At 41.9% G+C, this 72,089-nt stretch overlaps 1 protein-coding gene across 1 annotated transcript; it reads left to right on the forward strand.

Annotated features, from left to right (window-relative positions):
* Positions 1-24,137: 24,137 nt before the first annotated feature.
* On the forward strand, positions 24,138-30,068 carry LOC147444339 (linoleate 9S-lipoxygenase 6-like). Its single transcript, XM_086526985.1, has 9 exons — positions 24,138-24,789; positions 25,157-25,443; positions 25,610-25,865; positions 26,363-26,714; positions 26,822-26,915; positions 26,997-27,104; positions 27,197-27,492; positions 27,684-27,947; positions 28,027-30,068. The coding sequence occupies exons 1-9, from the start codon at positions 24,306-24,308 to the stop codon at positions 28,781-28,783; spliced, it is 2,898 nt and encodes a 965-aa protein (XP_086383111.1). The 5' UTR covers positions 24,138-24,305; the 3' UTR covers positions 28,784-30,068.
* The last annotated feature ends 42,021 nt before the right edge of the window (positions 30,069-72,089 follow it).

Here is a 72,089-nt window from a genome sequence, read left to right on the forward strand (position 1 = left end):
GTAGGTGTGCCTCTTTCTTATCATCGGATGTTACATGCGCTACACCTGACATGTTTACTGGTGCAATGTGTGGTATCTCTTCCCCATCTGGTGTTACCCTGGTTGTTCCTCTAGCTCCCCATGTATCTATAGTTGCTGCTAGGTGTACCCAATCGACATTGTCTGACTCAGCCATTCCGGGTAGGATATCCATATAAGGAGAGTTATCCCCAATATCGTGTCTTCGTTACACGTGTAACAATATTGTAATGGAGCTGAGTGAATTGTTGTGTCTGATCGATTATCAATGATGAATTTATTTCCTAGAGGATGCGTTCGACCACTTAAAAGATCAACTCGAATGACAGAGTCTTGGAACTGTAAGTAGACGTGGTTTTTGGACCAGTCATGCACCATTTTTGCTTCCCTCATGAATGGACGCCCTAAGATCATCTCAAATGACATAGGATGCTTGGAAAAATCCATAACAATGAAAGTCTGCCTTACCTTGTGTCCCAAGACCTTGATCCTGAGATCCTTAAGCATTCCAATAGGCGTAACAATAGATCCATTAGCCATTTTTACCACTACGCTTGTGGCTTCAAGGTGAGGTCGCCCCATAGACTCCCAACAACTCTTTGTCACCATGCTGACTCCCGCACCACTGTCAAGGACTCCCTTTACAGTTAATCCTTTAGTAGTGATTGGCAGAGTAGCATTAGATTCATCACCTTCAAAGTATTGCCCCAACTTGTTAACGGGTACTTCAATTACAGACTCATGTCCCGCTAGGTCAGATGGTGGTGCTAAATGTTCCTCATCATTCATTACCGAGTGAGGTTTGTTCATATGTGCAAACTGTGGTAATCCGGCCTGTAATTCTCCATTGAGGAAGGCTCGAAGAGCTGAGACTAGCTCGGGGTCTTTATATAGTTTGGACATGATGGTGGTTCTAACTTCTGAAGATATGAAATCCATCAATTTGGCAACATTTAATGGCATCTTGTGGGACGTAGGACCCTGACAAGAGAATGGTGAAGATGGAATCTCCACTTCCTCAAGGGGGTCGGGCATTCCCTCACCAAACATTCTCTCTAGTAGGAAAGGTGTGTGTCCACTTTCAGATGTCCTACCCTCACTCTCTTCCCGAATGATACTGGGTATAGCTAACGGCCTGTAGTTCTTGTGAGGTTGAACTTGTGTGGGAAACACTGTGTCCAACATCTGGATATGTTTGGGTTCAGGTTCTAATGTTCGTTGAGTTTCTTCCACCAAACCCCTCAGTTGTTGGACTCGTTCAATTTCCACTGTTGGGTTTGGATAGGTTCCAATCTTTCTCTTGCAATCCTCATTTTTCGTCTCTCGTGTCTTATCTTGGGGGTTCGCAACTGGGTGGTTTAACTTTGAATACTCTTTTGGTGCTCGTCGTAATTCCCTCTCGTGATCCTCCTCACTGGCTTTTTCCTTTGTAGTAATAGTTTTGGTCTCCGTGGTCTCTATCGAATCTGAGTCATCCTTAGGGTCATTCATATACACGGGATCCTCTCCTGTCCCTATGTTAGTCTTTGAACTAGGTTTTGAGCTAGAAGCATTAAGGGATTTCTTTCTTCGTGTTTTCTTCTTTCTCGCTCGGCCGATGGATGCAGCATCTCTCTCTTCGAGGATGTAAGTTTGCTTTTGGAGCATCGACCGTGTGAGTGCATTCACTGGTGCTATGTTTATAGTTGGTGGTGTCCCATCAACAATCTCTATTATGTTCAATGGTGTGATTTTCGGTGCGTTTGGATTGTTAGGACACTGTGCGATCAAATGATCTATGCCACAACGATTACAAGTGAGTATTGGCATTGCCAATGCACTCCCTTGACTTGTTTGCATTAGTGTGGCATTATTTTGCATTCTAATGGGGCACTCAGCTACTCGATGTGGTCCACCACATTCATAGCACTGAAGAGGTGGTCTCTTGGTAAAACTATTAATGTTTTGGCCTCTTGCTGCTAGCGCAGTAGCTTGATATACCGGTTTGATTTGTCCCCAATGGTCTTCCATATAGTACATGGGACACTTCTCAAGCATGTCGACTCCATAGGTGATACTAGAGTCTATGTCCTCTTCGCAATCTACATAAGTATTAGATGACTCGCAACCTATTTGGTTCATAGGTGTAACTCTTGGATGAAGGGGTTGTGGTCCTAGCACTGGAGGTGGCAACGGTGTGGTTTGGACCACATTTTGGGTTCTAGGGACCATGTGTTGTAATGGCAATTGTTGCTCCATGGGTGGGGTAGGCATCAATGCAGGAACTCGAGGTGAGTCTGCCCAAGCTATAGGCGGTCTATTTTCCATGATGCGTTTAAGTATTAGGCAATCCTTCGCTTGATGGCCATACCTACCACACGTGTTACAAGTCCCGTTAAACTTTACTCTGAAAGTAGGGCATTCACTCGTAGTATGTGGGCCCAAGCAAATTGAGCACCATTGTTGCTCCCTTCTTGGATACATATGAGTGTTTTGTGGAGCACGATTACCCCTAAGGCTTTCTTGGATGGCCTTTGTGAGATCTGCCAAAGTCATCTCAGATATCGTTTGCTCTTTCACGATTGGCTTTATCTTCATTGGCTCATGCCCTGATGCTTGCGAGCTACTAGACTTCGGCTCGGCAGACACTCTTTCTCCTGCAATCATTAAATTATCCTCCAATTGGATTGCATTCATGGTGACTGCTTCCCAAGTAGTGATACCTCTAATGACTAGGCCATTATAGATACTTTCATGTCGTAGTCCCCTAATGAATCTATCGAGCAATTGGTTGTTGTTGAATTGCTCGTTTGGATTGCATCGAGAATTCAAATTCTTTAGGCGACTAATGAAGTCTCTCACGGATTCACCTTCTTCTCGTTGGGCTTTCTGGAGCTGAGAGGCTACATCCCAAAGTACTCCCTCTCGTATGTATTCTTTTAAGAACAGTCTCCTAAGAGTAGAGTAGATCATTTTTTCTTCTACTCTTAAGGTTCTATACCAATCTCCAGCCTTTCCGCTTAGGGTCAAACTCAAAGCCTTACACTTATGTAGCTCATTGTGCTCTTCCAAGGAATCGCACACACGTTCAAAGACTTCCATATGCTTTCTAGCATCTCCGTCTCCATTGAATTTCTGTGTGAGCTTAGCTACTTGAACTGCCTTGCTCCTATGCTCTCTATCAGGTGCACTTCGCATGTTTTCCGTAATAGAGCGACCGATAGTTTGAGCAAATGCTGCCAAATCTCCTATTTGAGCAGGTATAATGGGTGTATGTGCTCCTGGAACCACATGTGAGATGGGAGTTGGCCTTGGCCTTGGCATACGCGCGGCTCTTGGGTCCCAAATTTCGTATGGTGGTGTACTAGACAGTGGTCCAAAGTTTACAGGCGTGGCCCTAGGCATAGGGGGTGCCTGATATGGCATGTTATTATTAAATGGCATGGCTCCACTTGTATAAGAGCTTGGATAATTCCATTGTGGATTGTAAGATCTTGGAATAATCGGAGGTGTAGGAGCTACATGAGGCTGAGGTACGACAGGTGCACATGATTGATACATACATGTAGGTATAGTTGGGGGCACTGTGCTACTAGGCATCGATGCAGTATTAACAAATGAACTCCATGGTGTACTTCTTGTCATGCTCACCACTGGGATATGCATGGTAGCCGTAGTGTCATTAAGAGAAAGATGAGCTAGATCTGGCAAGGTAAAGCTGCCACTTGTGGGCTCAGATTGTACTGAGGCTCCTGGCAAAACAACATATGGAGGATCAATGGGGCTCACTGAGGGAGTCTCCATTTGTGATAGGGTTGGTTGGTTCGCCTTTCCCGTATCCAAGAATCTCATTAGGCCTGTTGAAGGCATGTTGATCCTTGTGTTCTGTCTTTCTAACTCGACAATCCTATGGAGGACATCACAGACTTTCTGTTGTTGCTCATCTATGCTAGTAGCACTCGATGTGGATTGTAGAACACCTAACCAACCCACATGATAGGTGTGTCCTGTGTACCGATCAGTTAAAGCTTCTGCTTGTAGGTCATACTCCCAATTTTTGTTTAGGAATATCCCATCTAGGCCCGGCGTGCTGGAGGTTTCCCTTGAAGTGGAAGCATTATTGCTCCCCATAGCTTGCCCCTCCGTGACTGCTACCTTGGGAGCACTCGGTTGCTCAGCTGGCATGATTGTTGTCATAGGAGCCTTTGCTTTGAGGGCTCGACTTTGTTCTAGCCTTCGTAGGGTCTCAATTTCCCTCTCCCTTGTTGCTTGCATATAGCATTCGATCTCTTGTACTTCGGCAAGACTCCTACCATCGGGTAGTAAAACCTCAGAGGGAGATAGTCCTAAAGGATCAGGAGATGCAGTGGATGGAACATTCACATGCACACTCTCAAGAAGCATAGGGTCCATTTTAGGCATGAATGACGAATTTACTTCCCCACTCCCTTCATTTATTTCATTAACCGCATGTTCGGAGCGAGTAGCTCTACTAAGGGTCTCTTTTAAGCGGCTAAACACGCTGGACCCGGGCCGTGGGCCCATGGCATGCATGTCTTGACTTGAATTATCAGGGTTTGGTGTAGGATACCCCTCCATGACTTCGTAGTCAGAGGAAGAATCACTAGACGCGATATGAGGATCTTGGGTCGCGCTACCTTGAGTCTCGGCCGAAGGTCCAGAACCTAGGGTGGAGGAATAATGGGTGCCCGCGTAAATGGAGGCACTACCAATATGCTCGTGCTCTAACACTCGTCCAGAGCGTAGGTTCATATGAAATGGATCCCCTAGAAGTGTCAGTGAGGGCCCGTGAAGGCTGCTCACCTAGTAATTTTGGGTGTTTTGCAACCCAAGTCTTTTCTTATTTTTTGATTTTTTGGTCCTTTTTTTTTGACCCAGCTATAGAATAGAACGTATGATAGCTCAAAACGAGCGTCTCAGTGAGAGGGACGTGCCGTGCTTTACAGCCCTCCGTTTGGTCACTTTATGCCCTCGGAATCCCTAAAACCGTCAATTTCTAGTAGGGAACTAGGCCCGAATTAGAAAGTCTAAGGGTGCAAGTGGGAAGAGAAGGGAGGAGAGTGGAGGACTTGCCCCACATGCTCTCATTCCCTCTTGAGGGGGTAGGGTATATATATAAGAGTGAGTCTAGTATATATCATAAGACTGAGGCCTGAGGCCTGGGCCTGGGCTTGGGCAAATGATCCCGATCCCGATCAAAGTTTTAGTGTAGCCCCTCAGTCACTCACGCTTAAATATTTTCGGTTTTTCTTGCTCCATCTCCATCTCCATCTTCTTCTTCTTCACCTCCTTGTGTGTGTGTATGTGTGTGTGTGTGTATGTGTGTGTGTGTGAGAGAGAGAGAGAGAGAGAGTGCGATCGAGCATTGCGGCGGCACGACGGCGGTGAAGCGGTTAAGCGCGACGTAGCGGCGTCTCCTTCTTCTTCGCGGCGAGGAATCCTCCACGGCAGGAGCATAGAGCGGTGAGTGACACGCCAATGCCCTCTTTTGAGCTTACTAATTAATCTAGTTGTGTGCTTGGAGCCGTCTATGGCTCGCACACGGTGTAACGGCAAGTCCCTTGCTTCGACAGTGCGGCAAGTAGCGCACATATGCTCAGGATGAAGAGAGTTGAGTTCAACTCCCTATTGACCAGCCACACTGCTCTGAAGGCCACATTAATAGAAAGGTATATCTATAATAATCTGGCCGAGATCTTGAATCCAAAAGGGAATGTTGTTTTCGACATGGATAACTTGAGGGTTCTTATGGAGACAATGCAGAGTGATTTGCAAGATAAAATTTCTGAATATAATAGTGCTCTAGCAAATCAAGCTATCCTTGATTATATTGAACACCAGAAGGATGATGATAAGGAGGAAGAAGAAGCAGAGAAGCAGGATGAACCAGAAGAAGAGCATAATGATGATTATGATGACTCTCCTCCATCTCCACCTTCAGAACCTGATACTGGTGGTGCAAGGACAACAGAAGGAAATGATCAGTCTCAGGCAGACCAACCAGACCAGCCTGAAGGGCAACAAACCAGACCAGCCTGAAGGGCAGCAGTCGAGAGATCAACGGCTAGGAAAGCAACAACCCAGCAACACTGGAAAATCAACGGCACACCAGTCGCCAAAAGGAGACAAACAGCCAGTGCGCAAGGGATTCCAGTAGCAGGTCTGGATGTTCTTGCTGCTTACCGATTTGTGGTTTAAGCTGTGAGCCTAAAAAATAATCCGACATATGTGTCAGAGAAATTCTTTGATATGCTTTTAGCAAAGAGATTGGATTCTAAAGTCGACATCAACCTCTGTGAGATATTTTTGAATAATGTACTTCAGCAAACTGCAAAGTTGAAGTCTCAAAGTGTATTCAAGGCTTGGTATGTTTGGCAGTTTCTATATTGGGCGACTGCTGCAGACGCCCATGATCAGGTAAGAATGGCTTGGATCTAGAAGCCATTCTCAGTATCCTAGAATGTGAAATTATCATCTGATGAAGAAGACCCAGAAAGCCAGTCAGTTCCCACTAGACAAAAGAGAAAGGCTATACAAGAGGAAGCTGGAAGTTCAAAGAGGCCAAGGACGACACTGACCAAAAGCACGGCTCTCTTGAAGTAGCTAGAAAGTCAAATCAAAATAGTGTCTCCTGAAAAGACTTCAGCTAGCCAGACTGAACAGCATACTGTCCAAACCACTGGTGGAGTTAACCAGCCAGCAGGCCAGATTTCGACAACCACCAGTATTGGACAAGACCAATCAAAAAGGGCCAGCCCTGATCAGCCAGCAGACCATACTGATAAGGGCAAAGAACCAGCATCTCCAAGTCCACTTGGCAAAGTTTCTGTCCCATACAGTGAAGCAGCCCTGCTGTTGACAAAGAAAGATAGGTTACAGCAGATGCAGACTCATCCTCTCAAGGGACGCCTAGTTTTGTAAAAATCTTATTATTCTACATTACCCTACCTGGCTCTTGTCACGGTCTATGAGCCAACTGACTCTAATCCAGCAACAGTTAAGGATGGTTGTTATGTGCTTATCCAATCATCATAAAACACTATTGTCAATTGCATGGGACAAATGCTGGATACTGCACGGTCAAAAGATGAACTAACTAAGGTAAAGACTGAACTAAGGGAGGCTAAGGAGGAGATTGAAAAGCTGGAGCAAAGAAGAGCAGCCCAGAACCTGTGCCACAGTATCCTTGAAGCTCAATCAGCTAGGACTATTCAACAGTTACAAAGTAAGCTTGACAAGGTGGAGTCTTAGATACGGACCATACGGGAAGAAAAGGCAGAAGCTGAAAGAGATGCGGATAGGTTTGAAACTGTGCTCAAAATGAAGAGAGTTGAGTTCAACTCCCTATTGACCAGCCACACTGCTCTGAAGGCCACATTAATAGAAAGGTATATCTATAATAATCTGGCCGAGATCTTGAATCCAAAAGGGAATGCTGTTTTCGACATGGATAACTTGAGGGTTCTTATGGAGACAATGCAGAGTGATCTGCAAGATAAAATTTCTGAATATAATAGTGCTCTGGCAAATCAAGCTATCCTTGATTATATTGAACACCAGAAAGATGATGATAAGGAGGAAGAAGAAGCAGAGAAGGAGGATGAACCAGAAGAAGAGCATAATGATGATTATGATGACTCTCCTCCATCTCCACGTTCAGAACTTGATACTGGTGGTGCAGGGACAACAAGAGGAAATGATCAGTCTCAGGCAGACCAACCAGACCAGCCTAAAGGACAATAGTCGAGCGATCAACAGCTGGGAAAGCAACAACCCAGCAACACTGGAAAATCAACGGCACACCAGTCGCAACACAGTCGGGATGTTAAAGGGAAAGGCAAAGCTGTGACTGAGGGACCAGCAGGTGATGAGCAACATTCATTATAGCTCATCATGCTAAACAAGAGATTAAGACATTAGCAGGCTCCTATAACTAGGCGGTATCTGGAGGATGATGATTTTATCTCTGATCTGGAGCACTTTCAATGACTGTATGTCGGCGCCAGGGAAATGGTTGAGCATTGGAGATCAACTGCTTTCCATGATCAAGAGGCCTGCCAATTGCCTGTGCATCCCAGTATAAAACAGCTGTTAGAAAGGGTGTCTGAATGGATACTAACTGCTAAAGAGAGAATAACCAATCCACATTGGCAACGGCGGTCTACTGCAGATTGTCGCTCTTTGGCCATGGAATTAGAGCTTTTGCTGGGGAACAAGCTGACATATAAATGTATGAAGGATGTCAGGAATCAATTGAAAGAGGTCTTAGTGCAAATGTAGATTGCTAGGGGAGTTCTGGATCAAAGGGTGCGAACTATTCTTGAAGACCGGACTGCCACCAGCAAGGGACCTCAAACTTGAATGTCAGTGGGAGAACAGGAAACTACTCTCCAACAACTGTTTCAGTTGGTTAAAGTAACCAAAAAGATGATGCAGCAAGAGAACTAGATTGTCCTTCACTTCTTGGAATTTGTGCATGATTCCCCAGTTCTCTTGTATGCTTTACCAGCAAGAGAGGCAGAGTTGCCAAGATTTTTTCCAGCACTCTATCCTCAACATCTAGAACCAGTCGATCGGCTCACATATTTCAAGATTACCAATGATCTTCAAGATTGGTATGAGCGATCGACTGTGGAATGGAAAACCTGGCAAACACTGTTCAACAACGCTCTCCAACTGAATGATCTCTAGGAGCTGAGAGATGAGGTGTAGAGGATCAAACTCTGTATGAGCCAATGGAAAATTCAGCTCATTGGCCTGAACTCGGCTCACCAAAGGCAGACGCACACTCTATGATCCCGACACCAAAACTTATCATCCTCTCATGCATTATGAAATCGAGATGTCCACAGAAAGGTGGGATTAGCTTGAGCAGGAGGCCATTTATAGGCTCATTCAGAAGGAGAATGCTGGCACTGGGACTTCTCAGGCACCATCCAAGCCGAAGGGTAAACGAAAGTGGGTTCAGTGGAAGGATACTAGGTAGTTCCATCTCAGAATTCGGTCAAGAATTTTTCCACCGATCTTCGAATCAGACGGTGGATTTTTCCAGCAGTTTTCGCAGCAGACGCTAGATTTTTCCACTCAGGGTTTGGTGTCACTTGGCTGGACGACCCTTGGAATTACAATTACAAGGGTGTCAAGCACTCAACAACCCAGCACTAGAAGAATCATACGGTGGATTTTTCCAGTCCGACTTGGTGTCTCTTGGCTGGATGCCCCTGGAATTACAAATATAGGGATGTCAAGCACTCAACGAGCAAAATTCCAGAAGAGTCAGACGGTGGAAATTATTATTATTTTTTTCTCATAAATTTTGGAATCTTGCCAAAATTCAAGAGAGGAGGGAAGGATGTAGATGGCGGAGACAATCTCACTGGGTGGGAACCGGCTCCTGTGAGACGAACAGCGGATCAGTCAGTAATTACCACGGCAGTTACCACAGTAACTCCCGAGGCATATAAATAGGACCCATTACATTGTAATCGGGGGGGGGGGGATTGTTGGTTGTACTTTTGGTTTGTTTTATCCTTTAACTTCCTACTCTTAGTGTGTAATTGTAGTCTTGAAGCTGTTCCTAGGCTACATTATTCCACTTGTATTCTTACTCTATAATTTCCAATACAGTAGTCAAGTACACTTCAGCCAGATATGCTTTGTATCCATTTTCTCTGAATCTGAATCTGAATCTGAATCTGAATCCAGTCATTCAGCTTGTCTAATTCTCAGTAGATGTATTCCAATCCATATAACTGTTCATCTCAGTTTCTATTTTTCCTCCATTTCTACTAATTGAACTAATGAATCACCAGTAGCTGTAAACTCAAACACTAGAATCAGCTAGCTAAAGAGATCAGCTCCAATTCCACACTCCACTACTCTCTATAATTAACCAATTTGAGCCATGGGTGTAGATACTTAAATGCCTATTTTCAAAGGCTAAAGGAGTAGCAACTAAGGTTATTTGAATTGCCAAAGCATACACTAAGTAAACACATAAGTTTAATTAACATGGCTGACAATAACCAAGAGAGTAGAATGAACATTGATAACTTTGATTTTGCACATGAAGGTGCTAATGATGATGCCCCCCAGTTTGTTAATTATCTTGTCACTAGGTTGCAACAAGCTAAGGGCAGCCCCGCTTTGCAAGCCAAAGTTACTCAACAACTTCGTGCTTATGGGATTTCCTCTCCCCTGCAAGAGGAGAGAGAGCTTAGGAGGCCTCTTGATGAGACCCCCAAAAGAAGACTCTCTCCCATACGAGAGGAGGAATACAAAGATCAAGAAAGTAATGAATCCCTAAATTCCTCCGAAGACGTGGCTCCACGAAGAAGGCGGGCTAAACGATTGCCAACTCCTTGCAACAGGAAACGGTTAACCCATAGTCCTTCTTCTCGTCACTCCAAAAGGGAAGAGAGGAAACCAAGGAAGAAAAGGGAAAGAAAGAGTTCACCCTCTTCTCCTTCTTCTTCACCTTCCTTCTCTAATGATGAAAGCTATGGCTTTTCTCCTAGAGAATACAAGAGGGGAGGACATCGCAAATCTTACCCTGCATGGCGAAGGTCACAAAAGCTAAAGAAGTTCAAAGAGGAAGGAAAAAGTATCTCTTTTCTCACCTATGATGGCACCTTTGGTGCTACCGACAAAGTATTGGCCTTCATCAAACAATTTGATGCGACCTTTGGAGATGAAGGCTTCATGGATCGATTCCTCCAAGCTACGCCATGTAGCTATGCGCTTCCAAAAATTGGCTCGTCAATGGTAGGCTAGTCGTCGTGGCAACGGCGAAGCCCCAAAGACATGGAAAACTCTACGAGTTTCCATCATGAAGCAATTCCTTTCAAGTGATGCAAAGGACAAAGTGCTTACCAAATGGTGAAGTTTAAAGCTTCTCTCACATGAGTCTATCCACAAATATGTGGATAAGTTTTGGGATTTATATCTCAAGGCTATTGTTTTTCAAAAGATAGACTTTGCCAAGCAAAAGCAACAATTCTGTGCGGGATTACCCAAAGAGATGGCCAAGTATGTCAACTCTCAATGGTTTGGTTATATCACTAAAGTAATCCACCACACCATGGTTGCTTCGCGCATCAATTTCCAACAAGGGGCTAGATAGAATGTCGAGCCCATGGAAAATAAAGACAAAAGTGATGCCAAGAGGAAAACCAATGCCCAAAATTCTTACCAAGGCCAACAACAACAACAATCGATCCAAGGAGAAGGGAGTTCAAAAAGGTAAATATAAACTCTCTCCTAAAGATCTAGAAGCTTTTAGTAAGGACCACATATGTTTTAAGTGTGGGGAGCAAGACCACGGTTATCGTCGTTTCCCCAAGAGAATTGCCCGTAATGAGACTCCTAGAGTCTCTATGTTTGAAGCTCCAAAAGAGGATGCTCATTGCCAAGGATTTCTCCTTTCCTATGCTTGGGGAAAGATGCAATAGCGTGATGACTTTATTTTTTTTTACCCTAGTTCAACTCACAAATTCATATCCACGGAGTTGACCACTAAGCTAGGCATACAAGCCCACAAGATAGGAGATGCATTGAAAGCCAATGGAGATATCAAGGGACAAGATGTCTCATTACTTCTTTCATTGGAAAATTAAGGCTTCATGTCCAAAGCTATGTGGACAAAAAGGATTTATTCATCTTCCCCTCAAACATGAGAATGTTATCGTTGGGGCACCATGGTTTAACCTCATGGCTTCCAACATGAAGTTCCCTGAAAGGAGAATCTACTTCACCTACAGGGAAGAGAGCATGTACATAGATGCTAATGAGTCAGGAAACACCATATCCTTGCAATGAAGGGAATCAAGAGGAATTAGAGTTGTCTAATTTCCTAAATGGATCCCAAGTTGTTTTCATTGATGACATCCCTAGTAAGCTACCTCTAAAATGAGGGATGATGACCATGCAATTGAGCTCCTACCAGGAAGCTCACTGCCTAACAAGCCTCCTTATCAAGTTTCACAAGCTCAACAAGAGGAGATCATGAGGCAAGTGCATGAATTGGTGGAAAAAGGGATGGTGAGGTCTAGCTCCTCTCCATTTTGTTCACCATTGCTTTTAGCGCAAAAGAAAGATGACACATATCCTATGTGTGTTGATTAGAGTGTACTAAATAAGATTACTATCAAAAATAGATTTCCCTGCCACGAGTAGAAGATCTATTTGGCCTGATAAATTCTTCAGACGCATTCAAACTCATGAGGGAAAAAAATCTTCAGGCCATTCAAATTCTCTTGAGGAGTACAAACGACACCTCCAAGTAATCTTTCAAGTTGTGAGAGAGAATAAGCTTTTCAATGATCAAAAGAAAAGTGAATTTTTTGTACAAGAGATTCAATATTTAGGGCGCATTATCTCTAAAGATGTCACCCGTATGGATCCAACAAAGTTAGAGATAATAAAAGGATGGACTAATCCAAGGAATCTACAGGAGGTACGAAGCTTCATAGATATGTGTGCATACTATAGATGCTTTATTAAAAAATTCTCGCTAATATCAAGCCCATTACATCTTAACAAAAAAGAATGTTAAGTATTCATGGACTGCAAAAGTGCAAGAAGCTTTTGAAGAAGCTTAAGGAGAATCTTATCTCTCAATGTGTGCTCACACTACTAGACCTCTCAAAGCCATTTGAGGTCCAATGTGATGCTTGTGGTAATTTCTTGGAGCTATTTTGCTTCAAGAAGGGCATGCCATCGCATATGAGAATCAAAGACTCAACTTTGATAAGTGTATATTGGGCAAATATGAAAAAGAGCTACTAGCTATTCTATATGCCCTAAACACGTGGAAACATTATCTCTTGGGGACTCCATTTATCCTACGAATGGATCATAAAGCCTCAAGAACTTCATGATGCAAACCAAGCTCTCCGACAAACAAACGAGGTGGGAAAAATTTCTTTCACAATTTAAATGTCATATTGCTCACATTGTTGGCAAGCACAATCAAGTGGTCAATGCACTTTCACAACGACCAAGGATAAATGTGGTGTCTATAGCAACTCACAATGATCTATCTTTTATAGATAAGTATGCTCTAATTGAGACTTTAAGTATGTAATTAGAGCCTTTGCATTATGGAAGAAAAAAAAGAACCATTCACCTTGAAGGATGGTTATCTTCCAAACAAAAATAGGCTATGTGTTACTCACCCATACAATAAGAAAGTCATGCATGAATCCCATACTTCTCCTTTTGTGGGGCAAAGAGGGAATCCATAATCTACTCTTCAAGGAGTAGAGATGTATTTTTGTTGGTCTACCATGAAAAGTAAACATACAAGAGTATGTTCCAAAATGAGTGGTATACCAAAAGTTGAAATTTGATCGAGGGAAGCAGCTTGGATTGTTTCAGTTGACAGGCTTAACAAGAAAACACACTCTATGCCTGTCAAAAAGACTATTAAGGCACATCAAATGGAAACCCTCTTCATATCTCAAATTTTCAATCATCACGGATTTCCAACACCCATAGTGTCGGACAAAGATCCTAGAATGACTAGTAATTTCTAGAAGGGTCTCTTTGAGAATCTGGGAAGTAGATTAAATTTCTCTTTTGGCCTATCCTCCACAAACGGATGACCAAAGTGAAATAGCTAATCTAACGATTCTTGATATACTAAAAGCCTATGTCATGGAAGTAGATCAATGTTCTCAACGATAGAAGTACCAACCTCTTATAGAGTATGCGTACAATGATATTGTACATACTTCTATCAAGAAAGTACCTGTTGAGATTAAAGAAGGAAGATCCAAAAGTCCCTTACTACTTGAAGTACATGGGAAGATCTTCGCTGCTGATGAATATAGCTGAGACCTACAAGAATTGTTTCCAAAGATTAAAGGGTTTATATCCATCTCAAAGGAAAGGAAAAAAGGGTTGCTGCTAATAAGCACAGAAGAGCCTTAGCCTTTAAGGAAAATGATTGGGTCTTGCTAAAGTTTCTCAAGGCAAGAGTCCTATGGACCACCAAGAATATGATGTTAAACTAGCAAAAAGATATTATGGTCCTTTTAATTCTTAAGCCAAACAATGAAATGGCTTATTAATTAAAGTTTCCCAACCATTGGCTCATGCACCATGTTTTCCATGAGAGCCTACGTAAGCCTTACAAAGGAGCGACATCAAAAGAAGCAATAGTTGTTGCAGACCCTCCAAAAATCGAAGATCAAGAAGAAGTACTTCAACCTGAGTCCATCCTATGACATGAAGACAAGGTATTAAGAAATGGTAAGATTATCTGACGATATCTTATTAAGTTTAAAAATTATTCTTTTAAAGATGCTAGATGGATGCAAAGAACGTAGCTTAAGGATAATATGAACCTTGTCAATGCTTACAATATTGCACTAGAGTAAGCATATGAAAATGCATTTTAAATGGAAAATGTTTTTGTCTTATAATACTAGTTCTCTTTTTATTGTGCACAAATTTAAGAAGTATGCATGCTTAAAATCATGTTTGTGGTGACGACGTATCCCAAACACCAAGTAGAACTTGTCACTCTACTTTGGAAGTATGCTATGGACTAAAGAGCAGACGTGCTTGCGGAAGCTCGTCTCCCAAGCACCAAATCGATTAGTCAGCCATCTTGGAATGATATCGAAGGGTAAAAAGGGATCCTCTACCTACTAAGTAACATGGACTAATGACTAGACTTATATTCTCTACCTCATAGTCGAGGACAACTATGATTTCAAGAGAGAGGTAATGTCATGAAATATAATATTTAACTTTACCAAATGATTTTCTCTTATTAAACTGATCATTTAATGTGGGAGAATAAACGGGAACAAGAGTTAGAATAGAGACATGTGCTTCTAGACCTATCTCAACACGGCACCAAAAGGAGAGATGGTTGCATCTCAATAGGGGTCCAAAAGCAGATGGTCTATCGAAGAGCAATGTGCAATAAGTGCTTATAGAATTACCTCAGTAGGGGACCAAGAGGAGACATGGTTAGATCTCAATAAGGGTCCAAAAGGAGGTAATCTATCAAAGATCAATGTCCATCTAATGAAGCTTAAAAGGCCTTAGGTTTAGCTTCATTAAAGACCTCCCGGTTAGTGTTAAAAGTCCTTTGACCTTAGGCAAGCTAGGGCTAAGCTTGAGGTGGGAAACTGACCTAAGCTTGAGGTGCTTGTCGTGCTTGATGACTAAGGTACTTGAGGTGCTTTTCATACTTGATGACTAAGTTACTTGAGGTGCTTGTCATACTTAATGGGGGGTAAGGTGCTTGAGTCAAAAAGAGACCCTACAAACTTAATGAGAAAGGTGCTTCAGAAGCTTCTCATACATGGGGGGTAAGGTGCTTGAGTCAAAAAGAGACCCTAAAAACTTAATGAGGAAGGTGCTTGAGAAGCTTCCTATGCATGAAAGTCCCAAAGTTAGGAGAATCTTTGACTTAACTTTCCACTCACCCAAAGGGCACCCCTTTTTCAAAGGACGCATGGGACACATGTCACACTCTCCCTATGCTTAACCACATGGTGTGCTTGAATGCTATTGGTTGGGCTAAAGAGGGGTGCAATGAGCTTCTACCTCCATCCAAAAAATACCTATATATTTTCAAGCTCTCTCTCTCTAAGGGGTAAGGAGGACACTTGTCTAAAGACTACCCATGTACTTGAATGCATGCTGCAGGTGATTGGCTAGGGAGGAGAGGGGTCCAATGAGCTTGAAACATGTGTAAAAGCTACAACTTGCCCCAAGCAAGCAAGGGGGGTGCTGGGGGGATATACACCACACACACACACACACACTCATTTTGTGGATTCATTCTCACTTGGTGAAAGTTGAGGAACTCCACCTCCTTCTCCAAGCCTGTGAGAAGTGAGAGCCTACACCAACACTCTTGGCTATGGAATGCAAATCCAACCAAGAGCCATGCTTCAATGCTTAAGCTTACCATCTTCTCCATCTTCATTACTATGCTATTATGTATGCTAGCAAGAAGAGTGATGATAAGTGAGGAACTATTTCTTTCTCCTATGGAATGTTTCTTCTTCCTCTTCCCTACCCTCATTCCCCGCTAGCTCTCTCCACCTTTGAAGGTGTTTGAGGCCTTGGGACTGAGGCTTGGGATAGTTAATTCTTTCTACAAAGTTTATGGTATGTTTGTGATGCATGAAGCTTTCCATCTTCATTGCATCACCTAGGTCACAAGGAACACAAAGATTGTATTGTACCAAGTCTCTCTTGATGGGAGAAAATATAATATAAATGCATATTGGAGGGGGGACCAGCTCCGTATGAATCCGGTCCTCAACTATTGTCATGTTCTCTAAACTCTCTCTCTTGCAAAAGTATTGTTCATGCCAAGTTAACTAAGTACCATAGTTATGTTTCTACCATCAATTAAGTTCACCCGCTACGCTCACAAAGTAATCTCACAAAAGTGCTTCACCTAGTTTCCTAATTCCGCTACTCTCAAAGTTCATAAGTCATTTCCATTACACCGCTTGTTCACACTTGATGATGCCTACAACTTGAAGCTCCCATTACTTGCACAAGCAAGTAGCCTTAAAGCTTACTATTATCCTCTCTTTTTTCCCCCAAAAGTACTCACAATGGTGAGTGAGTTATTTTGACAACCACAAAAATTTACATTTGTGTCATGCTCATGCCAAGACATGACAACTCTTAGATGTCATTGCTACATCGGCTAATAGGGGAGCCACCCCATGGACAACGCCGGGTTCTTATCTATGAGAGTCAATTAAAGTGGTGTCAATTAAATTGTTCCATTCACTAGAGTTCTTGTGTTTTCCAAAGTCCAGGATCGCCCCCCTGCTTTCTTGATTATCTCTATGAACCTAGTTGTTTCCATTGTTCTGTCAAATAAGTACCCGTTCCCTTATTGATTTCTTCCATTTCATTTCTTCAACATCATATCATCTAAAACTTAGTTAAAAGTTCCTATGATACCCTCATTTTCTTGGTTTCATTTTTTTATGGGTGGGGAAGCATAATTCTTTTGTATGGATTAAAAAATAACCCACAAACATATTTCTAAAACTTACTTAAAAGTTCCTATGATAACCTCATTTTCTTGGTTTTTTTTCTATGGATGGGTGACGCATAATTTTTTTGGATGGGCGTTGGCTCTCTCTCTCTTTTTGGCCTATATTGCATAGAGAGAACTAGTGCCCATGTCCCTTCTATTTCCCTACACCCAACCATGCATGTACCTCCCTCACTAACTCTCTCTCTCTCTCTCTCTCTCTCTCTCTCTCTCTCTCTCTCTCTCTCTCTCTCTCTCTCTCTCTCTCTCTGTGTGTGTGTGTGTGTGTGTGTGTGTGTGTGTGTGTGTGTGTGTGTGTGTGTGTGTGTGTGTGTGTGTGTGTGTGTGTGTGTGTGTGTGTGTGTGTGTGTGTTTCTCTCTCTACCACACACAACCGAGCCCACACTGCAGATACTTTTTCCCATTTGGTCCTTCTCATGGACTTGTGATAACTTGGTGTGCAAGATCAAGGATTTAATAATAGGGGTGGGTCATGGGCTTAAGTTGTTGGGGAGACTGGTCAGGGTGCTAGGAGTAGTTGTGAGGAAAAAAATTGAACCCTCAAAGAGGATGCCTTCTGGATGCCTTTGTTTGAATCAACACCCTTGGTGCCAATGTGTCAACCACCAAGTATTATGCATATTGAATTTGTGCCAAAACAAATGGGTTTTGGGCAAGTCATGGTAGTATTTTGGGTGTAATTGTCAAATGTGTGGGTTACTTTGTTTTAGCTCATGATTAAATTTATGTGTAGAAATTGAGGCCTTGGACCTTGGGCTCCAATCGGGCCATGTTTCCTCCAATTCTAGTACCCAGTGGAGAAGTTGTGTGTGTTTGTGTAAGATAATTAGAGAAAAGTGGGAAAGGCTTGAAGAGCTTGCATTTGATAAGGGGGAAAATCCCATATGGGAAGGAGCAAGAGGGAAAGCTCAGGGTATATATAGTAAAGAGGGTGCACTATTCTCACAACTCAAAAGAGAAGGCTTTCTCTTGTGTGGTGTCTGAAGGGAGGGGAGGATTCTCTCTTGTTGGTGAGCTTGTGGATTGACTCCTTGGGCTTTGGGTGCCTTGTTTAGACCCTGTTCCCACATGTAAGGGGGGCATTGGTGCCTCCTTGGAGGGTGTTCTCAAACCGCTTATGCCGAGTATTAGGAACAATGATGTGATTGTTGAATTGTTTGGGATGTGTTCACGCATGATCAAGCCCTCAATGGCTTAGGATACAACCAATTTTTTTATATTTCTAGGGATTGGTTGGCAAATATAGAACTTGGCATGAAGAAATGAAAAGGAAGGAAGAAAGAGATAACTTTTTTTGTGGAATTAAGTGGACATGGAAACCTTCGTTAACATACCAGCTTCTTGGGTGGAATACAAGAGGAAAAAACATCTGCATCTCCATCATTTCTTCATGTTGGACATAATAAAATTTTCTACATTGGCTTGAGCATCATGTTCTTCTTCTACTTGTGCATCACCATCAAGAAGAAAAAACTATATGGCTTAGAGTTGGCGATTGCTCTTATTTGTGTGCAAATCAAGGATAGACTATTTGGCTTACAAGGAGGCATTGACTTCTTCACATCACAAGTTTTGGTGCTCAGGAGATTTTTGGTTTTGGATTATGATGTTTTAGCTACAACCATATGAACATTATAGTAAGGGTGATACAAAGAGGGAAATATCAGCTACCTATCTATAACTTAACATATTGATTTGGATTCTTCTCAAGGTATATTCCATCAAGCTGCTTTACAACATGGTTGAGGAAACTTAGTAGGGATTTGGGCTTTTGTTTGTAGTTTTTTGTAGTTGAGACGTCTTTTCTTGTACATAATCTAATTCAACCAATCAAAACAACTTGGGATCTCTATTTGTCAGTCCTCTTGTATTGGATTCAAGTTGTCTATCTCACAACTCTCATAAACAAAGTCTCAGTGCCTTCTAGGGCCCCTCTCATGCAAAGATTTTACCAACATTGGTTTGGTAAACTCGATGCAAAATTGAGTGAGGTGACAATGTGCAGATGGACAGAAAAAGGGTTGATGCGACTTATGCAAGGATTTATAAGAATAACCATGACTTGCACAAAACAAGGGGTTCTAGTGATGCCAAATTTTCAAAGAGGGCTCAATTGATTTAAAGTATTTTCTTGAAGAAGAAGAATAGGTAGGAAATCAAAAGCAAATGTATAAAACAATGGATGCAACATTAGATGTGGTATATGATGAGTGGAATTTCTTCCAAGGATATGATCATGAACAATAACTTTCTTGTTTTGAATCAGAGATGAAGTCTAAAGGGGTATGCTATTGGATGATTGTAGCCTTTGAGCAACTAGTGTATACAAAATTCCTTGAGCTAGTCTAGGAGCTTGCAAGGGACATGATGCTAGTTGGGAGGGATTTTCTAAAGCTATTATAGAAAGCATTTTAGCCTACAAGGACTTGGAAATGGAGAAAATTGCCTCCAAAGAACTAGATGATCTTTAAGATAAAGAATACCAACTATCAAAGAAAATACCAAGTTATGCAAGTGCTCAATAACATATATAAGCAAATTTAGAAGCTATCATAGATGCATGTCTTTGCAAGATGCAATCCATTGCATGCTAATGATGAGGACATATCCAAAGCTATGTATGCAAAATTAGACTTATCAAACCTTTTTCAAGAGGTAAGTACTTCTAGAGAATCTATATAGGCAGAAGTTGTATCAGATGCAAAACTCCACGCTAATGAAGCTTATCCATGAATAGTTTGTGAATAGATGGTACTTCTAGTCCATGTGATGCTACACATGGGAATGCTTGCCATAATTTGACTTCTATGTAGGATACCATTGATATGTCACATGATACATATAAGTAAATGTGCATGCTCATTGCTATTATGAAAGGGATGAATCCATATGATGATGTCTTAAAATATGATGGATGCTATTATTGATGCTTTCTATGTGGGGTATATGCATATGAGTCAACTAGTGAGGATACCACTACCGATGGGAATGCCTATTTAAAGGGGGTGTAGGACAACCTTGGAATGTGAGGAGGATTCTACAAATGACATAGGAATTTGTGAAAATGCCAACACATATTACTATGCATAGATAATTGCATCTACTTATGTTGTAGGGGAAGCAAATATTTGTTAGTCTTCTTGGAGGAGGGTGTGCAAGTTATGGTAGGCTTTTGGTGCTTTCTTTATTAAAAGTCGTGTTAGATATATTATGGTTGCCAGCTAAATGGAATACTATAAGCAAATATTTTCGAGTCTTCTTGGAGGTATGCAATGCTAGACATGTGTCCTACTTTTCTTGAGAGAGAAGGGTTTTCTAAGCATTATGTCTTTTTCACCATGCATGGCCTCTAGCTCTCTATGTCACTTCTCAAACTCTATATCACTATTTCTCTGCTCATACCACATACATCCTTGAGGCCCTCCCTATTTTTGCACATGGAATTTTGAAACAATTTTTATTCAGACAATGTGGAGTGGGTTGGCTTTCAATAAAGGTCCTATTACCTACGAGTGTAGGTCACAACCTGCAATAGTGCCACCCTTGTATCAGCCAAGGAAATGATGACTTGGATCCCTATTGACATTGTTGAGCACGCCCCCAAGTCTCTTCTACGATTACATTTGGTGAAGCTAGTTGGCTGTCCGTAGTATTCTTCTTTGGGTTCTGGTTTATTGATCTATGTAAACTCAACAACAAGAGTGAGATGGACCCTCATATACCTTGCTCCGCATTGGCTAATCCAAACTTCACGGGTTATTAGACCCTTTTGTACACTCTGTGTTGTCTGACAATATGTGCCAAAACAATCCTACTGAGTAGACTAAATGACCGTCTTAAGAGAGGTGACCACGAAAAGAGGTAGATAATACCCAAAGTGGACCCTCAATTCCATCATAAGTAAAATTAACAATCATAGGAAAAAGTATCAGAGGAGGTACCCAGTACACTAACCTCTAACCCTTCCCATAACTGCTACCATGTAGTTATGCATGACCATGTCACTTGCATCAAAACAAGTTGTTCAATGTTGTTGTGCAGCTTGAAATAACCCTTGGTTTTATTGTGTCCAAGAACCCTTGCCCTTGAAACTGTTGTTCAAATCCCAAAAGTATATACTACTGAAACCACTAGGTAGATGGGTACCATCAAAGGCAACTTGGCTACCAATAGTGATTGTAAGCAGTTTGGCTTAGTGAACTTATCTACTACCCCTGGGTAGTTGAGAACCTCTTTCTTTGAAAGCACAACTAGGAAGAGTTCAAGAAGTTCCCATTACCTTTTATGGAGGGATCTCTCATTCACAAGTTGGGTCGTACCCAAAAAAATTGGGCTCCTATATATACACAATCGGTTCTATAGAATAAGCAAAAGATTGTCTCAACTTGGAATCTTATTTCCAATTTGATCATTAAAACCATCATATCCCCATTGAAAGAAGAGAAAGATGCTCAAAACCTCAAAGAAAGGATTTATACTGGGTATTCTTTCATCTTTTTCTTTTTTCCATACTCGGGGGTGCACTATGTAATCATGTTAATGTATAGCGTGAGTTCGAAAGGAGGGATTTTAAAATGCAAACATTTTAGGCAATTTAACTGAGATACATTAAAATAGGGATTTTAATATTCGATTTTGGAAAAAATCCTAAAATAAGGGGTCATTTTTTTCACTCATACATGTTAAAAGAAGGGTTTTTTAAATACCCGACGAAAGCACACTATATAGGAGTGTACTGAACGATGAACCCCCCGAGTTTCCATAAAAGGCGATAGGAGGATTGTATTACAAAAGAAACAACATTACAAGTATCTAGGGAGATGGGGACAGGCTAAACCTGTTTTTCTATCGGAGATTACAACGGCCAATAGATACACAAAAAACATTACAACAGTCTTCCATTATCATTTTGCAGTCACACTCGGCTACTTTCCAACAAAGAACCCAGGACATCCTGGAGGTGCGTAATTAGACAAAGGCCGTTGAAGTGCTGCCTTGAGTTTTTCCTCTTCAAACCTACAGTCGTCAATCATGTGTTGGATGTGAATGTACTTGGTATTCTTTGGTTTTGGTTTATGATATGCCTTGCATCTATTTAAGACAGATATTTGACTAGCACACCAACAAGAAATTCCCTATGGTGAGGCTTTTGTAGAAGATTCACATGAACTAGTCTCTTGATAGCGAAGTCATACTTGTATGCTATGGAAGAAAATCATCATCTATATTGCATGCACCTTGTGCATAGAACCAATGATATATAGTATTTGCAAATGTAGTTATATGCAACAAGGAAAAGAAAATTTACCAACCTCAATTGCTATTGAGTAGAAGGTTAAAGCTATAGATAGCTCTTGCAATATCTTCTTCAGTAGAACAATCATCAATACAAAACATTGGAAGTAAAGAAGATCTTACCTACACTAAAGTAATCTAGTGCAAGTAGACCAGGTAATTTGAAAAACCACCTTGACAATTATTGACCATTAGGTGGAAACCATATCCTTGACAGAGTATCTGACATCATAGCAGAAGCATAAAAATTGTTTGTGAATTAAGTCCATTGGATAGGCATGCCTTGCATGCTACTCAAAATAAATTGAGAAGCCCTTTGCCACAATGAAGTATCTTTCTCTATGTGTTAAGCTGATACACTTCATGTTAGAGTTTTGGCATCTAAAGTGAACTACCCAATTTTGCCCCATTATTTATTTTAGTTTTTAGGTATTTATTTATTTTACTTATTTGTCAAAGTCAAGGTATTGAGGTTTCTATATATGCAGCACCTTTCCTCCATTGTATTACACATTTAGTTATTCATTCCCAATGTTGATTGGTTCAGGAGACTCTCTCTCTCTCTCTCTCTCTCTCTCTCTCTCTCTCTCTCTCTCTCTCTCTCTCTCTCTCTCTCTCTCTCTCTCTCTCTCTCTCTCTCTCTCTCTCTCTCTCTCTCTCTCTCTCTCTCTCTCTCTGCTACCGCATCGCTAACTCTGACATGGTATCAGAGCCCTTGGTGGAGATTTTTGCTTGAAGAACCTTGGTGGAGAAGGGCAGTTAGAGAAGAAGAAGAGATTTTATCGCTGGCGTCCTACTTACCACACCTCTGCTGATAGCGTTTCAAAATTCTCAGCCTAACGTCTTTCTCGGCACCACTGTTCACATTGGCACTTGTTGCCCACGAGCACTTCTCAAAACACTACCCCTTGTTGTCACCGATCTCCCCTCGCTGCTCTTGCAAGCATTGTGAAATGCCGACAATGACGGCCTTGGAGTGGTGCCTTGGCAGCACCGTTAGCACATGACATAGCGTCTAGCGTTTGAAACACTAGTAGTCCGCAGCCTTCTTTGGAGATGACAACCGACTCAAAGCATTTTGAAACATTGTCTTCTAAAGTCCCCCACCCCCTGCCCCCCCTCGCTTGCCTTGGCCACTGCCAATGTTTTGAAATGTTGTGGTTAGCTTGCCTTGGTGACCCAGTGCTTGAGAGAAGGTTATCATCAGGAGGTTGTTCTTGATTGGCTTGGGCACGTGAAAACAAAGGCTAGTGTCACACGAGGCCTATTTGCCATAACAAAGCTTGCGATTTTCTGACAACGTGTAGCTTTTAACTGGCGTAGTTTTCAAACTATCCCTAAAAAGGTAGTTCTCATGTTGTGTCAGTTACGTGCTGGTTAGCACTCTCTCTCTCTCTCTCTCTCTCTCTCTCTCTCTCTCTCTCTCTCTCTCTCTCTCTCTCTCTCTCCCTCCCCCCTCCTTGTTGCTCCTCATCGCGCTTTGCATGTTGTATCTGCCTTCGTCACGTGTGTCGAGGCTTATAGATAACTAAGCCTCGTGTGACCATAGGTTCAAAAGGTACCTAACCAATGAAAGATCGCTACTTGTTTCTAGGTGATCGTGCATGCTAACCCTGTTCACACGCATTCAACCCTTCCGTCCACAATTTACGTGAGAACACTTCTTAAAATTTAATACCACTAAAACTTCAAGCAATAAGGGGCATTTTAGAACGGTCAGTCGAAGTCGGAGTGGGTCTTTTCTCACACACGCACACTCAGAGACCCGACTCAGTACCTCAAAGCTCAATCCAACTGATCGTTGAGACGACGAGAGAGAGAGAGAGAGAGAGAGGCGCGCTCAGGCGCGTGTGCGTTTCCATCATCTTGCAGAAGGGGCATCGCATTTACTGATTTTGTAATTAGTCTGGCAATGGCCTGCAGCGCTCATCATAATTAAAAAAATATGAACCCACTCTGTCAGTTTAATGTAGGCCCAGCTGTATCTAAGACCCTCCTAACCATCAATGCCAATTCTGCCATGATTACGGCCAAATACCCCTCAACTCCCCGTTCTCAAACGTCAGCAGCAGATTGTCGGCCTCAAGCTGCAGCTGACACTCTGCTACCTTCACCTCATTCTAGCTTAATGCGATCGTCGGTAGACATCGTCCAGGGGCCTCACTCCAAGCGTGCCTCTGTTGTTTGCAATAGCAGCTTGCTAGACACCATGGGACAAAGCTTGACCTCCTTTGTTGACACTGTTTTCAATGGCAGCACCAGCAGCAAAAGTAAGCAATCGGTAGAGCTCAAGGCTACCATGGTCTTGCGACGGAAGAACCTGTTCGATCTCGATCTCAATGACCAGCTGGCCGGCGTGGCCGATAACATTGCGGATTTGTTCGGACAAGATGTGGAGTTCCGGCTTGTTAGTGTGGATGTTGATGAAGGTGCTGACCGACCTTTGAATTGGTGACGAATAGAAGAACTGATCTGAGGAAGCTCCAAGCATGCTCTATATTCCTGCATGTATATTTGATTTCACATGCAAACTGCTAGATGCCCCATGATAGATATATTAGCTTATATCAAGCTCTAGGAAGTAGATGGAGAGAACAAGGAAGTGTGAAAGTAAATTATCAACAAAATTGGTGTGTGTGTGTGTGTGTGTGTGTGTGTGTGTGTGTGAGAGAGAGAGAGAGAGAGAGAGAGAGAGAGAGAGAGAGAGAGAGTTGTGTGCGTACTATTATATGTGAGATTATTGATGAATCATTATAATTGAGCCATGCTGACCCTCTCTTTTGCCTGCAAATATAGAGACTGGTGTGGGGAAGAAGAGTAGTGTGGCTACACTGGAGGGATGGTTGCTCAAGCAACCCCACTTGACAGCTGATGACCTGGGAGAGACATACTCGGTCACGTTTATGGTGGACAAGGATTTCGGAGAACCCAGTGCCATTCTCGTGGAGAACCAGCATCCCAACTGGTTCTTTCTCAAGCACATCACCCTGCACCTGCCCTCTGGAGATAAAGAGTTCCCTTGCAACTCTTGGGTCTACAATCACGACAATTACGGCGCACCAAGAGTCTTCTTTTCCAACAAGGTGAATTTGTGTGGAAGTGGGCATATGTGAAGTGCAGAGAAAAGAAAAGATATGAATTACACCCATAGAACCAGGCTTCCATGGGACTTTTTGAGCATATAAGTGCAAGGACGGGATTCTGAGGGAAGCACTAAAGTGGTCTTTTGTACTAATTACTGTGACACAGGTATACCTTCCTGACCAAACCCCCAAGGGTCTGGTCGACTTGAGGGATTCCGACATGAAGCAGCTACGCGGCACTGGCAAGGGAGAGCGCAAGCAGCCAGATCGCATTTATGATTATGATGTGTACAATGACCTGGGCAACTCCGATGACAATGAAGATCTCGCTCGCCCAGTTCTCGGGGGCTCCCAGGACTTTCCCTATCCTGGGGGGCCGAGACATGACAAAAGCAGGCAAGCATTCTTAGTAACATCTGTTGGTATGATGTTCATACACACACATGCACGCAAGGCTCAAGCACACTTGCAGGCACAAGTGTGCTTGCCCCACACACACATGCACACACACCATGAAAGTCTTTGTTGCTGCGTTGTTGTAAGTACTGATTCGCATCGTAGGGATGTACTGAATGTTATATGGATCAATATGTACCTACGGATGCAACCTTGGACATTGCTAAAGCTACTTTGTGACAATAAAGACTCCCAGTCCTTGCTATATAATTCCTTGGACCAGGACTGGCTATATAAATTATAGCTTGCTATATAATTCCTTGGACCAGGACTGGCTATATAAATTATAGCAAGGACTGGCTAAAGCCTTGCTGCCAGTCCTTGCTATATAAATTATAATATAGCAAGAACTGGGAGTCTTTATTGTCACAAAGTAGCTTTAGGCATTCATTGCCTTTACACAAATATAATGGTAGACAACAATGACATTTATTTATTGGGCGGGCATTGTGGCATTGTGCAGATCCAAAGTCAGAGGAGCCAACAGGGTTAATAGAGCTTGTGTATGTGCCAAGGGATGAGAGATTTGAGCACAAGAAGAAGGCAGATTTCTTGGGTTCTTCCATAAAATCCTTCGTACATAATGTCTTGCCTACAATCGAGCGGCTTCTCCAAGGAAATGACGATTTCGACAATCTTCATGACATCAAGAAATTGTATGAGGATGGGTTTAGCATTCCTAAGGACGATTTGAAGTCTTCCCTCAGCGTCAAAGAGAGAGAGAATCAATTCAAGGATCCCTTTGAGATTATCCGAGAGCTCACAGATGACGATTCAGGCGATCCTAGCGTCATTAAATTCCCCAAGCCACAAGTAGTTCTCTCTCTCTCTCTCTCTCTCTCTCTCTCTCTCTCTCTCTCCCCCCTGCACTCCTTGCACATATTGTATATTCTTTTCTTTCACTCTTAACCAAAAAAAAAAAAATCCCAGACAATGAGACAGCATGGAATCAAGATGATGAATTTGCTCGGCAAATGCTCGCTGGTTTGAATCCCGTAGTCATCGAGAGATTGCAGGTACTTTGTTGTTTGCATTTATAGTCAAATATTTGAGGAAACTATAACAGTGCACAAACATTTGTACTTGTTCATTTGCAGGGGTTTCCTCCATTGAGTAAGCTCGACCCTAATAAATATGGACCGCAAAAATCGGCAATTACGACAGCCCACATTAAAAAAAACATGGAGGGCCTCACAATAGATGAGGTAAAGATACAATGGAATACATTTTCAATCGGTTCACAGTAGATTTGTGTAATAAATCCTAAATTGACACGGACTATAATTCCAATGTACAGGCGCTAAAGCAAAACAGGCTTTATGTGCTAGATTATCACGATGTATATCTTCCTTCCTTAGAGAAAATCAATGCATTGGAGGGGAAGGCTTATGCGACTCGAACAATCCTTTTCCTGTCAAAGCAAGGCGCCTTGAAGCCACTTGCCATTGAGCTAAGCCTGCCCCCAAGTGCCGATGGGAAAACTGCAAAAAGAAATAGAGTTTATACTCCAAAGGGGAACTCGCAGTATTGGGAGCTTGCAAAGACACATGTGAACATTAATGATGCTGGGTTTCATCAGTTAGTCAGTCACTGGTAATCACTTTTACCTTCATTAAGTAGATCCAAAGGTCGATGTTCACCGGGTATATACATACATATACGCATGCATATATATGTATATGTGTATGTACATACATGTATTAATGTGCACACATACTACTAAGGTATTTTGAAAAACACTAGGGCATTCCTGCAACATCTTAACCTCTTCTCCATTTGGACAGGCTTCGCACCCACGCAGCAATCGAGCCTTTCATCATTGCCACACACAGACAGTTGAGTGTCATGCATCCCCTCCATGTCCTGTTGGTGCCACACTTCAGGAACACAATGACCATCAATGCCCTTGCGAGGAAGGCACTTGTACAAGCAGATGGGATTATTGAGAAGAACTTTTCCCCTGGTCGATATTCGATGGAGTTGAGCTCCCTCGCATACAAAAGTTGGCGATTCGACGAACAAAGTCTGCCAGTTGATCTGATTAAGAGGTATGTCATGCCTTGTATTTACCCAATGCCTTGAAGATCTTGCACAATAGAATACCCAATTTGCTTGAATTGTGTGCAGGGGAGTGGCAGTTAAGGACTTGACTGCAAAGCATGGGGTAAAGCTACTTATAGAGGACTACCCGTTTGCCGTGGATGCTCTTGATATCTGGTTTTGCATTAAAGAATGGGTGCAAGACTATGTAAAGCATTTCTACAAGGATGGGGCAGCAATCAAGGGAGATGTGGAGCTCCAGGGCTGGTGGAAGGAGATAGTGGAAGTAGGGCATAGAGACACGAAAGAAGGGTGGTTATCAATGACAAGTGTGGAAGAGCTCGTAGAGGCTATAACCACAATCATATGGATCGCGTCGGCACATCATGCTGCAGTGAATTTTGGGCAATATAAGTATGCTGGTTACATGCCAAACAAGCCCACAATGGGTAGAAAACTCATACCGGAAGAGGGAGAGAACAGCGAGGATGCAAACTTGTTGAGCTCAAACCCAATTCAATACTTCATGCGTGCAGTTTCAAGGCAGTCTCAAGCAATTCAAGTGATGGCTGTGCTCGAGGTATTGTCGACACACGCATCAGATGAAGAATACTTGGGACAGCGCACGGAGACACCTTTCTGGAGCTCAGACAAGGAAATGCTGAGTGCTTTCGAACGGTTTGGGAAGAGGTTGAAGAATGTGGAGGCGGATATTCTGAAGAGGAACCAAGACTCTACTCTCGTCAATAGAAGAGGGGCTACAAACGTACCTTACACTCTTCTCATTCCGTCATCTTCTGAGGGCCTTACGGGGCGCGGAATTCCCAATAGCACATCTATTTGAGCCCCATCTTCACACTAGATGTGTTCAGAAACTGAGCTTGCATTGTACATAAGTAAACATAAAACTGCATTATGTACTTCTGCATCCCACTACTTGCCCTGGCCAAGATTGAAAACCTTGGACTTCACTGTTTCGCAATAACAGATCATGAGATGAAATGCAACAGAAATAAGCAGATAAATAAAATACTTATCCTTTATTACATATAAACCCTGAAATATGATTTACCTTAAGTATGTTGCCTCACACAAAACACATGCCCAATGATGCGCGCATGTCGCTCTGAATGAAAGGATTGTTAGTCCACCATTACTAAGGCTGAATGACCAATGCAGCTAAGAACAGCCGTGCCGGATGAACAGATATGAACTTTCCTGTGTAACAGGGTCTCCATCACCTTATAATCGTCTCTTCTCAGCGATATAGTTTTTTCCAAATCGGTGCAGGGAACATCTACTCTACATCAACTATTGTCCCACCTTGCCTGTCCTTAGCTCTACATAAACCAATGTCCTACTAACGATACACTGCACACAAAATATGTACCTCCCCTTGCATTTAACCACACAAGTTGGGAATTTCAACGTCTTCTTCGGTGCGTAGCCAAGCTTTTGAGAAGTAAAACAGATTTAGCTGACATTTATCAAGGACATCTATTTCCATGACTCTAATTCTAACACTTAGTTAAAAATAATAATTACAAAGAGAAATCCCCATGGAAAAATTAAGGAAGATCGTGAGAACAGATAGCACCCAAATTAACAGAAATTGTAAATCCCCGTAGCTTACAGTACAATATTGCTGATCACATTGCCTCAAGATGGGTAGAATTAAGCCGATGGTTTCCTTCTTTAGCTGACAGATAAAGGAATCAATGTTTTGTGATGTCTTGTGTAAAAATCAGTTTTCCGGAGTATACAATGGAGGAAGGCCTCTGAGAGGTTGATAGCTGATGGTGGGTTTGCCGGTAGAATAGCTGGAAACATGCTCTAGAAATAAGCCAGAAAAATAGTTGACTTTCTTGCAATTTAGGCCAGCGACTAGTGTAACCAAAGCACTCGGTTTAGCTTCCCCATGGCCAATCTAAAATCTTGGAAGGATGGTTTAAGTGTCGCAAAGAACCAAGCAGATACATTCTAGGACCTTCAAATGGCCTGTTGTTGCACATGATATTGACAACATCACAATCACAATATATATAAGCGGGGGAATTAAGAGCTCATATCCCTGCCATCGGAAGCATTGCCTCTCTCTCTCTCTCTCTCTCAAAAGATGACGAGATGAATACCTTCCAGTACCTACTAGCATTCACATAAGGGTGGAGGAAAAAGCTTGTGTGGAGCATGGGGCAGAGATGATGAAGGAATTTGATTGGGTACTTTTCGGTGGAAGAAGAATTGGGCGAGGGAGAAGGAGGAGAAGAAGCTCGGTGGATCACGCTGGAGTGAGATGGAATCGACTCTGAGCTACGTACCAAGCTCAGGTCCCTAGACATGCACCATCATTTCATCCCCCTTCTGCTCCTCGTGCCAACCGCTTTCTCTCTTTTGCTAGGCCCTGAGGTTCCCCCCCCCCCCCGCCCCCCCCCCCCCTCCCTCTTGCGCTTCCCCCTTGGGGGAGGTGTAATGGCCCTGCAAGATGCGCTGCGCAACGGGCTCAGTAGAGGAGGAGTGCAAAATGTAGCAGGAGGCTTCCTTCCTCTGCAACAACACAGTTCACCTTCGACCTTCGCCCACCAGTTTGCAGCTCAACAATCTTCCCTGCCTTGGCAAGGCATGGTCGGCCACAGGCAGATTTCCCCCAACCCGCTCTCCTCTACAGTCAAGGCCGACCCTGGCCCCCCCTTGGGACTAAGGCCTCTGTCAGACACAGGCGCCGGACAGGGCCCAAAAATCCCTGCTTGGGCGCTCTGGCTGTCACACACAGCGGAGGCTCTCTCCTTTCGAACGTCTACAGCTTCTCCAGGCACGCGCAAGAATTTGTCGCCTATCTTCACAGGTCACACCCTTTTTGCTCTTCATGTCCGCCACTGGGCGAACCTTAGGACTAAGTGGCACGGGCACCTCAGGGTGGGATCAAGGGCGATGCTTGATTGGGGGTGGGATGGAAGGCGGATAGCTGTTGATTTCTCCGGACGCCATAAAAGTAAACTAGGGAACGAAAGTAAACTAGGGAACCTTGGTTTACTTTTTGGCAAAAAGTACATGCCCAAAGATTTTCGATTAAGCATTAAATATGGGGGCTTTTGGGACCCATAAAGTATTCAGTGGAGCATATTACTGACAGATTTTTATGCTCTTATTAAAAGCCTATGGACGAATGTCATTAAGCATGGCGGCTACCCAATTGTAAACTAGGGAACCCTAGTTTACTTTACACAAAAGTAAACTAGGGTTTCCTAGTTTACAGTTGTGTAAAAGGGAGCTAGTGGGGTTTTCACCGGTTTGCTCATTTCTCTGATTAATGTCTCCACAAATTGGAGCTATGAATTATCTTTGCTCCATTCCTTGAGGATCATTGATTAGTCTACAATGGATTGCTGCTCCTCTTTCTCGACTAAAAAACCCGCCTCATCGAGCTTTACTTGCTCGGCGGCCTTAGCCAGCTCTACTTGCTCAACATCCTCAGGATGCTCCAGAACCTCCCTATCCCCACTCACATGGGAATCCCCCTTTCAATGGCCTTTGAGGCCCTTCGCAGCGCTCGCGGAAATCCCTGCTGCGCGCAAAAACCAGTGCCTGCGGGGACCAACAGAAAGCGACAGGCTCGTTTACAGAGACCCGATTTTCGAGTTTTTAAGCCTTTGAATTTACTCAAACGCCCAGTAAACTAGGGTTCCCTAGTTTACCTTTTAGCGCCAGCGAAATCGACGGCCCTGCGCCCTCCATGCCACCCCCAATAAACACCGCCCTCGATCCCACCCTGAGGCGCCCGTGCCACTTAGTCCTGAGGCTGGGCGAAGATGACCGAGGGGTATTTGTTGCAGCAAACGCACTTTTTGCCATGTCAATTGCACACACGTCCGGGCGGAAGAGTCACCCGGCCTAGACTGAGATCACTCGAGCACCCTTAGATAGGCAGTTAGGATGTATTGACTGTGAGTTAGACAGTTGGGATTGCATCTTTGCTTTACTGCCGTTGAGGCATTGTCACAGTCTATGCTTACAGGACAGTGACAGGACAATGAGAGACAGTACAGGTGCAGGACAGGTTTACCCGCAGCTTAGAGTGTCAGAGAGACAGTGTTTTTTGAGCTGTTTTTTAGTACACCAGAGCCATTTTACAAAGGAGACTCTGCCGAAATTTCTGCAGAATTTGAAGCTTTCTTGGTTCATTTGACAAGTTGATATTGGTTCAGAGGTCAGTTTATAGGGGAAACTCTGCCGAATTTTTCCCAGGAAAGTAAACTACTGTGAACCGTAGCTATGGCTGGATCACAGGACACTGCTCTTTACAATATCAAGAAGCTGGATGGAACTAATTTCCCATTGTGGAAGAAGCAGATTTGGCACGTGTTGGTACAAAAGAAGCAGATAAAACCTATAAAGCTCAAGGGGATAAAACCAGAAGATATGGACGAAGATGAATGGAGGGAAATGGATGAATTGGAACTTTCTACCATTATGCTGACTTTGGCAGAAAGCGTTTACTTCAATGTAGCAGACGAGATGTCGGCTTATCAAGCATGGTTAAAGCTGAGTGATCTTTATGAGAAGCAGAGTGCAGCTTCACAGGAATACTGGCTTAAGAAGCTTGTTGACTTGATGATGAAAGAAGGAACACCTATGTCCAATCATCTGAATGAATTCAATCATCTGTTATCTCAAACAGAGTATATTGACAAGGTTTTGCAACGTTTCAATATGGAGAAGGGAAAGGCATTGAGTGTTCCATTGCCACCATATGTGAAACTTAGCAAACAAGATTGTCCTGTGTCTGAGGAAGAACAAGCTGAAATGGATAAGATTCCATATGCGTCTGCAGTGGGTAGTTTGATGTATGCAATGATTGCTACTCGCCCAAACATTGCATTTGCAGTGGGAGTAGTAAGTCGATGCATGTCAAACCCAGGCAAGAAACATTGGGAGGCAGTGAAAGGAATATTGAGATACCTGAAAGCTACAAAGAGTATGCGCATATGCTATGGGATTCAGGAGCTAAATGTAAAGGGTTTTACAGACTCAGATTATGCAGGTGACTTAGACAACTGAAGGTCTACGTCAGGGTATGTCTTTACGTTGGCTGGTGGAGCAGTATCATGGCGTTCTAGATTACAAGATTGTGTTACTCAGTCTACTACAGAGGCTGAATATGTTGCAGCATCAGAGGCATGCAAAGAATCAATTTGGCTTAATCGACTAGTAACAGATTTGGGAATCAAAGAAGAGATTCCTGTGTTATATTGTGATAGTCAAAGTGCTATACAATTGGCTCGCTGTAACATTTAATGGCCTAATAACTTATGTGTAGCGGAAATTAGCATGAACATAATGGGCATATCATTAGAGTAGATTCCTAATGAGAATTACAAGAGTGCTTGGGTGGAGAGAGCAACAAAAAGCATAACACCTAGTTAGATAGCATCGACAATACTTTCAAAAGAGAGAGAAATTAAGCTATTGACAACAGTTGAGGACCGGATTTTCATGGAGCTGGTCCCCCCTCCAAAAGGCTTTGTATTATGGTTTCTCCCATCAAGAGAGACATTGTACAATACAATTCTTTGTGTTCCTTCAAGACTAGCTAGTGCAATGAAGATGGAAACTTCATGCACTAAGCAAAACACTTAATAAACACAACTTTAATTATCCTCGTTCTCAGACCCAAGACCTCACACACCTTCGAAGATGGTGAGAGCTAGCAGGGTATGAGAGTAGATTGAGAGGAAGAAGGAGTATCTTACGAGAAAGATGTACATCTCCTCACATAATCACTCATATGTAGCATAGCTTAGCTTAGTAATTAGCTTGGTAGAGGAGATGAGCATGCTTTGAAGCTTGGCTCTTGGTTGGATTTGTATCCACATGCCAAGAGAGTGTTGATGTAGGCTTCTATCTCACAAGCTTGGAGTAGGTGATGAGTTCTCCATCAAAGCTTGGGAAGAGATAGTCTTCTCTTTCTTCACACATGAGCTTGTGTGAGTGTGTGTGTGATAATGCCTTGCAAAAATCAGCCCCCTCTCTCTCTTGGGCGAGCCCTCTTGCTAAATGCTCTTCCTGAAGCCTCATTGGCCCTCCCCAAGTCAAACCAATTACAATTAAGCAGCATAAGTGATAGCTTTCTGACATGTGTCCCCCTTTCCCCTTTTGTGAGAGCTTTAGGTAATTAAATAATTAAACTAAACTCTCATTGGACCCCTTTGCCTCCTGGCCAATAGGAATCAGGCAAGCCATGGGGCTCCTGAATGCTCATTGGACCCCTTGGGAGACTGCCCAATAGTCTTCTAGGAGACTTAATTCTCATTGGTTTCTTTTATTAAATGTTTTTAAATTAATTAAACTAGATTTACTCTAGCTTAGTTTTCATTGGTCCACTTCAAGGGTCATCCAATAGAAATTGGGCACACCTTGTGGGCATCTGGCCTAGGGAGGTGACATGTGTCCCTCATTCCCTTTGTGTAAAGGGAGCCTGTGTGTGTGTGTGTGGCTTTCTCTCTCATCCCCTACCTTTAGGGCTCGCCCCCTCCCATGTAGGGATGTGCAAAGACTTTTAGGGCACACACAAAGCATCCAATTTTCCCTAGGGTTGACCTTTGGACACAACCTTTGAATTTTGGAACCTTAGCATTTTGGAAGTCTTAATGGGCTGAACCTTAGGGTCTTTTTAGCCCATTGTTGCACATGGCTCTTTTGCAGATGGCCCCCCCTTTGGATCCCTATTTTCCCTCCTTTGGATCCCTATTTTCCCTCCTTTGGATCCCTACTGTGGCCGGTCTGCTAGCTTAACCAATATTCTAGCTTTTTCTCCCCTGGCCTTCCCCACATTAAATGATCAGTTTAATATGAGAAAATCATTTAGGAGAATTAGATATTGATTATTATGACACTCGCAATCCAGTTTATCACTCAAAGACAAAGCATGTGGATGTGAAGTATCATTTCATCAAGGAAATGCTCGAGGATAAGCAACTTCAGCTTGTCAAAGTTCACACCACAGAAAATCCTACTGATCTACTTACAAAAGGACTTTCCTCAGAGAGCTTTGCGCATTTTCGCAAGCAGTTAGGTGTAGGGTAGTACATCACTTCTCTACATCTCTTGTATATTAGCTTGTATAGTAGCTTCTCTCACACTTAAAGTACCACATTGGACTTTAAGTGGGAGGTTGTTGGGGTATAAAGCCCAATGTGGTCGCCCAGGTAAGTGGGCGGGCCGCTAGGTATGTACACATATTCTTTTGTAAAAACCTAATAAGAACTCACTATGCTCTACACATTACAGTAGAGCGAGTTCACCATATCGTCGTGCTCTTCTTCTCGCACTCTCTCTCATGTCGCACTTCCGCTCGTACTCCTTCAGCGGGGGGGGATAATAAGATTACACTTGGTTACAGCTAAAATAATCACTGTCACTTGATTAACATAATTGAGCATGTTCACGAAATTAGAGAGAGGAAGAGAGGGGAGAGAGAGATGAATGGATTACACGACCAAAAATCTTCATAACTTATAAGTATGCAAAATGTTTATGAATCATCTTCCAAAAGATCCCTACATGAAGCGTCATCCAATTCTAAACCCATGGCTCCTAAATCAATAAAGAGAGAAACGGAATTTTCGTTTGTGGATGCGTTGGCTTCATCATCTTCGAATTCATCATCCTCCATCTCGTCATCTTCATCATCATAACAATCATCCTCGCTAAGACTTGCGGCCGCCGGATTTGATTCATTGACCTCCCTCTCCTCTGTCTCCACCTCATCCAAAGTTGGAGGTGGAAGAGGGTCGAAGATGGTCTCCACTTCATTAGTGGAAAAAATGGTTCTCCCCCGAGGTGTTACACGAATTACGAACCAAAGTTTTGGTTGGTGGATTGTTGGGATATAGATGACCTATAAAAGAGAAGCTCAAAGTGAGTAACATTGGTGTAATTAATGCTACAAGTAAATAAGAATGTAAAAGGTAGTTGTCACTTACCTGCTCACAATTGTGCGGTAAAACTAAATTGTCATACCTCCCTGTGTGATGCACACTAGAGTCCACCATGTAGAGGCCATTCTCATGTCGTCTGTTAGACACATTTGCAAACCACTTGCACTCGAAGATGAAGGTATGAAAGGTTCTAAAATTAATCTTTAGTATCCTTTCAATAGTTCCACAATACCTGACTTCATCACCGTCTATGTCAAAGTTGCCCATGATGGCACAATCCATGGTGGTTCTATGATCGTCAATGTGGTGCGTAGAAAGTGACAACCCTTTGACCACATAGAGTTAAAGGAAAGGCACTACAAGATAGGAAAATATATTTTATCAAATACAAAGATAAAATCAAGAAAAAATTTGACAATATGGTTTAGGTATATGAGTACTCTACGTTTGGTACGCAGCCTCGTGCATACTCTCATTCTTTGTTGGTGATGTCTTCTCCGCACACTTTTGCTGCGGTCATGGCTTCATCACCGTCTGTGTCAAAGTTGCCCATGATGGCACAATCCATGGTGGTTCTACGCTCGTCAATGTGGCACGTAGAAAGTGACAACCCTTTGACCACATAGAGTTAAAGGAAAGGCACTACAAAATAGGAAAATATCTTTTATCAAATACAAAGATAAAATCAAGAAAAAAATTTACAATATGGTTTAGGTATATGAGTACTCTACCTTTGGTACGCAGCCTCATGCATACTCTCATTCTTTATTGGTGATGTCTTCTCCACACGCTTTTGCTTCGGTCATTCTCTCATGAATCCACTCCGCACTAATGAGATTTATATGGGAAACATGCAAGGTGTCTAGGCACTGGGGGTGCCCTCCTTTCTCCATGTGCTTGTTTTCATGCTTCTCTCTCTTGCAAACTCCTTGCCTTTGCCATTGTCGATAAGTCCACCCACTTGGTCATAATCTTTGCATTGAGAATACAAAAGTTATTGACCACTCGTGATAGATTCATATCCATGTTAAGTAGTTTTCCATTTCCACTTGGCACGTGTGAAGTCATCCTTGCATCTTCCTTGCCATACCTCATACGAGGCATTGAAGGATCAACTTGTGCCAAATACTCTGAGATGTAAACAAATGCATCTTGCACGATCCACTCTTCGGCCATACATGCCTCTAGTTGAGACCGTAATCGCACAAAATCTTTGAGAGTCTTTAAAACCCTCTCTAAGAAGAACATCCATCGTGCATGCACTACTCCACATATAGCGATCTCCTCCACCACATGAACCAAGAGGTGGATTTGACTAAGAAGGACCGATCGAGGAAATGCATCCTCAATGGCACACATAGTTTCTGTTGTAAGTGTTTGAGCAGCAGGGATAACATCTATTTCAATTTCCTTGGAGCTCACAAATCTGCAAGAAAACACACAAGGATACACTAAGTGCTAGTTGAGATTATTGTGTACATAAAAAAAGTGTAATTGAGTGGAGTCTTGTGGTGTACCTTACTAGCTCTCCAAGTTTGAAAATAGCATCTCTGACTTTCTTATCCCGACATATACACATACTCACTGGCAGAATGAACTACAATGTAAATTAGGGAAAGGGAAAGTGAGAGAAAGTCATACACACAAACTATAGATAGAATAGGGAGAGGGACATTACTTGAAGTATCTTGTGCCAATCATGGGACTTCAATTGAACGCTTCCACCCTTTCGCTTTTGTAAAGCTCCCTTTAGCGACCTCATGTATCCTGTTGGTGTGTGAATAGAAGCAATGGTACCCTTCACTTTGTCTAATTCTTCTTTGGCTAGCATCCATGGTGCTTTAGGAAGCACAATCTTTCCATTGGGGGCACGGCGTGGAGTAGCAGAGGTGGGGAGATGTTTCAAAACCCTCAAATCCTCCCTCGCACCCAAAGAGTCCTTCTTGCCAATAATGTGGTCCCATAGTGTTTGGTCTGCATTCTTGAATATGTGCATGGGATCCAAGAGGTGTTGTATTTTTACGTCCTTCCAATATGGAATCCTTAAAAATATGAAATACCTTGACATACCTTTTGGTGGAGGACACAGAGCCAGATTGTTGTTGCAGTGCTCTTCCCAAATGGTTGTCCAATCTGCCATCGTGAGCTTTAGAGGGGTCTTCCCATTTGTTGGAGCCTTGTGCTTGCACAAGTAGGATATGCATTGTGACCCGATGTGAACAACGCTGCATACATATCATATCGTTAGAGAGAGTTAAAACTAAAGGGAGAGAGAGAGAGAGAGAGAGAGAGAGAGAGAGAGAGAGAGAGGAAAAGGGAGATACCAGAAATCTCTCCAAGCCCAGGATAGTCGTGCATAATCCACATAAGGATTCCCCTCACAATGGCTTCTCTCCCCCCCTTTGCAAGTGAAACATCTACAACAAGAATGCTTCTCCATAACTCCTCCAACTCCTCGATGATGGGCTCAAGGTAGACGTCAATATTTGACACTTTGTACTTCCTGGCACAAGCAAGGAAAGAAGTATATTTTCCTTCTTGGTTGTCTCCCATGGTGGAATATTGTAGTTGACAATCACTACAGGCCAAAAGCTCCATGAAGTAGACTTAGTGTCGAAGGGGCTGACACCATCACTTGCTAAACCAAGCCTCAAGTGTCGAGGCTCCAGCCCAAACTCTGCCCATTGAGTTTCGATATGCCTCCATGCAGGTGAATCGGTAGGGACACGCATCGTTCCATCATTTGAGTGGTGGTTGGCATGCCACGCAAGAAGCTCCACAAATAGTAGACCTGCTTTTAAACATTTGTTGAATGCGAGGAATTAATGAAAAATGTCTCAATGTAGCAATGCGTGCTCATTGCGGTATAGCATGCAATCGTTGACGCACACATGGATGCGCTCATACTCCATTCCAAGTACAGTGACATACAATCTAGCTCGTCCACGATCTGGAGGCATGTGGTGATCTTTTGGAAACATTTTGCCCATCAAATTACAACAAACAAGCGTATTAGTACAATTGCAAGGAGGTGGCACCATAAAGCGAGTGAAGGGTATGTAGAAAGCCATATTTCATACTTACCCAGGGAGTGCATCGACACTTGCATTGCTCCAATCAAATTTTGCTTGCAAGTTGAGGACTTCCAACGATGCCCGGAGCACTGAGTACTGTGCACCGTTGTAAAGAGGTGTTCGAGAACTTGCCATCAGTCTATCCTCCATTGCCGCTACTTGTTGAGTGACAATTCTCCTCGCACACGTCGCGTTCATGAGCCAGTAACTCATCACACATGTCGAACATGTTCTCATCCTCTTCCTCAAAGTACGACTCAGATGCCACAGGAGATGTCGAAGTAGAGCTAATGGGAGGATCACCATGCGGTGCACCCAAATCGCCCAATAGATATTACCTCTATCATTCGGCCTTGCGCATCAGTGCGTCACCACCGAACACATACCAATGGGGCATCTCCTAAAGTGATGGGTGAGTGGCGCTCTCATCTCTCCAAGCGCTTTTTCGAGGATGCCAAAGCCCTTCATTCTCCACGTACTCCAATGCAATTATGCGCCTCAAGCGAGGGATTGCCCTTTTGCACTTGGCTCAAGGACAAGGGAGTTTTTCCTTGAGCCACTGATCGCGCTCAGGGCCTCCAAGGGGGTCACGATCATCCTAATCGATGTCCTGCACATGCGATAAATTTTTTCTTTAGTCATATGTGCCCTAGAATAAATAATTAATTAGAAAAATTTCTAAATTTAAATAAAAAAAGAAATTTACGTTAAACTCAAAGACAATAAAGTGCAATAAGTGCTACAATTATTTTTAAATAAAAGAGGACTTAAAAAATGCGATTAAAAACATTCAAAAGTACTTTTTAAAAAGTACTCATAAAAAATTTACAAATCTTCATGAAAAAACTCAAAAGGCTAAGAAATGAAATAATTGATATTTAACGGTAGAGGGGGTGGTTTGTACCCCCCTTGCCCCCCCTCCCCCCCCTCACAACCTCGGATACGCTTGTATCCGTTTGAAATGATGTTGCACGGAAATAAGCACGATAATATCGGTGGTAAAGGAAGAAGGGTAGAGTATACCGCGTTTTTGTGGCATACCCTGCCCTCCTTCCTCTCCACCATCACTACATCTTCAAGCTCCTTCCCCCCCTCTCCACCTCCCACCCTCACTCCCTCTCTCCCTAGTCCATCTCTCTCCACCTTCTCCCTCCCACCAACACAAGAACATCATCAACACACACACACAAACACACATGCACGTTTGGGTCAAGGAGGAGCTTTGATTTCCTTTCGTGGCGACTTCATCAAAGGGGGTTTACCGCGCTCATCCTTGGAAGCTCAACCTAACGGGCAACCGCGCTACAAGCTAAGGTAATCCCAAACACCCCCCCCTAATTGTATTCTACTCCACAAACACATGCCTAGAAACACGCGTGTGCACACACACACACACACACACACACACGCGTGCATACATACATAAATGAAAGAACAAAACAAGAAAGATAGAGATAGGGAGACATACGTTGTTTATTTGATATAGGTTGCGTTGTGACGTAGATGAAATCTCTTTGTGCGTGGTAGATTTGTTAGATTCGTTTGCAAATGTTAGAATCTCTTTGTGTTAGATTTGTTTGCAAATGAATGTACAAAATGGATTTGTTAGTAAATGGATTGTGTGTGTGTGTGTGTGTGTGTGTGTGTGTGTGTGTGTGTGTGTGAGTGTGTGTGAGAGAGAGAGAGAGGGGGGGGGGGGGGAAAGAGGGAAAAATAGAGAGAAAGATAGATAAAGAGATAGAGAGGGAGAGGGAGAAAAGATGGAGAGAGGGAAAGATATAGAGATAGAGAGAGAGAGAGAGAGAGAGAGAGAGAGAGAGAGAGAGAGAGAGATAGATAGAGTGAAAGAGAGAGAGAGAGATAGGGAAAGAGGGAGGGAGAGAGAGAGAGAGAGAGAAGGGGGGGAAGAGGGAAATATATATATATATATATATATATATATATATATAGAGAGAGAGAGAGAGAGAGAGAGAGAGGAGAGAGGGAGAGAGAGATAAAGAGATGGAGGGAGAGGGGAAAGAGAGAGAGAGAGAGAGAGAGAGAGAGATAAAGATAGATAAAGGGAGAGAGGGAGAAATAGAGAAAGAGGGAAAGAGAGAGAGATAGATAGAGGGAGAGAGGGAAAGATGTGAAGTAGATAAGCTCTTTATATGGCCACAAAAAGGTCTTTCGACCTTCCACCTTAAACCTTTCTCTATATTTTCATTTCCTAAACTCACCCTTCACTTAGGCACTTATTATGTTTTTGAAAGAATTTTTATTTTTTTGAGATTAGGGAGTGGACTATATTAACAACCCAAAAGAATTATTTCAGTTTGAAACTCTTATGCTTAATTTTGAAGCTTCGTCTCTTTTTAGGATCTTAAGCTTTTTCCATCGTTTGAGATTCGTTCATTAAATACCTTTTTCACCACCATTTCGGAGGCCTCATGAGTTTTTCACTTTTTTTTTTTTTAATAGCAAAACTCACAATTTGTGAGTGAATTGTATTAAGCACAACATAAAATTACAAAACAACCTCAAGCTCAGGTCGAGCCTTGAGGCGCTGAAGATTACATGTTGGATCACTTGTTTTTTTAAGATAGTGATTGTGAAATGTAAGCTTTTTATTTCATGTCAATTTCAAGCATGCAAATTTTCTTTTTGGGTGTACTCTCTCCAAATGGAGAGAGTTGTTGATATGATATTAAAAAAGATCCATGTTTATAGATAGCCATGGAGGATGAGGATGACCAAAAGAAATACAAAGTAATCAAAAATATGATAAGAAAGCTATGAGCTGGTATGCATCTTATGGGATTTAAAAAAGCTTCAACCCAAGAACCTGGTGGTGAACGTGGGGACTGGTCTGAAGGTCATTCACGACACTTTTTTGGTGCGTGCTTCAAGTGTAACAAATTTGGGAACTTTGCGAGGGCTTGTCCCACAACCTTGGTCATAACAACAAGCTCTAATGAGGGGGGATAAAGGAGAGACAACAATGCCTCAAGGAGCTAAGGATGCAAGGACTATACCTCAAAATGTTGATGAATAGATAGAAAATGACATGCAAACTAAGGTCACCGAAGAGAACACAGTGAAACCCCAAAAAGTCCAGAATGGCAATGGAAAGGCCATCGCGCAATATCAGTTTACATCCTCAGCTCAGCTGCAAACAGCAACCCCCGTGGTTACAAGATTGTTCTTTCACCAGCATATAGGATGAAATATGATGCTTGGAAATAAGTTTCCAACATCTTCTATACGTGCTTCAAATCCCAAGCAAGAGCGAGAAAGCCCTGCCAGATCATCCCAAAACCCCAATTATATACGATAATTTCTTTGAGGTGTTGTGTGTGCCAACCGTGAGAGTTTCATGATAATTGAGATATCAAGCTCACAAATTATGAATGAAAATGCTCAAATGGAGGAAGACTAAGGGAACGAGGGCATGGAGGAAGAGTTCCTCAAGGTTGAGAACTTAGTACCCCTACCTCAATAATGGAAGAGTTCGCTATCCGCACTTGGAATGTGAAAGGCATTAAGACCAGACAGAATTGCTATGGCTAAGAAGCTAATGGGTTTAGTGGCATCCTTAGAATCGTGGACAAGGATCTGGAGCCAAAGGTGGTCTCCAATTCTCTTTTGGGAAAATCCTTAGAAGTGTATGTAAAGTGGGATGCCCATCCCTTTACCATTATCAATATCTATGGGCCTTGCACCACAAAGGATAGGGCTCGGTTGTGAGATTACATAAAGGACATCCCTATTATAGGAGAATGGCTTCTCATCGGAGACTTTAATATGGTGGAGAAAAGGAAGGATAGAACAGAGTCTTCTGGTATGCTAGCTAGATAAAAAAAACAAAAATGGATAACCCTTTGTGTGAAGTGGGCATAGATGGACATGTGAGAGATTGGTCCCTAGAACATCGTGACAAGATTCATGTATACAAACATGCAGTATGCCCAGGAAGCCTCTCAACTTAACAAATGCTACTCCTCACACCAAGGAGACTTGATTTCTTTGCTAATGGATATGAAAGTGATAACCTCTCAAGCCCTTTCAGATTACTTGTCCCTTCACATCAAACTAACGAAAGCCAAAGACAAAGTTCAACACCGTAGAGGGTCTAAGAAGTTGTTGCCTTCCAGAGTGCATCTTTTTAAAGACCCCTTTTTCAAGCGTCTTATCAAAAAAGCTTTGACCAAGCTTGGTAAATATGTTTGTTCAGATAACCCCAGATCTTGGGACTCATTTACCAGGATCGTGCAAAAAGAAATTAAAACCATAGGCCCATGATTGAAGAAGAATTGCAAGGAGTTCTACAAGCATGTGGGAGAGAAAGTCGAGTGATTGACAGCTAAAAAACGATAAGGGAGTGCATCTGAGGTTGAGCACAAAAGGTGGCTTTAATTGAGGCTTAAAGCCAAAATTGACTTGACAAATCTGAAGATGGAGGAAGTCAGAAAGGCCGGGTTGTTGTCTAGAGAAACATACATATAGCCCAAGACAGGCAATTATGAGCACTTTTTCAGAGCCTTAAAATTCGAGAGAGGTCGGGGCCTAATCAACTCTTTTAAAGATGGGGACAGGATTGAAGTGAAAGACCAAGATGAAATGGCTAAACTAAGTGCTTGATCTCTTGTGCCAGATCATAGGTCAACTTGAGGTCCGCTCATCAAAAGTGAATGAAGACAGAAAAAATCTCTTCAGGAGCATTAAGATTATGATTTTACACTCCTAAGCCAATCTCTTGAAGAGGGAATTTACTGAGGAGGAATGATTTTACACGCTAAAGGCTCTAGGTAAAGGGAAGTCCCATGGGTGGGATGAGCTGACTGCAAAATTCTTTATTGAATTTTGGGACGATCTCAAGTCCCCTATTATGCAAATGGTCAATCAAGCTTTGAATAATGGAACCCTTGACTCAAGTATTAAAAAGGGCGTCATCAAACCAATTCCAAAGAAAATTTGCTGCTCTGAGTTGAAACATTGGAGACCTTTAACAATGATGTATGTGGCCTCATCAAACCAATTCCAAAGAAAATTTGCTACTTTGAGCTAAAACATTGGAGACCTTTAACGATGATGTATGTGGCCTACAAGATTATTGCCAAGACCATTGCCCTTCCCATTCTTGGTAAATCCCTTACTCCTCATCAGAACGGCTTCATCAAAGGGAGGCTAATATATGATAACATCCTAGCCACCATGGTTGGCACGTAGTTCGCAACATCCACCACGATTTTGGGAAAGGATTGTGTTGGATAGTTCTCACTCTCAGTGTTGGAAGCCACTCTAAGCTGCTTATTAATGATAGGATTGTGTCCGGCTAGTTCTCCCTCTCAGTGCTAGAAGCCACTTTGAGCTCCATTTTAATGATAGTATTGTGGGTGCATTTGAAGTCAAAAGATCAATTAAGTATTGTTTTTTACTTGCCCCATTTCCTTTTGCCATTGGATCGCATTCGTTGGTCACCATACTGGAAGATAGTGCTGCAAGATGGGAGATCCAAGGGTTTTCCTTGCCTAACAAGAACCAGCTCCTAGTGAAGCTCTTTGCGGATGATTCCCTGCTCTTCCTCAAAGAATACCTATAGACTATTTGAAAGGCTTTGGAGATTGTGTAGACGTTTGCATTAGCCTCTGGATCAAAATGCAATATTGAGAGATCTAGATTGATCTCACTAATAGGAAAATGACTCCTTTGATCCTTTGTTGTGGACCGGAGAGATACTTTCAAAAGGGAAGATCTTTCACCACCTTGGTACCCTACTGGTGGGGGTCCTTGGTACCCTACCGGTGGGGGTCAATGTAACACATAAGAAAAGATTCCAATGGATTATGGATAGGATTAGATGCAAGTTGAGAAGGTGGGAATTTGTGTTGCTCCCATTCTCGAATAGTGTTAAAGTGATCAATTCATTTTTGCTCTCGTACTAGATTTCATCAGCCCACTGCTCAAATTAGCCAAGTGCAATTGGAAGGATTTCTTGAAATCGGGGAAAAGGTTACTATGGAAAAATTAAACCAAAGACTCAACATCATGGTAGTGGGCAAATTATGAGATTGTTATGAGGCCAATGGAGCAAGGAGGCATCATGATTTTAGACCCTGCTATCCATGTAGAGGCTGAGTGTGCTAAGTTCTTGACATCAATCACTATGCATAACCACACTTGGGCCATCATGGCAAAGGACTTCATTGACAAGGTAAAACTTACTGCTAAGGGTGGTCGGTGGAAAAATCTAGAGATACATGACAAGCTACTTTCCCCTCGATGGGCCAGCTTAAGACTCTGAGGCATAACAAGTGAGATCATACAAAAGTTTAATAGAGCCTTGGAGGTGCTTGAATGGGGAGAGGAAGCAAGGTACTTCCAAAACTCTATTACTCACTGGTCTCCTTGGCTCTCCAAAGTGAGAAGCCTTCAGCTTATACCCTTCTAGAGAGAAATAGCTAGAAAGATAAACAACAAAGGGCTCAGACATTTGGGCCATTTTTGGGACAACACCAATAGGAGCTGGAAATGTGCAGACCTCTTGGCTACACAATTCCACCTTAACGGGACCAAAAGACTACTAGTCATATGAGTTTTGGATGGGCTAGTCAATAACTATATGCTAGCGTGTGAGTCAATGTTTGAATGGAAGGCTTGGCGGTGGCCCAAGGATAGGAATTTTTGCAAACCGAAGACCAAAGAAATCTACCTCTATCTTATGGTCTTGTCTTATGGGTTCTATCCCCTTAACAAGCTCTCAGGGAAGCAAAGGCCATAGGCTAGGTGGATGGCAGTAGCAAATAACATTTGGAAGATACAACGGCCTTTGACAATGAAGACCTTTCTTTGGAAAATGTTATGGGGGTCTTGCCATCAGGAGTGAAGATTGCCACCAGAGGGATTGGATTTGATAGATGTTCTAGCTATAAAATGACTAGCGTGGACCTCGTTCACCTTTTCAAGGAGTGCCTAGTTAAAAGTGGGTTTGCAACAAGGAAGACGTGCAAATGGGTACAAAAGAACTAGAAGATTAGTTTCTTCAAGAACGACCTGATCCTTGGAGTGATGGGGATGAAAAGCCGAGTGTTACTGATTTACATGCAAATTGTTAGGTTGGACTACTTCAGCAAGTATGGAAGGCTAGAAACTATCGAGTATTTGAGAATTGTATCTCCTGTGCCAGTTTCTCAAAAATCATGCAAGAAAGTAGAGAATTGATTGTACCAACTGGTAAAAGAAAGGACCTAGACAAATGGCATTGGGCCATCAATGTTGTTCTGATAGGCTAGAGCTAAAATAAGTCTGCTACACCTTTGGCTCTTGGTTGTACTTTGAACCCTGTAATATTTTATGTATCTCTATGATCTTGTGGATGCCCTAGCTCGGGTTATGAGCATGGCTTACCTTGTTAAATGCCATTTTCCAAACCATACAGCTTCTAAAATAAAGCTCAATTTTTTCAATCTTACACCATTTTTAATAAAATGATCCATCAGTTGTGAAATTTTGGATGAGAAAATTATTAGTTGAACACACTTCTCTAGAAGATTTATATTTTGTTTATTTATTTGGCTACATTGAGGTTTTGCATGAGCAAGGTGGAAACACTACTTTTAATGATATAAATAACCCATGTGATTTATATGATCAAGCAGTGTTTACAAAGACCGAGAGACATTTAAATATGAAGATTTTGGAAGTTTTTTCAATGCATTCTTTTTTAATTTTTGTATTAGCTTGGGTGGAGTGTTGTGATGCAAGTGTTTAGATTGCAAGTCTAGTGTTGGCATGAAAACAGAAACTAGTATGTCTCGAGGATATATTTTTTGCAAGCTTTTTGTTTCATGCTTTTGCAATTAGCACTTTTTTTCATTCTTTTGCAATGCAACATGGCCCAAATGAGCTTGTCCAAAGAGAAAACTTACGCACGGTTATAGGCTAAAAGTAAGCAAATTTGAAGATTTTGGACACAAAATTTCTCTTTGTTTTTAGGTTTTCTCATATTGAAGTAGAAATAGATTTACCTTTAAATTTTAGAGCTAATAGAGAAAAATTACAAAAAAAGAGAAAATTTTGTCCAACTATAGCCAAATTGTCTGTGGAAATTTTCACATGAATGTTTTTCATGATTTTTTTTAAAAAGTAGTATTTTAAAAACTTTCATGAATCTAAATGTAGTTTTTTTTCAAGCACTGATGATGTTGGCTCAAAATTAACTTTTAAAAAAAAACTTGGCAAAATTGTAGAGGTAAACTACTATATTTGAAGATTTGGCATGTTAAAACTACTATATTTGAAGATTTGAACTGCTTAGAAATTTTCCAATGCAATTTTTGCCAGGCTAAACATGCCTTAGAGGACAAAGGAGAAAGCCATGGCAACAAATTGTGGGATTTACCAAAAAAAAAAGGGAGAAAGGCCTAAGAATGTTTTTTTTTCCTTTCTTTATTAAAGAATGTGTTCCTTCATTAATGGCCTCACTTGAGCTCCTTGACACGTTTTTCTAGAGAATGGCCTTGTTGCTTAGTTGCCCATTTAATGTGCCAGTGCTCGAAAAAAACTTCTTTCCAAAAACTTGGCAACCTACATATGTGAAACAATAGAGGTAAATTGACAAATTTGAAGGTTTTTATACCGAATTACACTAATTTTTTCAAAATTTTGTAGGTTTTCTCACCTTCAAATATAAAATTTAGAGTTAAATTTTAAAATTTGTTGGTGGGATTACATTAAACCTAGGCTTTTTTCAAGCACTACAAGTTTGTGCCCCTCTTGGTCACACTTGGTGATGCCTATGCCCTGAAGCTACCATTAACTGCAAGAGCAGGTAGCCTTAAAGCTTACTATTATCTCATTGATCTTTTGAATTTTGTTTGTTCAGCATCATATTAATTGATTATTGAAAAATGGCTGGAATACCCTCATTTCTTTGGTTTGTTTTCTTTTTTAATTGCAAGGGAGGGGACGGGGGGATTTTTTTTTGGGTGGATTGAAAAAGAACTTCTAAAATTTTTAGCCCCCATTGTACATAGAGAAGCATTGCTCATGTCCCTTTTATTTCCCTACACCCAACCATGCATGTGTCTCCCTTGATCCTTCTCTCTCTCTCTCTCTCTCTCTCTCTCTCTCTCTCTCTCTCTCTCTCTCTCTCTATCATGGCTTGGGAGAAATCCGGAGGTTCTCGCTTCAGCCATTACACCACACACGTTGCCCCAAACTACAAATCTCTCTTCTTCTCGGAACGAGGTAACCGAACCCATTCCTACATCCTTGAGCCCATCCCGTTGAGTGCGATCCGCACCATTGCCTCCATTCGTCTTAGCTCCCATTCTCTACGCTGCGAGACAGGACGTTGGGGCACTGGCGAGGAGTGTCATCGACTTTGCACCTTATGCCCTCGTCAAGTGCGAGAGAGTGAGTACCACACACTACTTGAGTGCTCAGCTTTTGACCACATTAGGTCCTCTTTTCCCCATATATTCAGCCATGAGCTCTCCCTACATACCTTCCTCTCCCAACCACGATGTGGACTCTCTATTGCGACGCTCATTTCAGCCATTTTTGAGCATCGAGAGTCACTTATGAACTCCACTCACACCACGTGACATGTTCATTTGGTCCCATAGGTCATATTTGACCTCCCAGGACGATAATAGAACTATCTCTCTCTCTCTCTCTCTCTCTCTCTCTCTCTCTCTCTCTCTCTCTCTCTCTCTCTCTCTCTCTCTCTCTCTCCCCCCAAATAAGCACATGCTTCTCTCCACTTGGTCCATCTCATGGAGTTGTGATAACTTGGTGTTCAAGTCAAGGGCTTGATAACTAGAGCAAGCCATGGGTTTGAGTTGTCAGGGAGGGGTGAGGGTGCTAGGATTAGCTATTTGAGAAAAATTGAACACTCAAAGGTGCCCTATAAGAATCCTTATGAGAAATTTAGAGGCCTTTGTTGGAATTGACGCCTTTGGTGCCAATATGTCCGTGTTTGGGCTTTACTTGGATAGAGTTTGGGCTGAATGGATGGGTTTTGTGCAAGTGATGGTGGTGTTTTGGGTGTAAATGTATGCTAATTGCAAAGCATTTATGTATGTGGGGGATTTTTCATATTAGCTCAGATTAGAACATTTGACATACAAGTCAGGGCCTTTGAGTTTGGGCTCTGATTGAGGCAAGTTTCATCCAATTTTGGTACCAGTAAGAGGAGTTATGTGGGCTTGTGTAAGAGTATTAGGGGAAATTAGGGACAGCTTGAGGAGCTACCATTTGGTAAGGGGGACAGTCCCACAGAGAAAGGAGCAAGAGGGAAAGTGGAGGGTATATAGTGGAGAGGGTGAGTTATTCTTGCAACTTAAAAGGAGAAGGATCTCTCTTCTGTGGTGTGGGTAGGGAGGGAAGGACCTTTTCTTGTTGGTGGGTTTGTGGGTTGGCTCCTTGGGCATGTGGAGGTTACCTTGGGGTGCCTTTTTTGGACCTTTTTTCCACATGGAAGGGGGGCATTGGTGCCTCCTTGGAGGGTGTGTCACGTGCCGAGTATTAATAATGGTGATGTGATTGCTCAATTGAGAGGTGTTGAAGCATGATCTGGCCTTCAATGGCCAAGGATAAGCTAAAACCAAGTTTATGTTATTTCTTGGAATTTTTTGGGAAATTTAGAACTTGGCTTGGAGAAGCAAAAAGGAAGGATGAAAGGAAACTTTTTTGGGGTCCTACAATAAGTGCAATCCATTTCTATAATATAAAAGAAAAAAACCATGAAATCCTTACAATTTTAGTGTAACAGAACCTTTTCCCTCATCCCTCATGTTGTCTAAACACATTTGGCTTAAATCAAAACCACATTTCCCATTGCTAACAATCCCCTCATCATCATATTCCACATGGAAATGCTTGCATAATGCCACATATATACCTTTAAGATGTAAGCAAAGGAGAGCAGATTTGGAGAGAATCCCCCATGATGAATTGGATGCATGCCCAACTTAGAGCATACCCATTGTGCCAAAAGTCAAAAGGGTGGATGTCTTTAGCTATCCTAAGGTCTAGAAGCACAATCAAGCAAGCCAGATAATTGGCAATGATTATAGCAAGAAACTATATCCTCTATCTTTGTTACATGCAAGTGTAGTTAGGCCCTTTACTACAACTATCTTTAGTACATGCAAGTGTGGTTACTGGATTGTACTACAACTATCTACACCAAGAGCTTGCTTGAGCAATACCAAATTATTCAAATATTTACCTAAAAATCAGAAGAGTTTTATCCTTGAAAAATGTAGGTGTAATTATGGCGATTCAATACAACTCTCTTTTTACATGGACGCAGCGTGATTATGGCCGTTTCCTACAACTATTAACACCAAGAGCTTTCTTGAACAAAAGTGGTAACAATTTATATAATTTACATCAAAAATAGCCAAATTCTTTGAAGTTTGACCTAAAAATCAGGAGTTTTAAGTGTGCCATTTTATCTCTTTGGTGAAGGGGAAAGTTTCAAAAAATCGAGTGCATCTCAAGGATCAACAAAGTTTTTTGAATATGATCAATAAAAGGGGACATTTCAATGCAATAAGATGAATTTTACATTGTAAGGTCATAAATCTTGCTAATATTTGTATTGTAATTTTAGAGAGAGAGAGAGAGAGAGAACCCTCCCATCGAACTATTACTCCTTGAGTCCTTATATGCATCACATCCATCCCCATGGATGTTGTAGTTTAATGCGTCAACTTCCCTCGCCTCGACAACACATCGCTACTACTTTTGCCTATATCTACACTATGCTTGAATTTTTTTTCCCCTAAAAACTTGGAAAGCCTACATATGGACAACTCTAAAAGGCATTTGGCTATAATTGAAGCTTTTTACACTAAATTTGTGCAAATTTGGCATGTTCCAAATTGAGAGGTAAATCTCAATGGGATTACACTAAACCTAGATTTTTTTTTTAGCTCCGGCCTATACTCGCTTCACCATGCAGCGTGCACTGGTTGCCCTTTTGCTTGTTGCTCATCCCCATTATTTTTTTGGCTACCTCAAGTGTATTTTTTCTACCCTACATTCGCCTACCTATCCCGCTTGCTCTCTTCTTGGTTCCCCCACCAGCTGTATTATTGGTTTGATGGCCAGCTACAAAAACCTTCAAGCCAAAGGCCTCTAGTCGGGCACTTGGGCGCTTTTGAATATGCGAGAGCTTGCATTACTGAGAGCTCATTATCCTTCAGCTTTTGCCCCATATGATAGAGCTTGTGAATGAAAGAGTCATTAGCCATGGCAGAGCAGAATTACTTTGGATTCTACTAGCTAGTTATGGGAGCGTTGGTTGCTCAACGATATGAGTACATGTGAAGCTCTACTAGCTACTCTGAACATGTGAAGCAGCAAAGGATGCAAGTTCATCCTTAGTAGTTGTTGCGCACACACACACACACACACACACACACACAGAGATTATCAGACTTGCCTCTTAGTCGCTTGACAAAATCAAAGCACGGCGTGCGACACACACACACACACATCAAATCATGAGGATGATGATGATGAAGAGCCGTAACAGCTACACCAAGACCAGTAAGATGAGGCCAAGCCATGGCTGGGACTGGCAAAACGAGTGAAGGAGGGGCTATCCGCATGTCACTTCGATCAGTACCGTCCAAGGCTTGAACTATCGCTTGGACATTGACAATATTGACAGCGGGCAGGGTGTGTCCAACATCCACTGCACCGAGAAAATCTTCTCGTATTTGCTGGCTCACATCACCTTGCTAACCCTCCGAAACATCAGTTCACTAGGCTTCATCCTCAATAGCCAGAGCCCTGCCCTCACCCGCTTCCATCTCCAGCTCATCCACTGCTTTAGATCACAAAGAAAGGACTTGACACACTCTCACATTACTGCCCCCATCTATCTTAACTCTTACTCTCTACATGCCTCTGGGCACCATTTCTCAGGATGTAGGCATCGAACGAGTGAGGGCAAAGGAGGCTTCAAGTCGTATGCTCTACCCACAACTCAAGGTGGTGAAGAGAAAGAAGCCAGCAAGTCAAAGGGCATAGAGAGGAGGGAGCCCGCCAATGTGTGTAGCAAGGTGGAAAGGCACCTAGGACACGGTAGCACCAAGAAAAGGAGACATAGCACCAACTTGGAAGCCAATTGGCCATGGTAGCATGAGGAAAAGAAGAAGGGAGTGGAAATGTAGCCACGTATAGGCCCATTTCTGTCTTTTTAACATAGATATTAGATTAGATATTTGGAGATCCTAGTAGACATGGAAACCTTCACTGACATAGGATCTTGTTGGGTGCTTAACAAGAGCTCAAGAAGCTCTTCTTCATCAACTTCGTCCTCTTTGTTGGATTACAAGAGGGAAGAGAATCTCTTTCTTCATCAATTTCTTCTCATTGGACAAAATAAATTTTTTGACATCGGTTCAAACATTAGGTTCATGTTCTACTTGTGCATCAACATTGAGAAGAAAAAACTATCTTGCTCAAAGTTGGAGATTCAATTCTTCTTTTTGTGCAAGTCAAGGAGATATTGTCTTACAAGGATGCATTGACTTCCTCGCATCATAGGTATCGGTCCTTCAAAGCTTCTCAAATTGGATTATGATGGGTTTATCTTCAATTATATGAAATTTATAGTAAGGGGGATGCAAAGAGGAGGAAGCCTGGCTGCATATCTAAAACTTAACACATTAATTTGAATTCTCCTTGAGGCATGTGCCATTGAGGTGGTTGAGCACATGCTTGAGCAAACTTTGTACGGATTTGGGATTTAGTCCATAGTTATTATGGTCAAGACATCTTCACATCTTTGATTTTGGTCCTCAAAAGCTTCTCAATTTTGGATTATGATGGTTTTACCTTCAACTCTATGAAAAATACAAAAAGGGTGGTACAAAGAGGGAAATATTGACTGCTTACCTACAGCTTGTACCATCGAGGTGATTGAGCACATGGTTGAGTAGACTTTGTATGGATTTGGGATTTGGGATCTGGTCATAGTTATTAGTAGTCAAGAAATCTTTTTGTGTATTGAGTCTATGTTAATCAATCAAAGCAACTTGGGATCTCTTTTTGTTAGCTTGCTTGGCTTCTTATCCAAGCTGTCTATCTCACAACTCTCATATCCAGAGTCTCCATGTCGTTTGAGGCCCCTCTCAAACAAAAATTTTACCAATATCTTTTTCGTGAGCTTGATGCAAAATTGATTGGGTGATAGTGTGCAAATGTAGAGACACAAAGACTTGTTGTGACCTATGCATGGATTTATAGAAACAACCATGACAAAAAAAAAGGAATTCTAGTGATGCCAATTTTTTCGAAGATGATTGTGGGGCTTCTCTATTATCAAGCCTTGCTATCTTATTGTAGTGACAATAAAAACCACAAATATAAATGTCATATTGTGGGATGAAGTCAACTCAACTAGTGCATGGAGGCTATGAGAGTTTGTTAGTCTCTTGAAAAACACACTTAATCCCTATCTACTCAAAGCTACACTCAATTGCATGTCAAGTAGCAATGGCTATCTATGACACCACAAACAAATCTCAACAATAAGCAATCAAAGTTCAAACGAGACGAAACTTTTAGGATATGTAGAAACATTTAAAGACACATGCTTATGCCCTCAGATCCCCTTTTGACCACTTTCCAAAATCGTGCTTATTATCTACAAGGTAGATTTGACCTAACTGTTTTCAGTCCTGAATGCACCCTAGAGCTTAAGAATGATGCCCTGACACCCCTCCAATGCATAAAATGCAATTTTGTTATGTAAATCCTAAGTTATGAACAGATTAAGCAGTAGGTAAGAAACAAAAAACCCCAATTTTACTGCGAGAAAAGCACAATATCATGAAGATATTTGTCCCATGAACGCTATGAAGTAGATGACACTTCATGAGGGAGTTATAAGCTTGTGAAGAAAGCAGGAGAGTACACAATGCTCTAAGAAATAGTCATAACGCTTCTTATCCAAATAGACTCCTTTAGGTTTTACAAAAATTGGCTTTTATACCTTAGCCAAAGGTTTTGGGTTCAAAAATGAGAAACTTTCTAACTTTTTTGCAGCCTAGGATTTCATTGATACAATCTGGAAGCATTTAACCCCACTTTGTTTGGCTTGTAAATCACATGATTGTTTACAAATTAGCTCCAAGAATATAAAAAAATAGAAGGGCTTAGGGCTATAGGTGTCCAAATTGATCAAAAAATGAAAGATTACATCATAGGCTAGATATATAGGCTCCCATCCCCCCCTTCTAGATTGGGTCCTTCAAAACATAGGCTAGATATATAGGCTCCCATCCCCCCCTTCTAGATTGGGTCCTTCAAAACATAGGCTAGATATATAGGCTCCCCTCCCCCCTTTATGCTTTAGGAGATTGGCTGGCTTGTGGGCTTTCCTTTGCTTTTTCAGTGCATCCAAAGCATCATAGTACTTGATGCATAACTTCTTGTCAGCTTTGGCCAAGAATTGTAAGTCAATGGGAGGGTTGAGCTCCATTTTTGTGTAGCCAACAAACCTAGCACAAAAGTTTTCCACCATGGGGCCAAAGATTTTCTATCTAAAAGTAGATAAACCTATGTAGAATGCCTCTTCAAAGGTTTGCTATAGTAAGAGGGAAAGAACATAATTGTAGACCCTCGGTTCCTCTCACACTGACACATCCCTTTGCACCAACTTTGGCTTGATTACCACTGCATCAGCCTGCTTTGGCATCACTTGAATCAACAGGTGCTGCCTTGCTTGGCATTTCTTCAAGATCTTCTTCATCGTCCTCTTGCTAAAGCCACCGCTTCCTCATACCTCACAGGTCCGTCTATCTCCACTTTGTCTCGCACCTCCTCATGCATGCAATCCATGAATTTTCTCGACTTTAAGAAACCCGCATTTTTTGCATCAGTTTCCTTGATTATCCTTCCTCAAAGGGCTTCAAACTCCCACTCAAACGCTTGAAAATCCACCCTCCAAGATTTGCTTTAACTTGTCCAGCTTTCTCTCCACCTTGCCCAGTTGTGCATCCATCACAAACTTGCTCCAAAAGGCCACTTCCAAGTCTTCACAATCAGTCTTCTCACACTCATCGAGATTGGCTACCCACATGCATTTCAAAGCTCACTTCAAACCAACGCCGCTGCTGCTCACAAAACCTCTCTCTCTCTCTTTCATTCTGCACACAAAATGGCCCAGGGGCACACCTGTTCACACACGTCCGCACCACAGCACAAAAGCAAAATAAGTAGAGAAGGGGTTAGGAGGAAATGAAACTCAAGAAACGGATATGGAAGTTTGATCATACTCAACAAAGAGCTACAAAAAACGACGGTGCACCCTCTTGGTCGTCAGGCAAACACTCTCTCAAACTCACACTCCTTGGGCTCTACAGGCACAAATCTCTGCACAAGAAGCCCCACAAAAAACACGCACTCATTCACTTGGCTCTCTGCAGGCTGGGGCCTGGCAAAAAAGCCTCTTGGCTACAAAGCATTAAAAATGACTTAAAAATGTCTCTTATAGGGGTGCTCCACTCATTTTTGGCATCCGATTTCCTATTGGTCCACTTGGCATTTGAATTTGGAAAGTTTTGAAGGTGGTAGCTTGACTTTGCTCCATCTAATCTCTCTTCTTGAAATGGGAGAGTGGGTGCACTAGTGACATCGCTAGTGCACCATGGAACATTTCAAATTTTCACTTCATTATCTCTCTCTCTCTCTCTCTCTCTCTCTCTCTCTCTCTCTCTCTCTCTCTCTCTCTCTTCATCTTTCGATTTTTTACCCTTTGACTGCGTCTTTTGACCAGCTTTGATATGCTTGAATCACACTTGATTCACCTTCTCTCTCATGTACTCTAAACTCACCTCCCCTCCCCTTTGCACTAGAACATTGCTAGTGGGGGGGATCTTTCTCTTTGACTTCAAAAACTTGCACCTTTTTGTTAAAAATAAGGATCAATCTGAGCTAGGGTAGATGACTCTATCATGATGCATGTAAGATATGTGTGAAAAAGTAGTGTGACTCAAGAGAATTAGGCTCAAAGATAGATTAGCTTGAACTCATAAACACGGTCTTGAGCTAAATGCGAGTGACCACAAGCTCATAAGAAGCATTGCACTTCATGTGCACAAACTTGGATGAACTTTCATTGAGAGATGGGCTTTTTAAAGCCATACACTATTACATTGCATATGGGATTGTGACCCTTCACCTTCCACCAACCCTTCTTTTCTTCACTCTCTATGAAACTTGCTGCAAGATTCAACACCCCCCCTCAAAGATACAATCTTTGTATTTCCATGTTCTTTATGCCTACTTCCATAGTAGTATAGCCCGCCCATGGTGCCCCAAATTCCTTTAGCCCTACAATGGCTAGCCCAAATCTTGACAAAGGAGCTTACATTTGTGCACTTTTCTAATCCCTTTACTCCACGATGAGGAGCCCCAAAAAGGTGCCATAGACTTTTATAACCTAGATCGGATTTACTATCCCTATAGATTAGCCCAAGTCTTGACATGTGCCTACATACATGGGGGTTTACATTCTAAAATAGATTTTTAGTCCTCCTGGGAACTTCTGCCCTTGCTCATGCCTCTTCTTTTTCTTCTTCGTCTTTTTCTCTTCCTTTACCTCCTAAGAGAAATCTCGAGCAAAGTGTTTTGGATGTCCACATTTGTGGCAAGTAAGCTATCCTTTGCCTCCGGTTTGGCCTATGCCTCTTCCTCTTGTTATTCTTCATCTTTTGAATCCTCCTTGGTTGAAGAACACCTGATCTCTTTGTGCTTCTATTGGAGTTTTATTTCTTGGCTTGATAATGTGCTTTGAATCAAATTCCATAAGTGCGTCAATTACTTCAGCAAGCTTCTTCTCCATATTCTACCTTGAAATTGTGTGAATGCAAAGGTCTTACTACCTACTGAGTGCACAATTGCAATGGCAATGTCTAAACCCCTTACAACTTGCACACATTCATGATTGCAAGGATTGTGGGCTTACAATATATGGCATAGGCTCCAATAATCAACTACAAAACTTAAACCTTTTGAGTTTGCATATGACAACTAACTTTGCAGAAATCAATGCCCTAATAGTTGCCAAGATCCACTTGCTATTAAGCAACCCCAAGTTAGCACTTGATTGTGTGGGAATTGTTGCCTTGTCGAGCTTCAAAAGAATAACTCCCACCTTTTGTTTTTTAAGTTGTGGGAACTAGTGCTAAAGTCTTTTTTTTTTAGAATATTTATATATTTTTAACGTTAAATTTTTTTGTAATGCTACTATCATGAGCCATTTTTGCTCTCCTGCCAAAGTTGAGGGTGGCCTTGGATGGTAAAGCGCCCTCCATGCTTAGGCTGACGACGAAGACATATTTTTTTAAGGGAGAATAAGTGCCCACTTTTTGTGCTACCTTGATCGACGCTGCGATGCACAATGTTGCTTGAAGATGCACATGAGCTTTGCAGATATTCTTCAGCACATAGTTAGGCTTCTTCTTTTGTAGATCTTTATCTTCTTCTGGTGTCAAAGTTGTGCCCAGCAGTATGGCCCCAATGCCACTAGTTGGGTGTTGCCACACAGGGTGTGAGTGGCTGGCTACATGGGCTCCTATAACCATCACATGAGTTCAAAGGTATAAAGGGCTTTGGAAAATTTCAAGGTTGACTGTTAGCGGGTCATCACAATGGATGTCGATAGCATAGCTTTTTGGGACTAACATAATGTCAATACTCAGGGAAGCGACTCGGATGGGGCATGGAGACTCGTTGAGGGTGTCAACCTCAAGAAGTGAACCTACAAAATAACACTATCTCTAGCACATGAAAAACTATCACTCTCAGATCTGGTAATCCGCATATGTCCTATGTCACTGCACTCAGTCATCAACTTGTTTCGGCACTCAAATGGAATCCAAATGCTACAAAACATTAGAATGATGTCCAGGACACTTAAGGGCATTAACCTCCTGACTTTGGTTGCATTCTGAGGAGGTACCAAAATCACAATCCTAGAAATTGCAACTAAACATACTAGAAAGGTTTCCCTAGGGTCTAGGAACACTCTCCTATGGTCAAAATGTCAAAAAAAAATAGTCATTAATGCACTCAAATTAGCAGATTTAGTCTACAAATGTGTACTCACAAATCACAGCGGAATCAACAATGAATGTATTTGAATGAAAGAGCATGGGACAAGGAACACAATGCAAGTTTCAAAAAATAAAATGTCATTATCTGAGCTCAAGATATGATGATTACAAGTTGTAAGAGAGTAGTCACTCTCTGTTACACACTTTAATCTTCCAAACTTGATAATGATAAAGGTCCTTTTCCCACTTTACAAAATAGGCTTTATACATAGGGATCTCTTGGCCAATGGCTGACTTTACAACACTCGGACTCCCTTGCAAACTTAACAACTTAGCTTCTCAGAGCTTGCTCGTCTATAATCAGAGACTACAAAAAATTACAAGGCTTTTCGGAAAATTAATGAAGATATATGGAACTTTTATAGGGCTCATGGAAGAAGGGGTTGACTCAAAGGGTGCCCATCTGGCTTGACCGCCAACATTCCCCTCTTCCTAGTCTTTGCATGCCCTCATGCAAGTATTCTTTATCCACGTGTCACTGTATCTGCTTTGGCAACCGCTAGACGGAGATGATGTGGCTTACTTTAATAGTCCACTATCCGCTTCTTGAGTGTACGAGTGTGCAACTTGAACTTTTTTTCTCTGGCTTTTCTTCCTTTGTGTCTTTAAAGTCATGTAGCCCTACCCCATAGTTGTGATGGGTAGTTCTACAGGGGGAGGCTTCATGCTTAAATTCTTTGTACCCATCATCAGAGGGAATTCTACTGTTGTTTGTTGAGCACTTTGGGCACTAATGGCCATATATTTACGTTGCATCACCAACAAGGCATGCACGGTGATTTGTGTTGTCAGGTCCTCTTTTGCTTTAGCCAACTGCTCTCTTAGAAGCCTGATCTCATCTCTTTTTGGCTTTGAATGGCCTTGTGCCCAACAGTCATGACTTGTCGATCATATTTCTCTTGAGCTAAAGCCTCCTTTAGATCTTTGAGCTCTTGTGCAGTTGAGACTGGTGTTGATGAGGTAGGAACAAGGGTTGGGGTGTCTTGCATTGCCATGAGCTAGGTGAGTGTGGTTTTGACCACCCCATAAGACTCCTCGAGCTTGACATTCCTTTGTCTTTCTTTTTCAAGCTCCTGCGTCCTATTATGTTACATTCATTGATGATGCAACACGGCATGTTTGGGTTTATGCCATGAAGTCTAAATATGAGACATTTTCTTTCCTTCAAGAAGTTTTTATCTAGTGTTGAAACTCGGTCTGAACATAAGTTGAAAGCTTTGCGCTCTGACAATGGTGGAGAATATGTCTCCAAAGAGTTTACCGACTTTTGTTCAAGTAGGGGAATTAAGCATGAGTTTAAAGCTCCTTATACCCCTGCACAAAATGGTGTTGCAGAACAAATGAATAGGACCATCCAAGAGTGGATTATATCTATGCTATCATAGGCTAATTTACCGCAAGCATTTTGGGCTGAAGCATTATACACAGTCATGTACTTGATCATTAGATCACCACATGCTTCATTACAGTTTTGTATACCTTTGGAGTTATGGTCACGACATAAATTGTCTTGCAGTTTTGTATACCTTTGGAGTTATGGTCAGGACATAAATTGTCTTATGAAAAACTCCGCACATTTGGCTGTGAAGCTTATGCACATGTACCCAAGGAGTTGCGTGCTAAGCTAGATTCTAAGTCCAGGAAATGCATCTTCATTGGCTATGGTGTAGATGGTCAATTTGGCTATCGTTTATGGGATTCAAAAATTCGATCAGTGATCCGTAGCAGTGATGTTGTCTTTAATGAGACTAAGATGCATAGACGGCCAATGAAAGAGGTTGAATTTTTGAAAGTGACATTCTCCGATGTATCACCTCCTATCTAGACAGCTCCCGAGCCACTTACTACAGAGGCTAGTACGAGTTTTGATCAGTCGTGGTGGAGATCTCGAAGAGTCTCAAATCCGCCTGAACATTTTGTTCCAGGCGTGGATTTTGTTTTGTTGATAGATAGTGGTGAGTCTTCTCGTTACAAAGAGGCTATGCTCGCCAATGATAAGGTTCAATGGTGGGAACATGCTATGAAGAGGGAGATGTCCAGTATTGCAAAGAACAAAACATGGGAACTTGCTCCATTGCCAAAAGGTAGGAAAGCATTGCCTGGTAAATGGGTTTACAAGAAGAAGATTAACAATTACAAATCTCATTTGGTGGCCAAAGGTTTCAAGCAAGAATATGGTGTCGATTTCCAAGAAATCTTTTCTCCGGTGGTCAAGATGACCACACTGAGAATGTTGCTTTGGTTGCCACTGAAGATATGGAGCTTGATCAAATGGATGTCATTACAACTTTCTTACATGGTGATCTCAAGGAAGAGATTTATATGTAGCAACCTGAAGGGTTTCTGCTAAAGGACAAGGAACATTTGGTATGTAAGCTTCTGAAGCATTTATGCGTTCCCTAGGCTATAAGCACAGTAAAGAGGATCCACGTCTTTACGTGAAAAAACAACCCAATGGAGAGCTTAATATGCTTATCCTTTATGTAGATGACATGCTTATTGCTGGTCATTCCAAGAAGGACATTGTTGACTTGAAAACCAAGCTGAAAAGTCAATTTGACATGAAAAATTTGGGTGAAGCCAACCACATTTTGGGTATGCGCATTACTCGTGACCGTAAGAAGAGGTTGTTGTACCTTTCTCAAAAAGAGTATGTGCACAAGGTTCTTGATCGTTTCAACATGCAGAAGGGGAAGGCTTTGAGTACTCCATTGCCTGCATATTTGAAACTTAGCAAGAAAGATTGTCCCAAATCTGCTGAGGAAAAAGCTGCAATGGCTAAGTTTCCTTATGCTTTAGCTTGTGGTAGTCTCATATATGCCATGGTGGCTACAAGACCTGACATTGCACATGCAATGGGAGTTGTCAGCAGATTTATGTGTAACCCTGGTAAAAAGCATTGGGATGTTGTCAAGTCAATTCTCATATACTTGAGTGGCACTGCAGATAGACAGTTATGTTATGGTCGTGGAGAGTCAACCATTCAGGGATTTTTAGATAGTGATTATGCAGGCTGTGTTGACAGTCATAAATCAACAACAGGTTGAATTTACACATTTGCTAGTTGTACTATTTCTTGGAGATCCGTTCTTCAAGATTGTATGTCCATTATTACCACAGAGGCAGAGTATGTTGCATTGAGTGAGGCATGCAAAGAAGCTATTTGGCTTTCTCGCCTAGTGAAAGATCTTGGATTGAAGCAGTGTACACCAATTCTTCATTGTGACAATCAGAGTGCTATATCCTTGGCTAAGAATCCAATGTTTCATTCCATAACAAAATACATTGATGTGTGTTATCACTTCAGTCGTGAATGCCTGGCAAACAAGAGCCTTGATTTAGTGAAGATTCCTACGTCAGAGAACACAGCGGATGCACTAACTAAAAGTCTCTCCAGCCATCAGCTTCAGCATTATCTTGGGTTGATGGGCATTGGGTGAAGAGTGGTTCTCTTCCATTCTTATGGTCTCCCACGTAGGCCATCAAGTGGGAGAGTGTTAGGTTTAATGGCCATGTGGCCGACCGCCCATCACTAGCTGTTACTAACCCTTAAATGTATAGCTATACACTTGTGTGAGCCACTAACACTAAGTACAATGTGTAGTGTGCCTTAGTGCATAAGGTAGAGAAGAAAGAAAGTGGACACATAGTACATGTCGGCTCTTCCCCTCCAACCTGTGTGTGGCTATGGTGGTGTGTGTGTGAGTGTGTGCATGCATATTCCTCTTTTGCTATGCTCCCAGCTCCTCCCCTTCACTTCTACCTTGCATTGTTCCAACAGCTTGTTCTCATCATATTTTTTTGATCTTCAGCTCTCTTTCTACGGAGCTCCTCCCTTTGTGCTTGAGCCTCTTCCATAGACCTTTGCATTTGAGAACTAGGTACATTTTTTGTATGCTCTACATATCTTCTTTTCAGGCATATATGATGGAGATTGTATTCTTTTTTTCCTCCTCATCATCAAAGGATTGGTACTCGAAAGGTGTATCCCTTTTTTTTGGCTTTATTCCTCCATTGAGTTGTATATCATATTATGTCTCCTCACTATCGGGGACTTGTTCTTTCTAGAGCTTTTTCCAGCTACTCTCTTAGGTGGTTGCAGTGTTGAAGACCCGGACAATGGTTTAACTGCATGCTTTGATCGATGGAGTAGTTGCAGTTGGGTTTCTACCGAGGGTATCTTGTCAATCATACCCAATGTCTGGCATGTGATTCTTGTAAGCATTGGTCCCCCATTCATGCATGTCTTTTTTTTGGCACTATTCTTCAGGTTTACTCCTACCAGATTCTCCAAGATGTATGTGACAAGGTCACATCTGATAAATTTTTATTCTAATAGTCCAATGGCAATCACCCTCGCAATATGAAGATTTGGCTAGTGTATCTGGGTGGCTTCTAGACCTTTAGGTGTTGGGAAATCAGACGTAGTGACAATTTTGTTTTGGAGTAGACAAGGTCTTTGCATGTGAATTTGTGTCCTTGTTGCTTGACAAAGGCCTTGTCATTATCTACATCTTTTGTCTTTAGAAGCAGGTTGCGGTTTCCTGTTGGCAAATGTAGAGCATGGTTCATCATACCGGTGGAGATTCTTAATTTCACTTTTTCTCCATCTTTGTCCGTTAGTGTGGCTTCCTCCTTGTACTGAATTGAGGACATCAATTTGTGGGCTCTTTGGAAATATGTGCCCCATGGTTGGAGTGAAAATAAAGTGTCCATCTAAAGACATCTTGCACCTGCAATGACTTCTTATTGATGATGCAAACTCCAAAGCTCTTCCGGGAAAATTGTGATCTTTACTTTTGTTCCATTAGTTGCTTCAAACCTGCCGATGAAGATGTTTGTCAGTATTTGTGCCAGCTCTTCATCTAACACATGGGCTTTCTCATTTGATGAAATATCTATCACCTGATAGGGTGGTGCTTCTCACTGTTGTGTTATGCCATCTATGAGGCATCTAAGATCAAACAGTCCAGAAATTAGATCCCAAAATTGGTCAACAAGTTGTCAATAAAAGTCGAAAAAATACAAACTTCGACCATAAAGTGAAAAATGACTGTAACTTGATCAAAACAAGTCCAAATTTGTCCAAACTTCACCTGTGCATATAGGGTAGCTACAGGTACTAGGTCAAACTACTACAAGTTGGACAGCACTCAGAGGGTCATGGATCGTGATCCATGTTGGACAATCATCTGGGATGAGACTCTAGGAGCTTGTTCCTATAGTCTATTTTAACACAATGGTGGTTATTTTCAAATTTGGACAAGTTTATCTCTAGTTTCCCAAGTTATGGTCTAATTTGGCCCGACTTTGCCATATGTGGTTTTGGGTGGCACTTTGGATCCTTGATTGTGGTCAATCTATTTGGCTTTGTTGATAATTTGAAATTGAAGAAGTACCCCAATCCCAGCTGCTTGTTGAGTCGCATCTGATTTGGAGTTTGTTTGGACACTTCAGGCCATGTGGCAAGTTTCAGTCCATTCTCAAGCACTTTTTAGCATTACTTTGGTCAAAACAAGTTTCCAAAATTTATTTTTGTGCTACAACTTTTTCAAAATCACAAGTTCTATAGTTTGCATTGTGACCTTGCTCACTCTAACATGTAAGGCTCTTGAGATGAGAAAACAACCACAATTTGACACATATTCTTACTTAAGTCCACCGCAAATATTTTGCACTTGCTTCTTGACCAGTCTTCTCTCAGGGGTCATGGATCGCAATCCATTTTGTGACAGTCAATTTTTTTAAATCCCTTTCTTGATTTGATTAATGCAAATTTTTAGTCAATTTTTGTGCACTTTTGACCATTCAAGATTGTTCATGCATTGATAAGGAGCATACCTATGGAATTTGGTGTGGTCTGAAGGTCCGGAGTGGCTGTAGTAGGCAAGAATTTGGCAAGAACTCTAGGTCAAAAAAGCTCTCTCTCTATCTCTCTCTCAAAGTGTCATGTTGTAATGAGATCTAATTTTCCCATTCTGCCTATATGTGTTCGACTTACCTCAAGTGCACTTTGCATACTTATCTTAATTGATCACATTTTCCATGTCATACCATTTGTGACTCAAGCGGCTTGTTGTTTGGACCTCTGGTTGTATTTGCTAGCTGATTTTGCAATTCTGGTCGATTTGAAGTTAGCCCAAAATTTGATTTGTGTCAAATCACTATGTATTTTTCATGCTCAAAGCTCTTGCTTTGTAGGTTCTATGTTTGCTTTCAAAATTTGATTTCAAATCTTGGCTCTGCTTATTAATTTTTTATCATTATTAGGTTAAAACGCAAAGAAATTACCAAAAAAAAATATTACTTGGCCAAAAAAGTTGCCAAAATTATTCCTCACACTCGTGTGTACATATTCTCACTCTCAATATCTCTTCTGTCAAAATTTCTTGATATGGATCAATACTTTGCCAAATAAGAGTAGAAATCTGCTAGAAGTGGTCAAAAACAAAAATTGAAAGCATCAAACACACTTTATACATTGTACACATAATCTCTCAATCATCTTGCAGCCTAGCATCTTGCAATCGCTACATTGGCTATTGTAGCCATTGTTGTTACTCCCCCCTTCCCATTCGGAGTCACTTTGGACAAAGGTCTATGCAAGGTGCATGGGCAAAAACAATGTGTCTATGCACGGTCCTGTAAGGTGGCCCTATCATGTTTAAAGAGGAGATGCATTGGGTAACACAGTGTGGTGTAAGATGTGGGTCCTGAATGAGCCGTGCAGTGGTTTTTGATGGCGAGGTTTTCTTCTGTCCGTATTTTTCTGAATAGAAGTTGCTGAGCACGGATGCCCTTTTTTTAATGGTTGGTTTTTTTATTAGCGTAATGTGGCTGAGAGATTATTGGTTTGTTCTTTAAGGATCCATTTTAGGATTTTTTGGGAAGGTTGCATCAAGATCGAGTTTTTTGTTGGTTTTCATTGCCATTCCCATCTGGACAATGTTAATTTTTGTGGTAGCTCCACTTTGGATTTCGGCACCCATTTGCAGTTGGTTGATTGTGTTGAAGCCCAAATTAGTTGATTTAAGTTCTGATGTTGGTTTGGTCTAGCTTTGTTGGTTTTGGCACTTGAAAATCTGTTCGGTGGTGAGGTCAAGGATTGAGTTACAAGCATTGTCTTTGGAATCCATAATTGTTTTGGTTTGGATGCCATGATTGATTTTTAAATCTAGACATCGATAATTTGATTTTCTTGATTACTGGTAGGTAATCTAGGTATAGAAGTAAGCCTAATCTTCCTCGTCTCCATAGTCAATTGAATCCTTATATTCATCCCAGATGTGATTTGTTTGAGTGAATGGCGTAACATAAGATTGATCTTTTAGACAATAATGAAATGCGTCATGCTTCCAATCTAGAACACCTTTGTAAGTTCGCATCCATGAAACGAAAATGATGCACTCATTGAGATCTGTGTCAGTCATAATGTGGAACCAATATGGACAATGGTTTCCATCGACATTAATTGAGGCATTCTTTTGTCCCAAACTAACCATGGTTTCCATGTTGGCCGCTTTGAGTTGAATCTTGGTTGTTTCAATCATTGATTTTGATAGTTTTAAATAGGTGGAATATTGCATAGCATTTACACATGCTCCAATGTCCACAAGTGCCCTTTTGGTTGTTCCATCGGCCAGCCGGACATTGATCTGATTATTCATACTGCCAAGCCAAGAGGTTGTGGTTGTTGATGTTCCTTTTTCTTTAAATTTTGCAACTTAGCCTCCTCATATGCTTGATCTTTCATTGTTTGAGCTCTTTTTTGTCGCTCCTTAGCTAAATGTATCTTTTTCAGCATGTTGGTAGTGAGAGGTTATTGATAGTTTTTCAATCTACAACCATTTATCTAGTTAGACATCACCTCTCTATCTAATGTTGCGAGCTAGACAACCCCACTTGGGGATATGTCTTTGATCACAAATGGACCGTCACCCCACTTTTTAAGCTTCTTGGAATGCCGTTTAAGGGTGTAGACTAACACGTCAGTGCAGCCAAAGTGTGTCGACCCTAGCAAAGGACACAAGCAGTGATATGTATGCTAACAGATACATGGAAGAGGGGTAGAGCATATGGCAAGAGCTTGGGAAGGCAAGTGGTAGGGGATATGTATTCTTTATGTGGTTTTCTAGACCAAAAGGGCTCCAGATAGGGCTTGACAGGGTGGCAAGTGAAGAATGTCTAAGGTGCTGGTTTTTGGCCCGGAAATGTAGAGCTTGAAGTGCTGAAGGATCACATCCAGACAGCTCGTCAAAACAGAGCCATGGTGTGCAAGATACGGGCCTTTGAAGTTGGAAGTGATTGTAGATCCGAGATGGATAGGCCAAGTGATGCTAGGTAGTCCAAGCCAGTTTGGAGCTACAGGTGTATAGTGCTTGAATTATGGAGCCTACTGGTCCTTTCATATCCAAAATTTAAGTGTAGGATGTCAAGATATTAGCATTCGAAGTTTTGTCATGGGCCATGTTTATGTCGGGTTGGTCACCTCGATAGATGTGCCATTTGACAACTTTTGAGCTTTGCTAGGGATTGTATGCATTCTACTATATTGCACTTTGTGAGGCCCATAAGGTCACAAGGTAAATCTTGGAGAGCTTGGAGAGAATGGCTACGGTGTCGGCTCTGTTCACGGTTAAGCGCATTGACGGGGGTGACCCTTGGCAATTTTGGCCATGCGGTGGCGGCCGTAGGGGGCTGAGGATGGCACCGCTGGTGAGTAGGTGCTGATGCTATGGTGACTTGCTGGGTATGGTCCCGCACTTGTAAGGGCCAAATCATTTTTGAAAACGAGCTTGGGAGCACTGACGGAACCGTTGATGCCCCGATTAAGAGGGGGGTCTCACATACTAGGCATCTTGGGTCTCAAGGAAGCTAAAGCCAAAAATAGAAAGCTGGTATTCACCTGCAAAAAAGGGGCTAAAAATAGGAGGATTTTTTTGACGAAAATAGGGCGGGGCATAGCCCACACCCTAGAGGCCGGTTTTTGGCCCAAAGGGGGGCATTTTTTTGCCACAAGAGGAGAACTCAGAGGGGGTGTTCTCGGGATGCAAAGGAGAGGAAGGAGAGCTTTTCTTAAAAGCTGAAGGAGGAAAGGATGGAGCTCGAGGTGGAGTTCCTGTTAGTGGAGAAGGAGAGGAGCTTGCAAACAATTTTCTTAGAGCCAACGAAGGCGCCATCAAGTGTTTTTCTTCCATGCTCTCAATAAGGAGAGTCACACAAGTGGTGAAGCCAAAATTGCAAACTTTTTCTTGTTGCTCATTGTTGCCATGCCAAGCCGGATGTTATTGAGGTTTCATGGATGTTTGTAGAAAGTTTTTTGGTCGCAATTGAAGCAAAGCATGCCAATCTTTGGTGCCGTTTCTTTCCCTTTCCCCCCTTTTTCACTTTGCTCTGCTCCAACTATATGGTGCCGGTGATCGAGATAAACGGGCCAGACTAATGTGGATTGTTGTCAATTGTGTGAGTTTTGAAGGTGAACTCTGATTGGGATGCAATGATTATCATGGGCTATAGAGAGGCAGATTAGTTGGGTTCCGGGTGTGTTCCCCTCTCCCCCTATCCAACCTAGCCATCCTTTTGAAATTCCTTGTTTTTCACATGTTGGTCAAGGAATTATTTCACTTATCATTTTTGCGCATACATTGCTATAACCGACTAGAGTCTATTCTCATCCATTTGCACTAGTTGGTTTAATCTGTTGGAATTAGGGTTGTAGGAAAACACACCCAACTTGGAGAAGACAAAGGAAGCTCAAGGCACACAACAGAGATTGTTTTACTTAGTGTGCAATGAAAGATAGATAGCCCTAGAGTGATGGGCGTATATACAATGCACGGGGGAAAAACCTCCTAAAGAGGGAGAAGTTGCCCCGGCAATACCACCATCACACTACTTAAACTGTATACCCAAGTAATGATGCAACAGCCCCAAATCTTTCATCTTGAAAGTAACATTCAAATCAGCCTTAAATTCAGCAATATGTCTCTCATTTGGTCCAGTGATCAGGAAATCATCTACATAAAGAACCACAATGAGTAGTACATCACTCTCACGCTTTACATACAATGTGCTTTCTGTTGGACTGTTACAAAAGCCTTGCTTGACCAAATGAGTGTCAGCTTTCTCATAGCAAGCACGAGGAGATTGCTTCAACCCATACAAAGTCTTCTTACATCTGCACACTTTGTCCTCTTGTCCTTTCTTGACAAAATTGTGAGGCTGCATTACATAAACTTCCTCAAGTATGTTACCATTCAAGAAGCAGTAACAATGTCTGATTGATGTACATCCCAACCAAAATGAGTTGCCAATGCACATAGAAAACAAACATTAGTCATACGACAAGTGGGAGCAAAAGTCTCTTTATAATCTATACTCTTTTGCTCTGCATAACCCTTTGCAACAAGTTGAGCCTTATGGCGATCGATCTCACCATCTGGTTTGCATTTCAACTTGTAAACCCATTTCGTACCAATGGTCTTTTTGCCAGGAGGAAAATCATATAAAGTCCATGTGTCATTTTCTATAAGTGCGTCATATTCTGATTGCATGGCAGCCATCCAATTTTTTGAATTATGTGCTTCATCATAAGACAAAGGTTCCTCAACATCAAATAAGCTAGACATAGCCAAAGCATAACAATCTGATGCATAAGATGCATGGCAAGAGCCTGAACGAGTACGACTAGACAAAGGTGCATCCAATTTATTGTCATGCAATATATGCACCAGCCATTTTGGCATACCTCTAGCCTGCTCATTTTCAGCCCTTTCCTCATCAAGTACATCATGTGCATCTGCATCAGTAATAGGCTGATATGTAACATTTTTGGAAACCCCCATAGGCTGTACATTTGCCTCATTGGAATTTACATGCGAATTTCCACCACTAAAAAGAGGCAACAAAGTGTCATAAATGTCCTGTGAGCTTACCTTAATATCTCTAATACATGACAGCAAGGGTTGAACAGAATCTTCCACAAACACTACATCCCGTGAAACCAGAATACGCTTTGTTTGTGGATGATACAACTTGTAACCTTTTCTTTCAGCACTATAACCAACAAAAATACATTTGACAGCCTTATCATCCAATTTTTTGCGTTGTGTTTGTGGCACCAAAGCATATGCCAAACAACCAAAAACATGTATGTGCTCAATAGAAGGCTTTCTATCATGCCATGCTTCATATGGAGTAATAGACTACAAAGCTTTTGTAGGACACCTGTTCAATACATAAGTGGCACACATGATGGTCTCAAGCCAAAAAGAATGCAGCAAAGCTTGACTTTGACCATACATTATGCCATTTTCGTAAGTGACTTGTTTTTCCTCTGAGCAACACCATTTTGCAGAGGCGTATAAGGCACTGTACATTAGTGTTTTATCCCACAACTAGCCAAAAATGCATTAAATTCATGAGACATATACTCCCCCCCTCGATCGAAACGGAGGGTGCCCATAGTACATTTCGAGACATTTTCAGTCATAGCCAAAAATTGTTTGAAGCACATAAAAACTTTGGACTTTCCTTTAAGCGAAAATACCCATGCATGCCTGGAGTAATCATCAATGAAAGTCACGAAGTAAAGGTAATTTCCCAAGGACGGAGTTTGCATGGACCCACAAACATCATTATGCACAAGCTACAACCTGCATGTGGCCCTAATTGAACCATCCTTTGGAAACTTCGAACGTTGCATCTTACCCAAAATACAGCCTTCACAAACATGTTTGACAGGTGCTTCAAGAGGTAGCAAAGAAGCAACCATATAAGGTTTTTGCAAACGCAGCAAACTGGAAAAATTCATATGACCATAACGTGCATGCTAAAGTTTTGCATCTGAAATAGCCCTTGAATTTGCAACTGCATTTGCAAAATTTTGTCCACAATTGTCATACAAAGTGAGCTTATATAGCCCATGGCACAAAAGGCCAGATGCAACAATTTCATCACCAAAACTAAGATCATGTATTGTACATCTGTCATCCACAAATTTGAATACAAGATCAAGTCTAGCAAGTGCAGATACAAACAAAAGATTCTTCTTGATCCTAGGTACATAAAGTGCATCAACAAGTGTGAAAGAACTGCCATTTGCAATAGTAAGCACGATCTTTCCAACTCTCTGAACCGGATAAGAGGCATTGTTGGCACAAGTGACTGAATTCCCATGAGGGACACACTTGAGAGAGGTGAACAATTCACGATGTGAGGTAATGTGCTTTGTAGCACCACTGTCGAAATACCACACATGTGAATCTGCAACAATTGACATGCATGCATCATGAACAACAGGATTGTAAGTGCACTCTGCACTAAAAACCCATTTTGCATCAACATCAGCATCACAGTCTCCTTTCACAGAAGACTCAACAATGGCTGCATTTGTAGTGGAGCCAACATTTGCAGTGGAACCACCCTCTTTCTTATTAGCCTCTTTGGCCTTCAACTTAGGACACTGCTTGATCAAGTGATCATTAGCTTTACAAATATGTCAATGCATCTTCTTTTTGCCCTTATCACCAAAATTTCCAGACAAATTGCTGCCAGCAAAAGCATTAGGAACATGTGATTTTGCACTCGCAGAAGAACCATAAGAAGTTGTTGCATTGCTATTACCACCCTTTCTTTGAGAAGCAGTAAAAACCTGTTCAACTGCACGCTGTCTAGTCTTTGTTTTTTTGGAAAGTGACTCTTGCAATAGCAATGTGCACAATGCATCAATCTTGACAACTTCAGGATTTCCTTGGGTCATAAGTCTCCAAGTACTAGCAAAAGTCTAGTAAGGCGTCAAGAACAGTCTGCACAAGGGAACTGTTTGAAATGACTTCACTGCAAAAATAAGTTGCTCATTGATATCCTTGATATCAGTGAGGAAAGTGTCCATATCACTTCCTCATGCATAATCTTCGACTCCTGCTCTTTACGCAACAAAGCAATTTTAGCCTCATTGCGGCTTGCATAAAGACCAGCCAGAATATCCCAAGCCTGTTTTGTAGATTTCACTAAATGAATGTGAGGAGTAATGGTGCGCTTTACAAACAATGCATGAACCTATGCATCCTTTACATCCCAACGAGCTTGTTCTGCCGTAGGCAAAACAACTCTAACTGCAGCAATCCTTGTAGCAAGACCTGCCACATCCTCAACAACACCTACATCCTCAGAACCAGGAGGTACATCAATGCCCTGCACAATATTCTAGATGCCCTTTGACACAAGAACATGTTGCATCATGTAAGCCCACATAGGGTAATTGTCCCCATCCAATCTGTCCTCAGTAGAAAACATCTTGAACACATCTATGTTGTTGTTAGCCATGGAAAATGTGTGCACTTAATGTGAAAACAGCCCAAAATGAGGAGAAACTGAGTGAGATGAGCATGTGCTAGATAGCACAACCCGTAGTAGACTGTATGGGACCTGTTATGCAGTATTTGGGACTGACAAAAATTTTTCCCAAAATGATGAAATTGCTTGTGCAGACCTGGTTGTAGTGGAAATGGAGGCCGAAATGAGCCCGAATCAGAAATCTGAGTAGACTTAACTCTATGAGCTATCCCAAAAATTTTGTCGACCTGCGAGCGCTTGCCAAATCTCACTGAAATTGGAGAAAGTGAGCAGGCATGTGCTCAAGCTGCTAGCGACTAAGCCCAAGAGAACGCAATCTGCTCTAATACCAATTGTGGGAATTAGGGTTGCAAAAAAACACACACAGCTTGGAGAAGACAAAGGAAGCTCAAGGCACACAACAAAGAGTGTTTTACTTAGTGTGCAATGAAAAGATAGATATTCCTAGAGTGATGGGCGTATACACAATGCACAGGGGAAAAAACCTCCTAAAGAGGGAAAAAAATACCTCGGTGGTCCTAGTGTGTTCACACACTTCATTACCACATGTATATGGTAACATAATCTGCTAGACAACTCATGTTCAATCCATTCCAAGTTTTAAGCTACACTTAGTGTAGGAATCAAGAATTCTACCGACAGTATTGCATTTATTCCAAACA

The sequence above is a fragment of the Adiantum capillus-veneris genome, chromosome 13 (assembly GCF_014529385.1).
Source record: "Adiantum capillus-veneris isolate H3 chromosome 13, ASM1452938v2, whole genome shotgun sequence".
NCBI classification, from domain to species: domain Eukaryota; kingdom Viridiplantae; phylum Streptophyta; class Polypodiopsida; order Polypodiales; family Pteridaceae; genus Adiantum; species Adiantum capillus-veneris.

Bases quoted from the DNA above. Each gene is read 5' to 3' on its own strand.
- LOC147444339 (XM_086526985.1), top strand. From the start codon at position 24,306: ATGAACCCACTCTGTCAGTTTAATGTAGGCCCAGCTGTATCTAAGACC. The intron at 25,444-25,609 runs GTGAATTTGTGT...ACTGTGACACAG, and splicing joins GAGTCTTCTTTTCCAACAAG to GTATACCTTCCTGACCAAAC. The intron at 27,105-27,196 runs GTAAAGATACAA...TCCAATGTACAG, and splicing joins AGGGCCTCACAATAGATGAG to GCGCTAAAGCAAAACAGGCT.